At 41.8% G+C, this 70,183-nt stretch overlaps 1 protein-coding gene across 1 annotated transcript; it reads left to right on the top strand.

The window, feature by feature from the left end:
- Window positions 1-24,551: 24,551 nt before the first annotated feature.
- On the top strand, window positions 24,552-48,969 carry LOC126336180 (uncharacterized). The gene is made up of 3 exons (XM_049999685.1): window positions 24,552-24,621; window positions 44,347-45,210; window positions 46,542-48,969. Exons 2-3 carry the CDS (start codon window positions 44,956-44,958, stop codon window positions 46,935-46,937), a joined length of 651 nt encoding a protein of 216 aa, XP_049855642.1. The 5' UTR covers window positions 24,552-24,621; window positions 44,347-44,955; the 3' UTR covers window positions 46,938-48,969.
- The last annotated feature ends 21,214 nt before the right edge of the window (window positions 48,970-70,183 follow it).

Genomic DNA, 70,183 nt, shown 5'->3' with positions numbered 1-70,183 from the left:
GCGTTACGCACTAACATTCCTGTACTCAATCTGCGCAAAGACATCAATCTTCCTGTGTATTCTGCTAAATCGGTTGTACCCTCTAATGTCCCCAGACATTTCACATTTTTATGATATGCAACACCATTTACTAGCAATCCGTATTCACATTCCTCTTGTAACCTTCTACGTGATGAGATACAATAACGGGAAATTTTATCAGTGCTTAACAACATGTGATAAAAATCATGCGCTGGCACCAGAATTACATAAACAGTAATCATATAAGATAACTGTTACCAAGAATGGGGAAGCGAAGGCCAAGTACCTTATTTTGAACTAGAGATAATCTCCTTTCTGATAAGATAATACAGAAACGGACGAGAGAAGTATGTTTGTGCTGGCAAAGCTTTACATGCGTACTTCTCTGAAAGGAAATCTTTGGTTTCAGAAATAACACATTTCGTAACAGGGTAACGCTTCATAACCGTCATATGATAAATTTTTGAGAGTGATTGAAGGGTGATTGGCAAACTGATGATAATCGATGGTAGTGCCGGTGTCTTTTATTTTACAATGCAGATAAGAGATCTCTACACATGAAAATAGTTTAAGTGATGGAGCAAATTCGAATCACAGAAAGGGTGTTTTAATAACAGTAACAATAAAAAATACGTGGTAGAGTGAAACTAGCAGCAGGACAGGCTGAGGAGTGGAAGTAAATGGAGGCTGCAGTGGCATATTTCCAAAATGCGCAATATATTAATAACAAAAGTAGCACAAGCAATTCTAAACAAAACTGCTTTGGTCTCTGGTCGCAGTTTCTTATTTTGTCAACTGCCTACCCGTCTCGGTAAACAGTACCGTTCTTAGGGTAAGATCAACAAATCCCAAGAGATACGAGTAGTTAAAATAACAACGTACGAGACATTTACACAAATTCTCTCTATAGGAGCAAACTCAAGGTATATAGTGGAGGGCCACTTAAAAGTGTATAGGTAGCCATTTAGCCCATGCACGAAGTAATCACGCTCGCTTCTCATGAAGTGTGTGGAAAACTAAAAGTAAAGATCAATACTACGCATTAAATAGAAGCAAATTGTAGACAGATGTGATAATAGTGTCACCCAAGTATAGAGTTCCATTTTTATTTCTTAAAAAGAGTCAAAGTGTTAAACATATCTAGAAAATAATGTAAAAAGTGTAATCTAAGAAAATACACTACAAAAAAGAACAAACGGTCCCCACTGTAAGGAAACAATGAAAAAATACAATTTCTATGTAGCCATATCTACATTTACCTTCGCTTACGGTTTGTATCGCTATATAACCTAGATAACACAATAACCCACGACAGAGGGAACAAGGAGGACAGAGACAGCAGACTAGCACTAGCTAAACCGGCAATCCGGTCCCATAGAGTCTACTAGTATCATACAAAGGCCTTAATTTGTGGAGCACAGCATTCCATGTGATTGAAACATGGACTGTGGGAAAATCGGAACAGAAGAGAATGGAAGCATTTGAGACGTGGTTCTTCAGAAGAATGTTGAAAATTAGATGGACTCATAAGTTAAGGAATAAGGACGTTCCCCACAGAATCAACAAGGAAAGGAGAATGTTGAAAACACTGCCAAGAAGGAAAGGTTAATAGAACACGTGTTACGGCGTCAGGGAATAGCTTCCATGGTACTAGAAGAAGCTGTGGAAAGTGGAAACTGTATGGGAAGCCAGAGAGTAGAACAAATCCAACAAATAACTGAGGACGTAAGTTGCAAGTGCTCCTTTGAGATGAAAAATTTGGTACAGTAGAGGAATTCGTGTCAGTCTGCATTAAACCAATCAGAATTCACGATAAGTAAATAAATAAGTAAATAAATTAATAAAAGGCTGTCCATCCGATCATGAATATTTTTATCAAGTAAGTGTCGTCATAATAAGAGCATTACATAACAAAAGTTATTTGTTGAAAGGTACACAGAAGCCAGAAGGGAGAGTAACACAGTGTGGCGATGTAGTACTCTGCTACTGTCACTTGACGGTTTTCGGCCTCATTTCCAGTTTCATATCTATCCAAGCAGTGTCAATGTCTACGATGGTGCTCACGGCAGCGCTGCGTTGCGCTACCTCCGCACAGCAGTTTGTGTCCACTTAAAGCTCAGCACCGACCTTTACTTTTAGTACTTGATGCACCTGCTTGGGAAACGAGGGTGAAGACTGCGCGCTAGAGATAGTAAGCCGTCAACACACGGCCGTTGGGATCCAGCACGGCGTGCCGTATTACCCTCCTGAACCCACCGATTCCTTATTCTGTTAACAGTCATTGGAGCTCGACCAACGCGAGCAGTAATGTCGCTATAGGATAAACCGTAATGTACATATGCTACAATCCGACCTTTATCAAAGTCGGAAACGTGATGGTGCTCATTTCTCCTCCTTACACGAGGCATCACAACAACGTTTCACCAGGCAACGCCGGTCAATTGCTGTTTGTGTATGAGAAATCGGTTGGAAACTTTTGTCATGTCAGCACGTTGTAGGTGTCGCCACCGATGCCAAACTTGTGTGAATACTCTGAAAAGCTAATCATTTGCATATCACAGCATCCTCTTCCTGTCGGTTAAATTTCGCGTCTGTAGCACGTCATCTTCGTGTTGTACCAATTTTAATGGCCTGTAGTGTACTTTTGCCTGTTCTTAGCGTCTGTTGAAATGAATAGTGATCGCGTAAACATACGTTATCGAAGATTACGCTCAGATGTGGAAGTGTTGATAAATAACGTAGTTCAGTTCTGTCAAGAAGAAAAACGGAAAGGTTTGTTTCGTTTTAAAAAAATATTAAAATATAAAATTTCTGGTTCAGAGGGAGGACATTATGGCATCGCGTACACGCTGTCTTAGATCAACGAGGCAAAACGTGAAAGGTGCGAAGAAGTGTACGACTCTGATCTGAACCCAGACTCCAGTTTTTATATCGGAGAGCAATAGTTCTATTTTAATTTCGTACGCTTCTCTGTAGAAGAGTGCATTAATAGCAAATGTGCTACACTTTCGCTTCAGTTATTAGGTAGTAACACAACAGCTTCATTTTATTCTTTTCATTTCCAACGCTATCCTGTAAATTATATACTGAAAGCGAAAGTACCGTTCTGTCCTACAAGCACATCTGCGTTGTTCGGCCGTTAAACATGTTTATTTTCCCATTATTCATTTGGATTGTTTTTCTGTAGAAAAATGTTTTAACAGAAAGTGTGTTCGTTTTATTTACAGGACCTATGGCAAGCACAGTTTACGTTTTGATAGAGCGCAGTTATATCCTTATCTGGACAGAAGATCGTTAATTCGTTGCAAAGTTCACCTTTCGAGTAACAGATTAAGTCGAGTGCTTGAGAGAATAACTTGGTGTTGGCTGTTTATTGTTGATTGTATACTGAGTTCGCCTAGGTACTACTTTTCGTTACTTGATTGACTGTGAAAACTAAATCACGGAATCAGATTGCACCTCTTACAACAGTCTAAGACGAAGCCTAGTAGTAACGCATCTGTAAAAATTAAAGCCCTGAGTCTATACTCTGTTCATCATAAGAATAAACCTGATGTAAACACTACCCCTATGTATTCTTCCGCGTTTTCTTGAATCTAATTGGATTTCGTTTTACACGAGGAGCGGAAGCAAAGTTGTGACCAGTACAGTCATGTAAGATCGCAAGAATACGTTTTATGCTGTGTTAAAAGCACGTAGATTGCGCGATAACGTGTGGGACAAGAGCTTTGCTGTCGCATTGAACTTGGACAGCACTTCCAGCCAGCGGTCCATCTAGCCTGCAACGATGTGAACAGTTGCAGTTTAGACGTAAAAAGAAACGGGCAATGAAAGAATAAATCTTCGAATTTCATTTAATTTTTAAAGTGCATGAAATAATATTCGGCAAAACGCCAGCACTATCGAACGCTTCTTAGGTGACCAGACGGAAACCATAAAATGCTCTCGCTCTCACCTGACACAGTATTCTAATTACAAACAAGAGTGATGAAAACTCCTAACTTAAAAACAGGGTAATTTTTCTGAGCGAGCTATGAGTGGTACAAAAGCATATTGCAGGGATTTCACTGTACTGTTGAATACTGAAGCCACCAAAAGTATTAATTACAGTCAGTCGTTTGGTAATGTATTAGTTCCTTCCTTACCCAAATCCGTGAAATACATTTCAGTACTTTAACTGTCATATGCTACGTTGATAGTGAGTCGATCACCACCAGAGTCCACGAAGCCACGCAGGTGCCGTATTTCCTCCTCTTCCTTTAAGACGTGCCGTTCTATACCTAACCAAAGTTCGGCAGTGACACGTGAAAAAGATATGACTTAGTTCTAGTACGACTGGCAGCTTAACAGTATTGTTGTTTCTAAGGGCCAAATCCGTTAACTTGCCTCCAGATCAGTTCTTTAGTGTAGATATTGTAATGGTACAGTGGCACATGTAAAAATGCGGCATTTGTATGGTGTGTAAATTTGTGGTAAGTTCTTATGGGACCAAACTCTGAGGTCATCGGTTCCTACGCTTACACACTACTTAAACTAACCTAAACTAACTTACGTTAAGGACAAAACACACATCCCTACCTGAGGGAGGACTCGAACCTCCGACGGGGGTAGCCGCGCGAACCGCAACAAGACGCCGTAGACCATGCTGCTACCCCTCGCTGCGATGTATGGTGTGCTCGATGCTGCGAAAATGATTGTGTTTCAGTTTTCTACGATACATATCCACATCAGCGATATAAAACAATGGACATAGTCCAAACAAAGAGTATTTAGTTTTTCATTTTTGCCTTAAAAATTAAACTGTTACGCTTTCTTAATTTAAGCAACCCTTATTAACAGTCTTTCAGATAATATCGATAATTGAGAATATACATCAGAAATGAAAACAGGAATTTTGCGTGCACCTTGTAATTAAAAACAAGAAGACGCATATTACTCATAAAAAATGATGATGAATTTTACAATTTCGAGATGTAGCTAACTCAAATTGAACGAGAAAAAAAAACTGACTTGGGCACAACTTAAATCAGCGAACCATTTCCTGTTCTGAGTTAGAAATTACGCTACCGATTTCATTATACAAGAAAGTACATTTGAGACTCAGCTGTATCTCATTCAGTGCCTTGTAAACCTTCAAAGCTGATTGTCTTTGTAAATTTATGGCAAACATTAAGGACACCGTATTTCCCGGCCCTTTTTAACCGCTCTCCACACGCACGTTTCTCTACGGAACAGGAAACAGCCTGAGCCATTTTCAAGCTGAATATTAACAGCGCGATAGTCATAGCACAACAGTGCAGGGGCTGTGACTGTTCACGCTTTTTGAAATAAAAACTACATAACTACAGCGCGATTAAGAAAAACGTTGATGGCAGCTAATACATTTGAATATCTTAGAGTTTCATTTAACGTAACTTAGTAATTATATATCTAAGTAGGACCTACTTCCAAGAGCGTAACAACACCAGTGTACGTGTGCTACGTTTTCTGACAAATCATCGCGTTTGTTTGTTTACTATTCTTATGATGAACGGAGTATAGTGAAAATGTGACTGGACATGAAATCAATTCAGTGATGCGGTATTTCTTGGCGAAGGGGTTGTAGTAAATTGATTTATTAAATATAATGCCGCTATACCCTTGAGTGCTTCAGTCAAACGACTTTTTTCTGCGGACAAAGACTTTTTCTGTCCTAAACGAGCGTCACCCTGAGATGAAGACCTTAACATGTTGATTTTCACACAGGAAAATGTGCAGCTTATGTCAAATATTATCTGATTCTCCTGTATTTTGATTCTCCTGCAATTTGACAATGATAATTAAATAATTACAAAACTAAATGGCTAAAAGATTAATCTGTTTGTTTTATGTATCTCCGATATGCTATCTAAACCCCAACCGAAACATTTTTATCTGACTAACGATAACACGTTTGGTTGCCTTGCTCATTTCACTACACTCACAATATGAAGTTTAATATTACAAGGTAACGAATGACGATTAACTTTAACTTCTGATAAATCTCCTGTAAAGTAGCGGTTTAACGACGTTAATATTTGTAGTAACGATTAACTAGAAGCGAAATTAACTTTCCGATTTATATTGCCTGGCTATGGTTATTCGCTCGTGTGTCATGCACAATAGATACATAAATGGCATTCAGTTACTGTAAATTTTCAAGGCAAAACAGACACATCGATGTTATTCAGTTATGGTAAATTATCAAACAGTTTTTAAAATAATCACATACACTACTAGCCATTAAAATTACTACAACAAGAAGAAATGCAGATGATGACCGTGTGTTCATTGAAAAAATTTATTATGTTAGAAATGACACGTGATTACATTTCATCCAATTTGGGTGCATAGATCCTGAGACATCAGTACCCAGAACAACCACCTCTGGCCCTAATAACGGAATTGATACGCCTGGGCATTGAGTCAAACAGAGCTTGGATGGCGTGTACAGGTACAGCTGCCCATGCAGCTTCAACAGGATACCACAGTTCATCAAGAGCAGTGACTGCCAATTGGCCAGACGTTTTCAATTGGTGAGAGATCTGGAGAATGTGCAGGCCAGGGCAGAAGTAGAACATTATCTGTATCCAGAAACGTCCGTACAGGATCTGCAACATGCGGTCGTGCATTATCCTGCTGAAATGTAGGATTTCGCAAGGGTCAAATGAAGTGTCGAGCCACGGGTCGTAACACATCTGAAATGTAACGTCCAGTGTTCAAAGTGCCACCAAAGCGAACAAAAGGTGACCGAGACGTATACCCAATGGCACCCTATACCATCACGCCGGGTGATACGCCAGCATGGCGATGACGAATACACGTTTCCAATGTGCGTTCACCGCAATGTCGCCGAACACGGATGCGACCCTCATTATGCTGTAAACAGAACCTGGATTCATCCGAAAAAATGTTTTGCCATTCGTGCACCCAGGTTCGTCGTTGAGTACACCATCGTAAGCGCTCCTGTGTGTGATGCAGGGTCAAGGGTAACCGTAGCCATGGGCTCCGAGCTGATAGTCCATGCTGCTTCAAACGTCGTCGAACTGTTCATGCAGATGTTTATTGTCTGGGAAGCGCCCCCATCTGTTGACTCAGGGATCGAGACGCGGCTGCACGATCCGTTACAGCCATGCGGATAAGATGCCTGTCATCTCGACTGCTAGTGATACGTGGCCGTTGGGATCCAGCACGGCGTTCCGTATTACCCTCCTGAACCCACCGATTCCTTATTCTGTTAACAGTCATTGGAGCTCGACCAACGCGAGCAGCAATGTCGCGATACGATAAACCGTAATGTCTATATGCTACAATCCGACCTTTATCAAAGTCCCAAACGTGATGGTGCTCATTTCTCCTCCTTAGACGAGGCATCACAACAACGTTTCACCAGGCAACGCCGGTCAATTACTGTTTGTGTATGAGAAATCGGTTGGAAACTTTTGTCATGTCAGCACGTTGTTGGTGTCGCCACCGGCGCCAACCTTTTGCGTATGTTCTGAAATGCTAATCATTTACATATCACAGCATGTTCTTCCAGTCGGTTAAATTTTGCGTCTGTAGCACGTCATCTTCGTAGTGTAGCAGTTTTAATGGCCAGTAGTGTATAATATGTAAATTTCTGAACGTAATTTGATGTTATCTTCCTATGGAGTAGACTATGTCTACTGAACTAAGATTCTGAAGACGATAGACTATTTTGTCTAAATCGGTGAAGATAATAAAGTTTGTTTGCAACTAATGACCGAAATTTATCCTGAAAAAGCCGTAGGTAATGTAGTACAGAAAATGATATAGATAACATTATTTGCTGAAAAAAGATACAGTCTCTATCATGAGCCGATGACTCCCGACGTCTTTTCGTTTCATTAAGTTTTTCTTTCGCTTCCAACTTCGGTTTATGTCATACGAAGAAAACAAAAACGAGGCAGATTCGCACTCCACGTGGCAGGCGACATGAACCGTGCACGTGGCACTTGGGCGCCATCCTCGTAGCGGACAATCTCTAATATATCTCATGTATTTTCTCGAGAATGAAAAGAGGTATGACTCTCTTTCCACCGTTACAAGCAATTTTAACATGTTAGCTACATTTCGTACGCAGTAGTGGTTGGCATACAACGCACCAAACGTAAACTTGCCAGCAATTACTTTTTTCACTGCAAACTTTTCAAAAAACCTGCGGTGTTGTACTTTACTTTGAGTTATCGCAATAACTGTGAGCCATATCGTAAATAAAACAAATTCGTTGTCGAGCTGCGATGTGTGGTTGGTTATAAGAGGCGGAAAACGGTTCCTCAAAATCGAATGAGGAAGACTGCATAACGTAGAACGCGTGCGAATCCCAAAACAGTGGTTTTAATTTTTTTTACGTGAAAGGTGAAAGTCTTACTGAGAAACTAACTACAGTGACGCATGTAGCTTTGCTTCATCTACGTAAAACAATTCTTTTTAGGCAAATCGAATGTGTTGGTATTTCATTCCCCGTGTATCGTGCAAAATAAGTTGCATGGAGTGACCAGCACCGTAGTGGTACTGGGTAGCCAGAGGGCGGGGGAAGCTCCGCACACCTCATACACACCAAAGGCCACTCTACATACTTCTGTGCTCTGTGGCTGTAGTTGGCTGCTTTGGTGCGCATCACATCACCAGCCCCGGCGCCAGTTGTCGAGTGGGCGGGACTGAGCTGTACCGTGTGCCGCCAGATCACAGGACATCAACACGGGCCGAGTATTCCGGAATCGATTCCAGGTGCGTTAATACGTTGTCTCAACATACCTTTCTCGGCAAGTGAATTGAATGAGCAGAAACGTGGTTCAGGTTCTCTGTGATTACATCACAGTGCATGAATAGCGGCGTGATCGCTTGATGAAGGTCATGGCTCATTTACTTACCGTGTCTCGTCCATTCTGCAACTTGATCTCTGTGTATAAAAATCCAGATGTCGAACAGTCGTTATGCAATAGACTAAAACCACAAACCGGTTACACTTGGCAACAACACCCTTGCACTGTCCTCTAGAACAACAGAACCTTGATCCAACCCAGTGTTTGCTATGCAAATGTTGGATGGATATTCATCCCCCTCCCCTTCCTCCAAAATTCTATAAGACCCTACAGATCCTAGAACACCAAGCATTCCGTCTCGCTTTCTACATCCACTTTACCTTCCCGCACAGGGATCCTTTACTATCAATTTCCCGCCTCTGCTCACTCACATTGAACAACTGCGAACAACCTACACCATCCGCAAACTCTACTCCAAAAGTTCTGTAGTTTCCTCTCTTCTGTCCAAGCCTCGTACGCTGGCGCAACTCTACCGACACATCCCACTAGCCCTACCCCACTACATCCACAACACACTACATCCAAACTTCGACGAGCTCTCTCTCCCAGTCAATGACATCCGCCCCGATATTTACCCCTCCTGTCAACATTAACTCTTCCCCTCCTATCCCATTCCATAACAGAGCTCCTTGTCCCTCTGTATCCACCACTACCCGTTTCCTCTTAATACCACCACCTCGCCCACACACAAAACACCTCCACACCCTCGGTCTTTTCCCTTCCTCTGTCTTCCCATTATCCCTCCTCCCCCTCGCCTCGATGCCTTCCTTCAGCCCTCGCCTTTTTTACCTACAGACCTCAACATGTACGGAATATATTCTCTCGTCCAGAAATCCTCCTTTCCCAATGTAAATCCTTCAGATTTTAAGTGAAAGTGAGTGCTTTTTATTTGAAGAATTTCATTTTCTTGCAGTGTGGTTTTAAAATGTGTATATTTTCGGGTTTTTTTCCGTTCGCGCTTCGCCATTTGACATTTTAATCGCAATGAGTGGCAGCTGCTTGGGTTGCACGTCGCGATTGGTAGAAAAAACTGGTACAGTCGAAAGATTTCAGGGGAAACGGGGGAGAAGGGAGGCACCAAATTCTGAGACGTTTCCGGGGCAAAATGTCTTCGAACAGACCCAGGTCGAAGAAGATACCTTCTCCAGACCGTCTGACCTACCTTATGTACAACACAGAAACACCTCTTGTGACTACAATAATCCCAGTTCATCGTTCTCTGGACCCTGGACAGGAATAAGACGTCTCCGTGCTCTGTAAGGAACACAACTACGGTACTGTCGATTATGTATTACAGACTATCATTTGATTCCACCGTTTTTATTGATATGTATACAAGATGTAACAGGTTTCAGTGCAGATATTTTACATGTGGTACCTTAATATGTACACGCGTCAGTATGTTGATTGTTTTTCTCTGCGGCGAACAGTCTTCCCACAAACACGTCACATATTTTACTATCTAATGGTTTTTGCACAGTCGTAACTGGACGGCCGTAAGTGCATCCTTAAGTGTACTACGACTGTTAGTACAGACTAACTGTTTAGCGTTCTCTCCTCACACTTCTATACGTGACTTGCTGCTTAGGGGAAAGTAAGCATTAATGACTTGCTCTTGCCACATGTGCTTGGACATAGTAACTAACCTAAAAAATTCTACTTCTAATAGCTATAATTATTAGTCTGCAAATGACGTAAATACCAATGTAATGTTGTTCAGTACTCCGTCCTCAGTCATCAAGAGAAATATCTAGAGTTGCGAAGATGGACAATCATCAGCTGTATAGTGGAATGACAGCAATGAAAATTTGTTTTGGACAACATGGTTGTGGAGATGAAGCAGCGATTAGTATGATTAATCAATTATTCGAAAACAGTCTTAATCACATTTATTATTATTACACCGCCAACCGGTCTCAACCCGACCTAGGGGTCATCTTCTGGGCGTTTACACCATTGGCCGACTGCTGGTGGTGTCACTCCTGTCTACATAATGGCAGGAAACTGCCAGCAGTCGACCAATGGTGTAAACGCCCAGAAGATGACCCCTAGGTCGGGTTGAGACCGGTTGGCGGTGTAATAATAATAAATGCGATTAAGACTGTTTTTGAATAAATGGATGAAAATTTGTGCCGGACTGGGATTCGAAGCAGAATTTCTCGCTTACCTACCATTAGGATATCTGAGCACGTCTAACGGCCAGGCCCAAATTTCCTTTTATGCCTCAACCATGTATCTACAACCTGCACTCTTACATCCACTATGAATATTCACGTTCTGAGGAGAAATTTTAATCGAAAATCGCTTCCGCGATATCGGCGTATAAATAGGATGATGCAGTGTCTGTGTTTTTCAGAAGCTCAACTTAATGTTCCTTCGGAAATGCATGCATGTCCGAAAGAACATTGTATCATATTTCTGAACACCAAAGGCACTGGAATATCGTATACATACCTGTTACAGCCTGTACATAAGTAGTTAATATCGTAGGTATCAGGTATACTTCCAGAGTCTAATAATATTCGGTATTCCGATTTACTGAATACACCGAAGTTCTTCGGCCTTTTTGCTTTTCCGAAATCTGTCGTGAGATGTGTTTTGCAAATCACCATCTAAAATTAGGGCCATTTTGTGATGCGAAAAGAACGATCTTGCTTTGCGTGAGGCAACTGGTCTATCGTAGTCTTTGCAGTTGTGGCATGTCATGTATTGGTCAGACCATCTGGACCGTGGATGAGTGACGCACTGAACCTAAGTGTCACATACGCTTACAACGGCTGAGAAAATCTGCTTCTGCAAAACATTGCCTTGGCAATGGAATATAACAACACGGATATTCTGGAATGCGCTTCCAGCTATTAGGATACTGTTATTAAGAAATAAGTTGAAATTAAATTATCAACTGACCTTATAAATTGAGATGGAGGTTTATTTTAAATCTTTCGTTGAATTCTGCTCTGTCAAAAAGCCGCGAGACAGTGTTGTTGTTACCGCATCAGTTGCTTATTAATATTCTCTATCGATAACTTCTGACGTTGGCATCTGAAGATGACGTATTAAAATGGATTCAAGGATACAGTCAAAATGGCAATTCATTTAAAATAAAAATGATTTAAATACACTCTCGCAAGCTGGCACTACAGTGGAACTTAACAGTCTTTAAGGGTGGATTTGTTTGTTGCTACAGTTTTATGAAACGTCATGGACTTAGCATGCGAACCAAAACCAAAATATCTCAGAAAATGCCACAAGAGCATGAAGAGAAAACATTATCTTTCTATCGCTTTACTACCCAAGAACGAACTGAAACCAGTGTGGAACCACGGTAAGGCACGTAGCGAATATGGACGAAACTCCTCTGACATTTGATGTGCTGAGTAACAGAAGTGTTGCTATGAAAACTGGTAAAACTGTAACTATAAAAACAATTGGACATGAAAAAACGCAGTGCACTGTTGACCTTTCATGTTGTACTGATGGTACTAAATCCAATGATTATTTTAAAGCCCAAAACAATGCCAAAACCTTCAGAAATACCGCCAGGTGTTGTTGCTCACTTACATGCAAGGGCTGGATGGAAAAGGCTAGTATCAAATTATGGATTAACAGAGTGTGGGAAAGAAGGGAAGGTGCTTTATTGAAGAAGAGTTATCTTCTTGTGCTAAATCAGTTTGGTAGTCATTTGAAAAATTCTGTGTAACAGAAGCTGAGACAGGAAAATGTAGAGTTTACTGTTATTCCGGTAATACTTACATCACAATTAGAAACTCCTGATGTCTCGATACATAAACCATTTAAAGTGTATATGAATGAGGAATGTAACAAATGGATGATGGATGGAATCCAGTATGAATTCACTCCGAAGATAACCTGGAAACGACCTACAATCAAACGAGTGTGTCAGCAGATAAAACAGTGTAGAGTGAGAGAAGACTTTATTATTAAATCATTCAAGAAATGCGGCAAACGTAACGCTCTCGATGGCAGCGAAGACCATCTTACATGTGAAGAGGAGAACTATGACGATGAAGAGCAAGAACTAGAGGAAGAACATTCAATGACGATTTTCACGGATACGTAAGTTCATTTCGGTTTTGCGATGTAAGAATTTTTTTAGTCTGGCTTTGCAATCTAATAATTAAAATGGTAAAAATGTTCTTGTTTAAAAAATTTCTTAAAACTTATTGCTTATCGTAGCGTCTTGTACTCCGTAAGGTACGGTAGTTACCCTTATCTGTAGCTCACGTTTAGCAATGATGTTGCATGTTCTCAGTGAGGCGGTACGTGTGTTCCCCTACTCTCAATCGATCCCTTCCCCCGCAGTTTTCTCGATTATGTGCTGAAGCTTCGAAGAGTCCCTCGTAGCGGCTGATGGTCTGCAATTCACCTTCCAATTGCGTCCATAATAATCTACATCGGTTTCATATTTCGAGATACCCATTGCCAGTCGACGTGGTAGATGTCTTGAACTGCGAGAAATTGAAGCACCAGGATAGACAGACGTTAACCTGCAGAAGAGCTGTTTCTCTTCCGGAAAGTCTCACGTGTGGTTGTAGCATTTCACCTATTTTCCCCTGCATGTTGACTGAACTGCCCAAGCTCCCCGCCCCCACCCCCCCCCCCCCCCCCATCCCCCCACCTACGCTCGATATTAAAGCTTTGAGACCTGCTTAAATTCAAAACACTGTACTACAGAGACATTACATTAACTAAACAGGCATAACTAAAAACAACATTTATTGCAAGAAGGTACAACACTGGTTACAAGATGCGGGCACACCACGCCCCAGACACCCTATTTACCTACAGCGGCCGCCTGCAGTAACATGAACAGTGTGGTTACATGGTGGTACAGGTGTCTTCCAAAACAAGAAACGAACAAACACGAAACGACTAAAACACAATTATTTTAAAGCCCATACAATTAAGGATTAAAACCCGCTCTGAGCTCGTGAATCTGAGTAAACAAATAATGCGCTTAATTCTAGCACTTGTTCATTAAGGACTATCTCCCACACAACAAGAAGCTTTACTTTTATTTAAAACAAAGCTTTAAATTAAAACACACAGCGGCTACTAATTAAGAAACCCGAATGTTAGCGGTACCGTGCAGTACCAAAACAGTTTTTGATCCTTGCAGTAAATTAAAGAGCTGATGATTCCAACTTTCAGCAATAAATTGATAGTTCTTTTAATAAACCACGGCACCGTTTGAAACACTTTGTAAAATATAAACCACTAAAAGACAATTTAAACAAACATTACCACTATAGCTTAAGTATCCAGAGTGGGCTTTTTATCTTCTTTTACTGAATAACATATATATAGATGCTTTTTGGGTTAGGGAATATGATACATCAGATTTTGTTGTTATTTAAATTGGATATGCACTTTACCTTTTATTTTACATTGTGTGTGTTATGCGGCTGCTAATGAAAATCAGTCACAGCTCTAAATAAGTACACTATGTCATTTGCAAACATGAGGGACGTTAGCAAATCGTCTGCATAGAATTTTTGTTTATTATCCAATCTTTTGAAGAGGGCTAGTAGAAATCCTTGGGTAACAGAAGTAATATTGAATTTAATTGATGAAAGGAGAAAATATAAAAATTCGGTAAAGGAAGCAGGCAAAAATAAATACAGACGTCTCAAAAATTAGATCGACAGGAAGTGCAAAATGGCTAAGCAGGGATGGCTAGAGGATAAATGTAAGGATGTAGAGGCTTATCTCACTAGGGGTAAGATAGATACTGCCTACAGCAAAATTAAAGAAGAGACCTTTGGAGAAAGGAGAACCACTTGTATGAACATCAAGAGCTCAGATGGAAACCCAGTTCTAAGCAAAGAAGGGAAAGCAGAAAGGTGGAAGGAGTATATAGAGGGTCTATACAAGGGCGATGTACTTGAGGACAATATTATGGAAATGGAAGAGGATGTAGATGAAGATGAAATGGGAGATACGATACTGCGTGTAGAGTTTGACAGAGCACTGAAAAACCTGAATCGAAACAAGGCCCCTGGAGTAGACAACATTCCATTGGAACTACTGAGGGGCCTTGGGAGAACCAGTCCTGACAAAACTTTACCATCTGATGAGAAAGATGTATGAGACAGGCGAAATTCCCTCAGACTTCAAGAAGAATATAATAATTCCAATCCCAAAGAAAGCAGTTGTTGACAGATGTGAAAATTACCGAACTATCAGTTTAATAAGTCACAGCTGGAAAATACTAACGCGAATTCTTTACAGACGAATGGAAAACTAGTAGAAGCCGACCTCGGGGAACATCAGTTTGGATTCCGTAGAAATGTTGGAACACGTGAGGCAATACTGACCCTACGACCACAAACCTACGTTTCTACACTCCTGGAAATTGAAATAAGAACGCCGTGAATTCATTGTCCCAGGGGAAACTTTATTGACACATTCCTGGGGTCAGATACATCACATGATCACACTGACAGAACCACAGGCACATAGACACAGGCAACAGAGCATGCACAATGTCGGCACTGTTGTTGTTGTCTTCAGTCCTGAGACTGGTTTGATGCAGCTCTCCATGCTACTCTATCCTGTGCAAGCTGCTTCATCTCCCAGTACCTACTGCAACCTACATCCTTCTGAATCTGCTTAGTGTACTCATCTCTCGGTCTCCCTCTACGATTTTTACCCTCCACGCTGCCCTCCAATGCTAAATTTGTGATCCCTTGATGCCTCAAAACATGTCCCACCAACCGATCCCTTCTTCTAGTCAAGTTGTGCCACAAACTTCTCTTCTCCCCAATCCTATTCAATACCTCCTCATTAGTTACGTGATCTATCCACCTTATCTTCAGTATTCTTCTGTAGCACCACATTTCGAAAGCTTCTATTCTCTTCTTGTCCAAACTAGTTATCGTCCATGTTTCACTTCCATACATGGCTACACTCCAAACAAATACTTTCAGAAACGACTTCCTGATACCTAAATCTATATTCGATGTTAACAAATTTCTCTTCTTAAGAAACGCTTTCCTTGCCATTGCCAGTCTACATTTTATATCCTCTCTACTTCGACCATCATCAGTTATTTTACTTCCTAAATAGCAAAACTCTTTTACTACTTTAAGTGTCTCATTTCCTAATCTAATTCCCTCAGCATCACCCGATTTAATTTGACTACATTCCATTATCCTCGTTTTGCTTTTGTTAATGTTCATCTTATATCCTCCTTTCAAGACACTGTCCATTCCGTTCAACTGCTCTTCCAAGTCCTTTGCTGTCTCTGACAGAATTACAATGTCATCGGCGAACCTCAAAGTTTTTACTTCGTCTCCATGAATTTTAATACCTACTCCAAATTTTTCTTTTGTTTCCTTTACTGCTTGCTCAATATACAGATTGAATAACATCGGGGAGAGGCTACAACCCTGTCTCACTCCTTTCCCAACCACTGCTTCCCTTTCATGCCCCTCGACTCTTATGACTGCCATCTGGTTTCTGTACAAATTATAAATAGCCTTTCGCTCCCTGTATTTTACCCCTGCCACCTTTAGAATTTGAAAAAGGGTATTCCAGTCAACATTGTCAAAAGCTTTCTCTAAGTCTACAAATGCTAGAAACGTAGGTTTGCCTTTTCTTAATCTTTCTTCTAAGATAAGTCGTAAGGTCAGTATTGCCTCACGTGTTCCAACATTTCGACGGAATCCAAACTGATCCTCCCCGAGGTCTGCATCTACCAGTTTTTCCATTCGTCTGTAAAGAATTCGCGTTAGTATTTTGCAGCTGTGGCTTATTAAACTGATAGTTCGGTAATTTTCACATCTGTCAGCACCTGCTTTCTTTGGGATTGGAATTATTATATTCTTCTTGAAGTCTGAGGGTATTTCGCCTGTCTCATACATCTTGCTCACCAGATGGTAGAGTTTTGTCAGGACTGGTTGTCCCAAGGCCGTCAGTAGTTCTAATGGAATGTTGTCTACTCCGGGGGCCTTGTTTCGACTCAGGTCTTTCAGTGCTCTGTCAAACTCTTCACGCAGTATCGTATCTCCCATTTCATCTTCATCTACATCCTCTTCCATTTCCATAATATTGTCCTCAAGTACATCGCCCTTGTATAAACCTTCTATATACTCCTTCCACCTTTCTGCCTTCCCTTCCTTGCTTAGAACTGGGCTGCCATCTAAGCTCTTGATATTCATGCACGTGGTTCTCTTCTCTCCAAAGGTCTCTTTAATTTTCCTGTAGGCAGTATCTATCTTACCCCTAGTGAGATAAGCTTCTACATCCTTACATTTGTCCTCTAGCCATCTCTGCTTAGCCATTTTGCACTTCCTGTCGATCTCAATTTTGAGACGTTTGTATTCCTTTTTGCCTGCTTCATTTACTGCATTTTTATATTTTCTCCTTTCATCAATTAAATTCAATATTTCTTCTGTTACCCAAGGATTTCTAGCAGCCCTCGTCTTTGTACCTACTTTATCCTCTGCTGCCTTCACTACTACATCCCTCAGAGCTACCCATTCTTCTTCTACTGTATTTCTTTCCCCTATTCCTGTCAATTGTTCCCTTATGCTCTCTCTGAAACTCTGTACAACCTCTGGTTCTTTCAGTTTATCCAGGTCCCATCTCCTTAATTTCCCACATTTTTGCAGATTCTTCAGTTTTAATCTACAGGTCATAACCAATAGATTGTGGTCAGAGTCCACATCTGCCCCTGGAAATGTCTTACAACTTAAAACCTGGTTCCTAAATCTCTGTCTTACCATTATATAATCTATCTGATACCTTTTAGTATCTCCAGGGTTCTTCCACGTATACAACCTTCTTTCATGATTCTTAAACCAAGTGTTAGCTATGATTAAGTTGTGCTCTGTGCAAAATTCTACTAGGCGGCTTCCTCTTTCATTTCTTAGCCCCAATCCATATTCACCTACTATGTTTCCTTCTCTCCCGTTTCCTACACTCGAATTCCAGTCACCCATGACTATTAAATTTTCGTCTCCCTTCACTATCTGAATAATTTCTTTTATTTCATCGTACATTTCTTCAATTTCTTCATCATCTGCAGAGCTAGTTGGCATATAAACATGTACTACTGTAGTAGGTGTGGGCTTCGTATCTATCTTGGCCACAATAATGCGTTCACTATGCTGTTTGTAGTAGCTTACCCGCATTCCTATTTTCCTATTCATTATTAAACCTACTCCTGCATTACCCCTATTTGATTTTGTGTTTATAACCCTGTAGTCACCTGACCAGAAGTCTTGTTCCTCCTGCCACCGAACTTCACTAATTCCCACTATATCTAACTTTAACCTATCCATTTCCCTTTTTAAATTTTCTAACCTACCTGCCCGATTAAGGGATCTGACATTCCACGCTCCGATCCGTAGAACGCCAGTTTTCTTTCTCCTGATAACGACATCCTCCTGAGTAGTCCCCGCCCGGAGATCCGAATGGGGGACTATTTTACCTCCGGAGTATTTTACCCAAGAGGACGCCATCATCATTTAATCATACAGTAAAGCTGCATGTCCTCGGGAAAAATTACGGCTGTAGTTTCCCCTTGCTTTCAGCCGTTCGCAGTACCAGCACAGCAAGGCCGTTTTGGTTAATGTTGCAAGGCCAGATCAGTCAATCATCCAGACTGTTGCCCCTGCAACTACTGAAAAGGCTGCTGCCCCTCTTCAGGAACCACACGTTTGTCTGGCCTCTCAACAGATACCCCTCCGTTGTGGTTGCACCTACGGTACGGCCATCTGTATCGCTGAGGCACACAAGCCTCCCCACCAACGGCAAGGTCCATGGTTCATGGGGGGCACTAGTACAGTGTATATCCACCTTTCGCAGCAATGCAGGCTGCTATTCTCCCATGGAGACGATCGTAGAGATGCTGGAAGTAGTCCTGTGGAACGGCTTGCCATGCCATTTCCACCTGGCGCCTCAGTTGGACCAGCGTTCTTGCTGGACGTGCAGACCGCGTGAGACGACGCTTCATCCAGTCCCATACATGCTCAATGGGGGACAGATCCGGAGATCTTGCTGGCCAGGGTAGTTGACTTACACCTTCTAGAGCACGTTGGGTGGCACGGGATACATGCGGACGTGCATTGTCCTGTTGGAACAGCAAGTTCCCTTGCCGGTCTAGGAATGGTAGAACGATGGGTTCGATGACGGTTTGGATGTACCGTGCACTATTCAGTGTCCCCTCGACGATCACCAGAGGTGTACGGCCAGTGTAGGAGATCGCTCCCCACACCATGATGCCGGGTGTTGGCCTTGTGTGCCTCGGTCGTATGCAGTCCTGATTGTGGCGCTCACCTGCACGGCGCCAAACACGCATACGACCATCATTGGCACCAAGGCAGAAGCGACTCTAATCGCTGAAGACGACACGTCTCCATTCGTCCCTCCATTCACGCCTGCCGCGACACCACTGGAGGCGGGCTGCACGATGTTGGGGCGTGAGCGGAAGACGGCCTAACGGTGTGCGGGACCGTAGCCCAGCTTCATGGAGACGGTTGCGAATGGTCCTCGCCGATACCCCAGGAGCAACAGTGTCCCTAATTTGCTGGGAAGTGGCGGTGCGATCCCCTACAGCACTGCATAGGATCCTACGGTCTTGGCGTGCATCCGTGCGTCGCTGCGGTCCGGTACCAGGTCGACGGGCACGTGCACCTTCCGCCGACCACTGGCGACAACATCGATGTACTGTGGAGACCTCACGCCCCACGTGTTGAGCAATTCGGCGGTACGTCCACCCGGCCTCCCGCATGCCCACTATACGCCCTAGCTCAAAGTCCGTCAACTGCACATACGGTTCACGTCCACGCTGTCGCGGCATGCTACCAGTGTTAAAGACTGCGATGGAGCTCCGTATGCCACGGCAAACTGGCTGACACTGACGGCGGCGGTGCACAAATGCTGCGCAGCTAGCGCCATTCGACGGCCTACACCGCGGTTGCTGGTGTGTCCGCTGTGCCGTGCGTGTGATCATTGCTTGTACATTCCTCTCGCAGTGTCCGGAGCAAGTATGGTGGGTCTGACACAACGGTGTCAATGTGTTCTTTTTTCCATTTCCAGGAGTGTAGCATTTGTAGACATATAGAAAGCTTTTGACAATCTTCACTGGAATACTGTCTTTCAAATCTTGAAGGTGGCAGGAGTAAAATACAGGGAGCGAAAGGCTATTTACAATTTGTACAGAAACCAGATGGCAGTTATAAGAGTCGAGGGAAATGAAAGGGAAGCAGTGGATGGGAAGGGAGTGAGACAGGGTTGTAGCATATCCCCGATGTTATTCAATCTGTATATTGAGCAAGCAGTAAAGGAAACAAAAGAAAAATTCGGAGTAGGTATTAAAATCTATGGAGAAGAAATAAAAAGTTTGAGGTTCGCCGATGACATCGTAATTCTGTCAGAGACAGCAAAGGACTTGGAAGAGCAGTTGAACGGAATGGACGTTGTCTTTAAAGGAGGATATAAGATGAACATCAACAAAAGCAAAAGGAGGATAATGGAATGTAGTCGAATTAAGTCGGGTAATGCTGAGGGAATTAGATTAGGAAATGAGACACTTAAAGTGGTGAAGGGGTTTTGCTATTTGGGGAGCAGAATAACTGATGATGGATGAAGTAGAGAGGATATAAAATGTAGACTGGCAATGGCAAGGAAAGCGTTTCTGAAGAAGAGAAATTTGTTAACATCGATTATAGATTTAAGTGTCAGGAAGTCATTTCTGAAAGTATTTGTATGGAGTGTAGCCATGTATGGAAGTGAAACGTGGACGACAAATAGTTTGGACAAGAAGAGAATAGAAGCTTTCGAAATGTGGTGCTACTGAAGAATGCTGAAGATTAGATGGGTAGATCACATAACTAATGAGGAAGTATTGAATAGAATTGGGGAGATGAGAAGTTTGTGGCACAACTTGACGAGAAGAAGGGATCGGTTGGTAGGACATGTTCTGAGGCATCAAGGGATCACCAATTTAGTATTTGAGGGCAGCGTAGAGGGTAAAAATCGTAGAGGGAGACAAAGAGATGACTACATTAAGCAGATTCAGAAGGATGTGGTTTGCAGTGGGTTCTGGGAGATGAAGAAGCTTGCACAGGATAGGGTATCATGGAGAGCTGCATCAAACCAGTCTCATCCAATCTTAATATGTATATTCTGGTAAAATTCGTGGCATATGCCGGTTTTTGGCCTTACCATTGTAGTATTTAGCTGGTCCTTAGCTGTGACAGGATTGTTGTTACGTACCAAACGTGTTTTTTTTCAATTTTTTTATCAGTATTTACTCATGTTTTGTCCTGCTCACTTGTAAATATGTTGCTAACCGGAGTTGCAATGGCTTATTCCTTGAAAAGGTGTCAACAATATCCTTATAGCTGAGAATAATAGATTTGCTCTCACTGATGTTATTTACGCGATCAGTGCTTTCGTCGTAAGAGATGAGCAACACCAGAAAATTATGCCATAAGAGATCAATGCGTGAGGATAAACAATACACTTTAAGACATTAATTTGTTAGCTTCTAAAACTAGCAATTATACGAAGAGCAAAATTTGCTCATGGTAGTTGTTTGAGCAGCTCAGTAACATGTTTCTCCCAGCTGTAGTTGTGACCAAGCCACATAGGCGACTTGTCTGAAGAAGACCTGTGGTCCTAGAAAATAACGGCCTTCCACATCGAGCAGTACTGGTGGACACGCGTCCTGGACGCCTAGACCTTTGATACTGTCATAGTGATGTTGGTGAATTATTGGTGCAACAGCAGTTTTAAGTTGTAAATTTCATTTAGAAGTACAATGCACTCAAAACGGAAGGGTAAACAGCAGTTTATGAGACCATCGCACAGCTTAATTTCCGAAGGTAAGACAATTCAGGGCTTCGGTGGAATCTTGACACCCATTTAAAGTGCTTGTGAATAAAACCTGTCTGGATCGATCATTAAAATTTCCGCGTTTAATACGACGTTAAGGCTACTGTCATCACCAGAGATCTGCAGTTAAGATGAAAGGAATATAAAGAGAGACAGGAGTCCGTTGTACAATAGCAGGCTAACAAAAGATAATACTTTGAAAGGTTAAAAATATTTTCAAAGGTACACTCACCAAAAAGTTTAGAATTTATAAAATAAGGTTCCGTGTCAGTACTAAAATCTATCTTTAATCTGGGCGTCAACTAACAGCTTGGTTCCAAATATTACAAATATGTATCATTCGACAGGTGGAACTAGTTTTGGGGATGTTGCCTTTAAACTTCATTTTATTGTGTTATCTTTTCATACCTACAAAAAGACAGATCGCCTTTAAAGCATAAACATTCAAAGGCAACTTAAGGAACACGACTTAAATGAGTATACTTCCGTACTTGTCAACTTAGCTATTCAGATGGCCCACGCTAGTCCACGTAGTATTCTCCAAACTAACGAGTATTCATTAATATTGCTATACAGTATTATATAACACCAACATGTTTCTTTCCTTTATTGTCATTTCATTCCCCTTTGTGGAGGCGGGCTAGAAGCAGCGAAGTAGCCGTTCTTCAACTTACGGTTTTGAACATTAAAACATATAAATGTCAACAGATATGAGTACTGAAAATTTCCAGGTGAAGGTGATGCGGGGGAGCTGGCGTTTCATGGCGACCTGCGACTAGTTGCAGGGGATGATGGTGATGTGGCGTCTGCTTGATGACCAGCTCCGTGTAAGGGGTAGATGGAAGAGATTGCCATGTGTTAGTTGCGCGGATCGGGATGAACTGTTCATGTCTGGTGGTAGGGAGTTGTCAGTGCACTTATAGAAGTAAGTAGCTTGGGACTCGTTGCATTTGTTAAACGTGGCTGGGGACTGGAAGTTGGGATGGTGTGGGGCAGGTGGTTGGCTTTGCAGTGGGGGCAGGTAGTAGAGTTATTGCGGTCGTAACTTAAGATATCATTGGAGATGAGGCCTTTTGTGGCAACGGTAAGACTTGGACTTGGTCGGGCTCAACTTTGTGTTTACAGTGATAGATGAAGGCTCCTTTCTGAAGAAGATGACCTATAACAGAAGCATGAACTGCTTTTTAAATGTATTTTTTACATAAGCTTGATGTAACGACTACAAAAACAATACTTGCTGTTATAATTGCGTGCGTCTGACAAAAGAAAATTTGTACTTGTGAACTAAAACATAGTCAAACAATACATTAAAATCTGAAAACGTATAAAACATATCATGGAGCATAAAACAATATAATTACGAAATTAAAATATTTGGGAAGGCCGCTCCATCTTGCGTAAATAGCAAACACTCGCTGCCCCAACTATGCGGTTCGACGTGCACGAGCAGACGCATGGTGGTGTGTTCCCGGTGACCAATAGGAGAGCACGCCGTACTGAGCACCTGGCACACCGTCAGTTTTCGAAAAATGTCAAAAAGCATGTTAGGGCTTCACTCACTCTGTTCACAAACAATCCTTCCGGAGAAATATCTGCAACTGAGCATTATCGTAGAGACAGTAAGATTTCTTATTTTTCAATGCTTAGATCACGACAGGTTTCGAGCTATTACATGTCTATCATCAGGTGTGATACTGAAAATAAACAATAGACCGAAACTAATAACAATTTTTACACTCAGTAGTTCTTTCCGTCAACAGATCTCCTTACTTTTACCTATCTTGTTTACCAGTTTTCTTCCTCCTCGCCGTACGCTACTCCGCGCTCTGTGCTCGCTGGTGGTACACTTCATCCTATATATTGCGGCACTTGGGGTCGCAGCACAAAATGTTAAGTGTCCTGGCATTCATTGCATATTGCTTTACCCAAGTCTGTGGTTTCTGGTGTCGCTCTGGCATGGGCTTATGTTTCACTGCATCTAGCATGACAGATGCTTTGTAAAAATGCTATATGGTACTTTCTTGTTTTCTCATGTGTACTACTGCATTTAAAAACTGTTATTAGCTTAGGTGTCTTGTCTCTTTTCAGTATCACACCTGATCATGGGCATCTGATAGCCCGAAATCGGTCGTGGTCTAAACACTGAAAAAAAAAGTTTACAACCGAAGCAGTATTTTCAATCTCGGCTCAATCTGTTCATTGAGAGTAGTTTGTGGCGTTTTTTATGGATAAAAAATTCTACGTCTTCCAATATGTTTAAGGCATTTCCCTTTGGCCCCTATGGAATACTTTCATGTTTTCACTTATCTAGCCAAACTTACGCTTCTGAGTTTTTAAGCGCGTAGTCCAAAATTTCCATTCCTCTCGTTTGCTGAGTATGCTGAACGTTTGGATAACACTGGAGAGACCTAGAGCACCCGTTGAAATAAATAATGACTGAGAAACTTACTGAAACTATTCTCGGACGTGGAAGGTGTTCAACATCTTTTTGTGCAGTTTGAAGGCACTTGCCATTGGCCATGTCAAAACTGTTCTTAGTGATGAGAAACAGTTTTCTGCCTTATGTTCGAACGGAAATCATTTCGATCAGATGCTCATTAATTTGATAATAACCGTGCTTTCTCACATCATCACTAAAGAAAGCTTATTCACTGATCGCGACGGAGTATCATATAGAGATTGTGATAGCAGCTTTCAGCTGCAGATTGTTATTGCCTCAGGTGGAGTGGCGGCGATAAGAGTGTGACGTAGGGGACAGAGCAAACAAAGCTTCGAAGAGAAGACAGCCTGCATTCCAACACAGTCATATGTGTTGCTGTGCCTGCCGTGCGTCTGCTCCACATGTGTGCAGTATATTTCTATTATTAATGTAAGTCCAGAATATCACTTTCAGATTCTTAAAAATTATGAATATTTCCGTTTCTTTTCCATAGCTACGAAACTATTGCTTAAAGCATACTCAAGTACAGAATACACACTTTTTTATGATAGCAGAAAATGTTCTGCATATAATATGCCTACCCGTCAACCAACGACTACCTACTGCGATGATTATCGTTATTTACGAATGTGTGTAGCTTAATCGGTAGGCATAGTACAGCATCCGCTACCAATATATTCCAAAATAACACGCACAAGAACGGGATTTTAGCGGGTTTCAAACTTCCAGTTCTGTTGGTGACAGAAATGTTGGGTCAAGTGACAGGGTTAGACTTTTGGCTAGGGATCATTCGTATACCCAACAGAAGGACCAGCTTACTGCAACTGCAAATCAGGTGGTTCTTTTTGCATTATATGTGGTCTATGCAGCCACTTAGAAGCTTATGGAGGTGCTATTTAGTTCGTGGGCAGTTCCTGAGAAAACGGAAAAAAACGTTTCCCGACAATTTTTTCGCTGTCGGTAGCGAACACCTCATGTATCTAACAGCAGCAAATTCCTCAAATTTTAACCTTATAGTGTCTAGGTATTTATCTAGAAGTGCCAACTTTCCAGTTTCAAAACCCATTATCCGTTATCTAGAAACACTCAAAACCATGGTTTTTAGGTACCAAAACCGAGCCCAGGATTCCAAGACGGCTATACCTAGCAAATGGCTTAAATTTTTACGATATGTTCCCGAGATCCCGATCTCGAACAACGTTAAAATTTTTACTTGATATCTTTATCGGTTTCCGAGGTACAGACGTTCAAAGATACCAACTTGTACACGGAAAATACGCATGTAAAATCCGGTAAGAGGCAAACAACGTAATTTGTGTGGTGACGTAGCAAGTAGAAGTATGCTGTAAAGTGTTTTCGTTACCTTCGGAAGGGTTCTGGAACCGCATGTTATTGTTTTAAAGTACATTCAAAATTTTTGTGCACACAAAATCTGGTTAAAGGTGTAAAATTAATTTTGCGTTATTTCAGTTTGACATACAAAAAGAAATATCAAATTTTGATGACCCATAAGTTTCTTCTCATGTAAGTGATATGCCCTGCTATAATAGGGTAAAGAAGGGAAGCAGCGGAAGAATTCTCCTATCGGAGCACAAAAAGACGAATATGCTCCTATTTAAACGATTCTGACTGAAAGGTTTGGTACCATCTGCCTCATTATACTTTCCCCAGTAACCTTTAAAATTTACCATTCATTTTGGCACGACAACGGTATAGGAAGATCAAAGGAGACAAGGGCACTTTGAGAAAAAGAGATTGTCACAGGGAAATATAGCTGAAAGTCAGAGAACAATGCTAGGAAAAAAGTGAAGGAGACAGTGCCAATGGGAGAGGAGTAAAGAGGAGGAGAAAGTGGAAGAGTGTGAGAGCCAGTGATAATGAGCGACTGAGTCTATGACAATGAAAACGAGGAAGAGATAAATAGTGACACTGAGAAGAGAGAGCAGCAGTGGGAAGGAATGAATGAAATATTAGGAGTAAGAGGCACCAGGAAAGAGACAGTGGTAATGAAATGAGAAGGTACCAGTTGTTGTTGTTGTGGTCTTCAGTCCTGAGACTGGTTTGGTGCAGCTCTCCATGCTACCCTATCCTGTGCAAGCTTCTTCTTCTCCCACAACTTAATGCAACCTACATCCTTCTGAATCTGCTTAGTGTATTCATCTCTTGATCTCCCTCTACGATTTTTACCCTCCACGCTGCCCTGTAATGCTAAATCTGTGATCCCTTGATGCCTCAGAACATGTCCTACTAACCGGTCCTTTCTTTTTGTCAAGTTGTCCCACATACTCCTCTTCTCCCCAATTCTATTCAGAACTTCATCATTAGTTATGTGGTCTACCAGTCTAATCTTCAGCATTCTTCTGTAGCACCACATTTCGGAAGCTTCTATTCTCTTCTTGTCCAAACTATTTATCGTCCATGTTTCACTTCCATACATGGCACCACTCCATACAAATACTTTCAGAAACGACTTCCGACACTTAAATCTATACTCGATGTTAACAAATTTCTCTTCTTCAGCAACGCTTTACTTGCCATTGCCAGTCAACATTTTATATCTTCACTACTTCGACCATCATCAGTTATTTTGCTCCCGAAATAGCAAAACTCCTTTACTGCTTCAAGTGTCTCATTTCCTAACCTAATTCCCTCAGCATCATCCGACTTCATTCGACCGCATTCCATTATCCTCGTTTTGCTTTTGTAGGTACCAGCAGGACTGTACAAAGGAGACAGCGACAATGAGTTGGGCTGACTGAGTGCATGGTTGGAATGAGCGACTTAGAGCGATGGGCTGGTAGTTGTGAGACAGTTACATTTAGAGGAAATTGTGGGAGTGAGAGGTAAGTTGCATGTTAAAATGAGCGTGAGTATGTTCGCATGCCAAAACGTTTGCGAAAATTTTTAAAGTTGCTGGAGAAGGTAGAATGTGGCAGCGATATCGTACGTGTCAGTGAGAATCTTTTTGACAGAAGCTCCTATCGGAGCATTTGTCACTGGGAATCATATTATTCGATGTTAACATTGCTACATTACGGGAGACAGAAAATAATGAAAATTTGCTTATTATGCGTATTCAGTATAGTAGAAAGAATAAATGATTTAAGTTGTACTACTTTTGAGGGTTCACAGGCAGCGAAATTTAGTAGACTGGCAATAATCCGGCTAAATATTGAATCGAATAGAGCACTGATGAAGATACGTCATATCATGCTGCTTCAACTGCAGTTGGTCAGTGGTGGTGGCTGACGCGGCAACCGAAGACCATACCTTTCCAGTTCCCACATGGCTCATGGCAATATTGTGTACCTCTCTATTGAGACAGATCGGAACAGCACGGGCAATATGCGATCCCTTAGCAAGTCACAAACGAAACAGCTGTTGTAAAAATTAGGGGCTATGCGATCCAAGGGTGATAACCCTTTTTGTATCTGCTGGCACCCCGTACCTTCACACCAGGTTATTCATGTATGTGAGACGCCCCGCCCTGCTGAACCCGCAGGACACTACAAGTAGTAGGAATCCTGGAAGAGAGCCAGTATGAGCGGCTGTAAGTTACACCCCAAACATAACACTTTATTTAGTCGTCCAAACATTACAGCGCAACTTCTCAGCTTGACTACCGACAGGAAACGTCTTTAATTCTAAAACGGCTGAAGGCTCATGTATTAAATACAACTGCTATAAATATTTATTTTTTTAGACCGAAGGCTCTAGGCTTTAACCTTAAATAGTATTTAAGCCCAAGTGATGTAAGACTTGATAAGTTAGAATCCAAAATTTTAAAGCGGCTGAAGGCCCATCATTTTAAGAACAATACGACTACAATACATTTTTAACAGGCAGAAGGCCCACACCTTTATCTTGAAAGAATATAATACTTGATAAGTAGGATCCTTAAAACTTAAAGCGGCTGAAGGCCGAAGCTTTTAAAAACAATACACTACAATAAATTTTCAACAGGCGGAAGCCCACAGCTTTATCTTCCAAAAGGTAAAACTTGATAAGTAGAATCCCTAAAACTTAAAGCAGCTGAAGACCGGTGCTTTATAACAATACAATAAATTTTCAACACGCAGAAGGCCCAAACTTTATCTTCAGACAACGTAAGACTTGCCCAATTTAGAAATACTTACTTTTAAAACGGCTGAAGGCCTCTAATTTTAAAAACACATTTACAAGAATACAAATTATAACTATCGGGTATGAGCCATTAAAATGTACAATTAAACGCCTACAAGAAAGGCAGTATAGGCAACGGGCTCAGAAGTTTCCAGGGGGCTCGGTCTGCCCTTGAGATCTTAACGTTCGCTTAGGCGAGAGAAGAAGTCGGCTCAACTATACTCGATCCGCCGGCAACACAACAAAGAGACAGTTAGGGACCCACCGACAAGACGACTTGCTAACCACAGACCAGTATACGAAAATTCCAAGGCCAAAATGTTACAGACATTGCCGCCCACTCCCAAACATACATTAAGGTGTTAAAATCTACACACCATGTTGGACAGCGACAACAGATAAGGAAAGGACACTGTCTGAATTTACGTCAGTGACCAGGGCAGGTAATTGTAACACTAACGGCCACAAGGCAGAAAATTCCGCTGGTGCACTTGAATGTCAAACGGACAAATATAGTTAATTCCACCACATGGGCCGGCCGCGGTGGTCTCGCGGTTCTAGGAGCGCAGTCCGGAACCGTGCGATTGCTACGGTCGCAGGTTCGAATCCTGCCTTGGGCATGGATGTGTGTGATGTCCTTAGGTTAGTTAGGTTTAAGTAGTTCTAAGTTCTAGGGGACTGATGACCACAGCAGTTGAGTCCCATAGTGCTCAGAGCCATATTTGAACCACCACATGGCAGCTAAATCTTCACCTACTCGAACACTCGCTGTTGCTCCTAGGAATACCTCCAACAGCCAACCACCAACCAAGGGGACAACGTGAACCGGTGGGGCTTCGGTAATTAAATCACCACTCAACTTTCATGTCCTGGGTCGGTGAGGCACGAACCTCGTAGCACTCGGAACAGCCTCCACACGCTCCAACACTGCATAGAGACCGCCAGCGGGGCCGACCGGCTGCGCCGCGCTGTGACTTGCTTGCTGACATGCTCCAACCGTCCGACTCACTGCCAGTACGCCGACAACATTTAAAACAAGTTGTCAGTGGAAATGACACCAACTACACACACAGTTTGATAAACACTTGCTCAAAGACTTGAACGACACTGTGGCTGTGTAATCACGAAAGGAAATCGGGAGTCGATAGACCCCTTAAACGATCGGCGAGCCAATTCACGTCGTCCAGTAGGACGACCGACCAACGATCCACGAAGACCGTCCCAAGCTCAAGTGATGTGTAACAGCGACGGTCGGGCGAGCCATGTACATCCAGGCCCCACTGCTGCTCCAACCCAACTAAACTAGTGCCGCGACTGGCAGGTCCGAACTGCCCACCTGGCACATTCCAACTGACTCCACGACAGACGACAACCGGAAAGTAATAGCAGTGCAGCAGAGATAACACGTGAAGCTATTTCGATAGGCGCTGCTGCTGCCGCTGACAGGCAGACAGAGCAGCAACCCAATGACAACAGAAATTAAAACTAACATAAGGAGGTGTGAACACGAAAAAAAAAAAAACAGGATGTAAAATAAGAGATGGCACGAGGGCGAACCACACACGGCTCAGTAAATAGATGAATGCGATCTGACATCGTTAGTTCTGGAAAGAACGACAGTTCAGTCGAACTTGAGACCAGCGTGACTAGCTGTTTTGACAATAATTTGTTGTTCGTCATTAATTCCAAGCAAAACAATTGATATCGGCAGCGTTGCCTATTATGATATGACAAAACTCAGGCCGGATTTCAGTTCCACCACTGCAGTAACCGTACTGTCAATCAGTGTTGTTCTCTTCGGAGCCTCAACACACGGGCGTCCATAGTCATGCAGAGCACAAAACCGGCAATCTTCAGAATGACGACGTGATGCCTCGCCTGCGACTTTTGTTTTGGGAAGGGGTGACGACATGACGGGCTTGCAGCCACCCTCTACTATTAACATAACCGAACCATCCAGATTAACATACCAAACCCGTGAGGCATTGGATAGGGCCACGAAAAAGAAGAAGATTTAGTACCATGTTGTCTCGCGCTGCGCACTGTAACACTCAAGCATCTTTCTTGGCATGCCGTCCACAGTGTCGCGCATAAGCTGCTACTCGAGCCTGCGCCACGATGGGAGCACTCCTGAGCTCATCCAGTGTCTGAGGAGCGCCTCCACGAGCCATACTGCAAGTTTCAACTGATCCCAACCATTCATGATCGGGTTCATGTTAGCAGATATCCCAGACCATATCATTCTGTTAATTCCTGTCTCCTGTAGGATGGCACTAGCGTGGTGGTCGCGTTGTGTACATGCGTTATCGTATTGAAAGACGAACTCATTGCCGAAATGTTGCCTTAGTCAATAAATTGCAGAGTTCTCTCGAGGACTTCAAATTAACCTCGACAGCAATGAAGTGCGTCTCACTTCCGAACATGAGGTTGGTGCAGAAAGTTCAGAACCCATGGGACTGCATGCATTGATACCTGGTTGCCTCCACACTTTTCTACGACGATCGCCAGGTATCAGACACATCCAGCACTTGGCAGAGAGAACTCATTGATCCAGGTTATTTACAGGAGTGGCCTTGGTAATGTCTTCCGCGCACGATGGTGCTGGGGTTGCGTGCTGTTACTCGTAATGGACGCTTAAGGCCAAATTGATCGTATGGAGACCATCGCAAGCTATCTGCATGGACGAAGTCCCTCTCAATCGCCTGAGAAACACCAGTCCTCAGTTCCGCTGCATTCTGTTCAGGGTACCTACAAGCCTAGATTTATAGGCTGCGCCCATTGACTAGTGTCGATCGCGAGCGACCGCTAAGAGGCATATCTTCTGCACTGAACAGTCACGTAAATGTGACCACTTATCAGTCCAGACCACCACGATGCGTGCAGAAAGGGAGTCAATGAGGTACCTCAAGATACCACCACCGATTTCTAGCTATGCCAACTCCAGTACCAACTCCTGCGCTAGGTTTCTCAGTTTAGGATCCATGGTGAGAAAACTCCGAGGTGGGGAGTTTGGTGGCCGGGGAAGCACTGTAAACTCATCCTGGTGCTCATCGAACCATGCGTGAACATCGCGAGCAGCATGGGGTGTTGCATTGTCCTCAAGGTAGATGCCATCTTTCCGAGGAGAAACAAACTGCATGCAGGGGTGGACATGGTCCCCAATGATAAGTGCGTACTTGTGTTGATCCACTGTGCCTTCCTGGAAAATAAAAATAAAAACAGATCACGCAGGAAATGCAACGAAAATACTCCCCAGAACTTAATGCTCCCTTCTCCGACCAGGGTCCTCCCGACGGTTGTTTCAGGGTGTTTGCTTTCTGACATTTCACGCCCTATAGGCCAAAGGCCTTTCTCTCATCAGAAAAGGTCAACTGTCGCCACTCAGCGAATGTACAGTAGTGGCACTGGATTGCAGATTCAAGCCTTCGTCGCCAGTGAGCAGCAGTAAGCACGGATCCGTTAACAAGCACACGCTACGGAGGACCACACCACAACAGTCGTTGAGGAGTCCCGTTCGTAACCGCCAGTAAAACATTTAAAGTCATCCGGCCTATTTGTCAGGCAGGCTGCAAAAAGTGCTCTCAGCGACTTGATGGAGACAGAGCCTGTCACAGGTTAACTGCCCCCATCGACTACCCACAGAAAAATACTCAGAGCGATTCCTTACAGTGGTAGCAACCACTCTCCCCGTCACCATTACTGCCACTTCATCGGTCGTTTCTGGACATGGTACGAAAAGTAACTTTACCACAGTAGCCTCATGGAAATACCTATGGATGCGCTTTTAATTTCTGGAAAAAGTAACAATCTAATACAATAGGAATGATAGTATGTAAATGATGTATTAAAGTGCAACTCGATCTAAGTTATGTACACTAAAGGGCCAAATAAACTGGTATCGCCATACATATTCAAATACAGAGATATGTAAACAGGCAGAATACGACGCTGCGGCCGGCAACACCCATATAAGAAAACAAGTGTCTCGCGCAGTTGCTAGATTGGTTACTGCTGCTACAATGGCAGGTCATCAAGATTTAAGGGCGGTAGGACGTCAAACTGGCCGACTTGGAGCAGAGAGGCACCACAGGACATTTTAATTTCCACTGTCTATACTTTTACAAATAAATTCATAAAACTTTGTCAGCATGACCAAGAGAGTTCAGGATTCACGCTCATAGCAGTGGAAGCTCAAATATATATATATATATATATATATATATATATATATATATATATATATATATATATATTGGTTACATTCATTGCTATAGGTACACTTTTCTTCATAAGTAAGGGACATTCTTCGATGAATTTAACACAGCATACAAACCATACTTACAGATGTATGAAACTCTAGAATTTTCCAAACCTATTAAAAACTGTGCTAAAATTTGAGTTTTTTAAAAACATGAAGTTTAAAATGTAACAGCTCATTCATTTTTTCATTAATGAAATAAATTCTAGAGTTTCATACACCTGTAAGTGTGGTTTGTATGCTGTGCAAAATTCATCGAAGAATCTCTCTTACTTGTGAAGAAAAGTGTACCTGTAGCAACAAATGCAGCCAATAGTAAGTGAAAAAATGATATTTCACATGTAAAAAAATGTATTTTGTTATACTTTGGAACTTACGTTGTTATCAGTTTGAATCCTGAATCCTTCCTGGTCGTGTTGACAAAGTTTTATGAATTTATTTGTAAAAGCATAGACAGTGGAAATTAAAATGTCCTGTTGTGCCTCTCCTGCTCCAGGTCGGCCCGTTTGACGTTCTACCCCCCTTAAGTGAGTCTGGACGTGGCCTTGCAGTAGGCACACGGGCGATGGGACAAGGCATTTCCGAGGTAGCGATGAAGTGGTGACTTTCCTATGGGACCATTTCACGAGTGTACTGTGTTCAGAAATCCGGTAAAACATCAAATCTCTGACATTGCTGCGGCCGAAAAAGATGCTACAAGAACAGGACCAACGGCGACTGAAGAGAACCGTTCAACGTGACAAAAGTGCAACCCTTTCGCAAACTGCTGCAGATTTCAATGCTGGGCAATCAACGAGTGTCAGCGTGGAAAACACTCAACGAAACATCATCGACATGGGCTTTCTAAGCAGAAGACCGACCAGTGTACCCTTGATAACTACACGGCACAAAGCTTTACGCCTCGCCTGGCCACGTTAACACCGACATTGGACTGTTGATGACTGTAAACACGTTACCTGGTCGGACAAGCCTCGTTTCAAATTGTATGGAGTGGATGGACGTGTACGGGTATGGAGATAACGTCATGACTCCATATACCCTGCATGTCAGCAGCGGGCTGTTCAAGCTGGTGGAGGCTCTGTAGCGGTGTGGGGCGTGTGCGGTTGGAACCCCTGATACATCTAGAAACGACTCTGACAGGTGACATATACGTAAGCATCATGTCTGATCGCTTGCATCCATTCCTGTCCATTGTGCTTTCCGACGGACTTTGGCAATTCCTGCAGGATAATGCGACACCCCATACGTCCATATTTTACACACAGTGGCTCCAGGAACATTATCCTGAGCTTAAACACTTCCGCTGGCCACCAAACTCCCCAGACATGAACATTATTGAGAATATCTGGGATGCCTTGCAACGTGCTGTTCAGTGCGATCTCTACCCTCTCTTACGGGTTTATGGACAGCCCTATAGGATTCATAGTATCAGTTCTCTCCAGTACTACTTCAGACATTAGTCGAGTCATTGCCACACCTTGCGGCACTTCTACGTGCTCGCGTAGGCCCTTCAAGTTAGTAGGCAAATGAAACAACAAAATGAGCTGAACAATTTTCGTCAATAGGAAATTGCTACACTATTCTAGAATGTGATTTCGTTTTACGTATTGCAGCGTCTGAGTGTGCATTTCTCACTCTCCTTTCTCATGAACGTATTAACAGATATATTACATATAAGTAGTTATCCTAATGATAAAGCTGCAGTGCTTGTGTGTATGTCTCTTTGAGCATCTGCAGGCAGGCTACACTGCTGCTCTAGCACTGCTAGTAGGTATGTGGAATAGAACGGCTGTTAAGGGATTGCCTGACTGCGAGCGCCTAGGACTCAGTAAACAAGTTATGTCCCTACAGGCACATTATTGAAGTGTTCAACAAAGGCGAAAAAGTGTCACCCTAGGTGCTTCTAAATTCGGAGACTTAGAGAGACCATTTGCCGTTTCATTCATGCATGTGTCAAGAGCACAACTCTTTGTGATCACGCCATGGGAGGCACGAAACAGGAGGGCTGAAGAAATATAATTACCCTTTGCTTCTTTGAATGACTTTAAAATTTCGTCTAATGGTTTCGAAATGCCTCTAATGGCCGCACCACGTACACTAGACCAATAAATGACAGTTGCACTGCACTCCAAAGGTATGCCATCATGTTGATTTTCGTTTCTGGCTCACGAAGTACTCAAAGCAGGTTTGAATCGTTCGGGGATGTCACCAGCGTTGAAATTTTCCAATAATATGGTCCAGTTGCTCATCCAACTGCGAACTGTCGTTTTCGACCTCGAAATGTGTGGTAATCAACGCCCCAAGCAAAGGGTGGTATCATTGATACATTTTTTTTGTCATCAGTCTACTGACTGGTTTGATGCGGCCCGCCACGAATTCCTTTCCTGTGCTAACCTCTTCATCTCAGAGTATCACTTGCAACCTACGTGCTCAATTATTTGCTTGACGTACTCCAATCTCTGTCTTCGTCTACAGTTTTTGCCCTCTACAGCTCCCTCTAATACCGTGGAAGTCATTCCCTCATATCTTAGCAGATGTCCTATCATCCTGTCCCTTCTCCTTATCAGTGTTTTCCTCATATTCCTTTCCTCTCCGATTCTGCATAGAACCTCCTCATTCCTTACCTTATCAGTCCACCTAAATTTCAACATTCGTCTATAGCACCACATCTCAAATGCTCCGATTCTCTTCTGTTCTGGTTTTCCCACAGTCCATGTTTCACTACCATACAATGCTGTACTCCAGACGTACATCCTCAGAAATTTCTTCCTCAAATTAAGGCCGGTATTTCATATTAGTAGACTTCTCTTGGCCAGAAATGCCTTTATTGCCATAGCGAGTCTGCTTTTGAACTCCTCCTTGCTTCGTCCGTCATTGGTTATTTTACTGCCTAGGTAGCAGAATTCCTTAACTTCATTGACTTCGTGACCATCAATCCTGATGTTAAGTTTCTCGCTGTTCTCATTTCTACTACTTCTCATTACCTTCGTCTTTCTCCGATTTACTCTCAAACCATACTGTGTACTCATTAGACTGTTCATTCCGTTCAGCAGATCATTTAATTCTACTTCACTTTCACTCAGGATAGCAATGTCATCAGCGAATCGTATCATTGATATTCTTTCACCTTGTATTTTAATTCCACTCCTGAACCTTTCCTTTATTTCCATCATCGCTTCCTCGATGTACAGATTGAAGAGTAGGGGCGAAAGGCTACATCCTTGTCTTACACCCTTCTTAATACGAGCACTTCGTTCTTGATCGTCCACTCTTATTATTCCATCTTGGTTGTTGTACATATTGTATATGACCCGTCTCTCAATATAGCTTACCCCTACCTTTTTCAGTATCTCGAACAGCTTGCACCATTTTATATTGTCGAACGCTTTTTCCAGGTCGACAAATCCTATGAACGTGTCTTGATTTTTCTTTAGCCTTGCTTCCATTATTAGCCGTAACGTCAGAATTGCCTCTCTCGTACCTTTACTTTTCCTAAAGCCAAACTGATCGTCACCCAGTGCATTCTCAATTTTCTTTTCCATTCTTCTGTTTATTATTCTTGTAAGCAGCTTCGATGCATGAACTGTTGAGCTGATTGTGCGATAATTCTCGCACTTGTCAGCTCTTGCCGTCTTCGGAATTGTGTGGATGATGCTTTTCCGAAAGTCAGATGGTATGTCGCCAGACTCATATATTCTACACACCAACGTTTTGTTGCCACATCCCCTAATGATTTTAGAAATTCTGATGGAATGTTATCTATCCCTTCTGCCTTATTTGACCGTAAGTCCTCCAAAGCTCTTTTAAATTCCGATTCTAATACTGGATCCCCTATCTGTTCTAAATCGACTCCTGTTTCTTCTTCTATCACATCAGACAAATCTTCACCCTCATAGAGGCTTTCAATGTATTCTTTCCACCTATCTGCTCTCTCCTCTGCATTTAACAGTGGAATTCCCGTTGCACTCTTAATGTTACCACCGTTGCTTTTAATGTCACCAAAGGTTGTTTTGACTTTCCTGTATGCTGAGTCTGTCCTTCCGACAATCATATCTTTTTCGATGTCTTCACATTTTTCCTGCAGCCATTTCGTCTTAGCTTCCCTGCACTTCCTATTTATTTCATTCCTCAGCGACCTGTATTTCTGAATTCCTGATTTTCCCGGAACATGTTTAAACGTCCTCCTTTCAACACTCAACTGAAGTATTTCTTCTGTTACCCGTGGTTTCTTCGCAGTTACCTTCTTTGTACCTATGTCTTCCTTCCCGACTTCTGTGATGGCCCTTTTTAGAGATGTCCATTCCTCTTCAACTGTGCTGCCTACTGCGCTATTCCTTATTGCTGTATCTATAGCGTTAGAGAACTTCAAACGTATCTCGTCATTCCTTAGAACTTCCGTATCCCACTTCTTTGCGTATTGATTCTTCCTGACTAATGTCTTGAATTTCAGCCTACTCTTCATCACTACTATATTGTGATCTGAGTCTATATCTGCTCCTGGGTACGTCTTACAATCCAGTATCTGATTTCGGAATCTCTGTCTGACCATGATGTAATGTAATTGAAATCTTCCCGTATATCCCGGCCTTTTCCAAGTATACCTTCTCCTCTTGTGATTCTTGAACAGGGTATTCGCTATTACTAGCTGAAACTTGTTACAGAACTCAATTAGTCTTTCTCCTCTTTCATTCCTTGTCCCAAGCCCATATTCTCCTGTAACCTTTTCTTCTACTCCTTCCCCTACAACTGCATTCCAGTCGCCCATGACTATTACATTTCCGTCCCCCTTTACATACTGCATCACCCTTTCAATATCCTCATACACTTTCTCTATCTGTTCATCTTCAGCTTGCGACGTCGGCATGTATACCTGAACTATCGTTGACGGTGTTGGTCTGCTGCTGATTCTGATTAGAAGAACTCGGTCACTGAACTGTTCACAGTATCACACCCTCTGCCCTACCTTCGTATTCATAAAGAATCCTACACCTGTTATACCATTTTCTGCTGCTGTTGATATTACCCGATACTCATCTGACCAGAAATCCTTGTCTTCCTTCCACTTCACTTCACTGACCCCTACTATATCTAGATTGAGCCTTTGCATTTCCCTTTTCAGAGTTTCTAGTTTCCCTACCACGTTCAAGCTTCTGACATTCCACGCCCCGACTCGTAGAACATTATCCTTTCGTTGATTATTCAATCTTTTTCTCATGGTAACCTCCCTGTTGGCAGTCCCCTCTCGGAGATCCGAATGGGGGACTATTCCGGAATCTTTTGCCAATGGAGAGATCATCATGACACTTCTTCAATTACAGGCCACATGTCCTGTGGATACACGTTATGTGTCTTTAATGCAGTGGCTTCCATTGCCTTCTGCATCCTCATGTCGTTGATCATTGCTGATTCTTCCGCCTTTGGAGGCAATTTCCCACCCCTAGGACAAGAGAGTGCCCTGAACCTCTATCCGCTCCTCCGCCCTGTTTGACAAGGCCGTTAGCAGAATGAGGCTGACTTCTGATGCCGGAAGTCTTCGGCCGCCAATGCTGATTATTTATCAAAATTTAGACAGTGGCGGGATCGAACCCAGGACCGAAAACGTTTTTGATTATGAATCAATGACGTTACCCCTAGACCACTTTTTTTTTTACCCCGACAGGGACTTGAACCTGGGATCTCCTGCTTACATAGCAGATGCTCTATACATCTTTTTTTATTTTTTATTTTTTTATTTTTTTTCCCAAGTGCTCTACCATCTTTTTTGTGTGTGGGGCCTTAAATTGGCGCCTTTTTAATTTTATTTCTTTTATTTTCTTTATTTTTTTAATTTATATTTTATTTTTTTAGGAAGGGAAAATAAACATGTGCTCCGATTTGTAAATGAGAATAGAATGAACATAGTATATATCAGTTCTAGACTGCCGTTGCGCAATATAAGAAAAGAAAGGAAATGTCTTCTTGAGGTGCACAAAAGTCTATCACTTCATTGTCGAAGGAAAGCTGCTCCGCTGCTCTGCGAGAGAAGGAAAATGTTGAGAGGAAAATGGGAAAGAAAAAAATGCCTTCTGCATTGGTGAGCATCTGAATAGTATCTTAAAATGCCGGCAAGAGCTAAAGTCCCAGGAAGCAAATAGGATTCATACATACAGGCAACTGGCAACCTCTACTATCCAAATATTGTATTTGAAGCATTTAACCGTTAATTATGATTTTCAGCATATTTCCAAATATCCTCCTGTAGTCACAATGTTGGTTTATTTTAAAGTGTTCAATTTCTATGTAAGAATAATAGTCTAGGAAAGTAGCATGCCTATTCTGCATAATAAACGATGCTGTGTGGCCCATGATCCACGTTGTAGCGTTGTTTTTTGCTCGTGGATACCTCAGTTTCTGTGGCTGAATGATCTCTAAAAGGTCTACACCACTGGGCGTCGTACGGTCTATCACTGACAATCGTTGACGAAGAAATGTTGTAATTTCTTCTGCATGTCCGCACGTGAACCTATGAAGGAGGGTATCGACTCTTCCGCATGCGTCACAGTTGGGCGTTGGATGAAGGCCTATTTTACGTAGCTTTTCATTCGTTGCTACTTTATCGTTGACTGTGAGATACCAGTCGGCTATGACGCGTGATGGTAACATGTCTTGTGCACATTCCGCCATATTATACTCCAATGTGTATGTGGATGTTTTTCTTCGAGACGATTCCTGTGGTTTGGTGTCATGAGAAGGTCATAAAGCTTCATGTTCGTCAGGCTTCCGGTATCGACGATGTTGTGTCGAATGTAGCTCATTTCCATGTAGTACAGTCGCACATGTCGGTAGGAAAGTGGAATGGCGGCGATATTAACGGGTGGGTCAAAGCTATGAGGCTTCCACCGCTGAATGAGGTTTCTGATGAGACTGGTCCTCCGGGTACGAAACTCCTTCCTGGTGCGATTTAGGAGCAGGGTAACACATTTTTTGTGTACTTTAATGAGGGTAAGGCCACCTTTGGACGAAGGTAAGGTTAAGGTATCGAATTGAACTTTGAAAATATGCCCCCTAAAAATAAACCAACATAACGCTTGTTGTATACTCTTGGCTAGGTGGTCGGAGATTGGAAGAATTTGCGCCAAATAATTCATCTTGCTCGTAATGGCGATCTCGATGGTCTTAACTTTCTGTAGTATGTTCAAGTCACGGTCGCAGTGAAGCATCAAAGCAGCACGTAATTTATTAAGCATGTGTGACCAGTTCTTCGTCAGGAATTTGTCTGGTTTGGCCTCAAAGGTAACACCGAGGGTTGTGTGAGAATCCTTTACCTTGCACCAGGTAACATGGGATATGTCTCCGACACCGCCACCTATCTGCAAAAATGTGGTTTCAGTGCTATTGAGTATTGCTCCTGAAAGAAACGTGAATGTTTGTAGAAGAGTTGCTGCTGATGGAAGTTGTTGCGATGATGACACAGTTACCCATATATCGTCAGCATACGCAATGCATGGTATAGGGCTGACTCGACGCTAAGCCCGATCCCGCTATGCGCTAAGTTGTTCAGTAGCAGCTCTACTGCAATGGCGTACAAAATCATTGACAAAAGACATCCTTGGCGGATGAATTGCTCAATGGAAACTTCTTTTGTAAAATGGCCATTAATGAGAACCGTGAAGAGGCGTTTTTAGTAAGTTTGCGAATTAATTCTATGAGATGAGGTCCAAATACTAGTTTCTTCATCCTTTGAAAGAGGAAATCATGACGAACACGGTCATAAGCCTTCTCAAAATCTAGAAAGATTAGAGCGCCCTGTCCTTTAGTTTCAGCATATGAACAGATGATGTCCCTCAAATCGCAGGCAGCTGAGATTGCACTTCGACCTTGCACTGCACTGTACTGGTAACTGCCTAAAACCTTGTATATAACGGTTTGCAGCCTTAGCTTAATCGATCTGGTGATGATTTTGAAGTCGGCATTCAGGAGTGTGATGGGTCGCATGTTTTCGACAGTCCTGCTGTTCCCTTTTTCGGTAAGGGCAGGATGATGCCTTGGGTATGACTTCCAGGTGCCAGAGTTCATTCGCTATCTCGAGGAGTGTCGGACCGAGGAGGTTCCAGTATCGCTGGGAAAACTCAGCGCTGAGACCATCGGGTCCTGGTGATTTCCATTTCTTTGCACTGTGGACCGCCAGTCGGATTTCGTCCTCTGTGAAAACAGATTCCAGCTTTGCGTTATCCTGTTGTGACAAGCGACAGCTCAACGTCCTAAGAAAATCCTCGCACGAGTGTTCATCAACGAGTTGCTTCTTGTAAAGTTGATATAATAGTCGTAGACTTGTGAGATGATGTCACGTTGCTTCGTGTTGGCATTCTCAGCGTCATCAACGACATACCACGGGTCCCATTGATACTACTGCTACCCAGTAAGGCCTTTTCGAATCGATTCTGGGCGCGGGCGTGTTTGAAATGTTTTCTTCGGTCACACATGAGAAAACCGTTTGATTTCAGTGTTTGGTATCGCGGTTCTGACCTCAATTACAGAGGACACAAACAAAGGGGTGGAATGTAGATAAGAGGGGGTGTGGCGACGTTCCAATAGTGCGACTCGTACGGTGGCGATGGGCACAATTGTAGCGAAATGTGGTGGAGACGTGACGTCATTAACCCACCTCACATCTTATATCGACCTCTGAGTTCCGGTCTTCTTTTTTACCGCTTGCGCCGATTCCTTGCTAACTGAAGTGTCACCGAGTGCAATGGTGACGTCCCAGGTTTCCACGCTTCTGCAGCGTTTCAGAGCAAGGGTTTAGGCATCTTTGAGCCGAGTCTCAAATTCCTACGTTGTAATGGGAGACAATCAAGAATTTTCTAAGGGGTGACTCACTAATTGTATTTCGCAATCTAGTTAAATACGGCAGGACAAAGGAGTTTAGCACTTTCATTACTACTCCCCAGTATATTAGCAATTTTAAAAACAGGTTGTGATGGTACCTTGATGAAATTTCGTACATTTTGTTTGTACTTATTTTGCCTGAGGACTGCAAATCACCAGTGCAAAGTTGCATACTTCGATTTTTTTGTATCTTGCCACTATTTATAAAGGGGCATCTTGTTGGCTGCATGCGGGAATCCATTTGGGCCAAATGAGGAAGACATCTATTCCTACTTTTTGCTTGTGGCCTGGTAGTCTCCAGTTAAAAGCCTTTCCTGAATGCGCTTTCTGTAGTACTGTGTATCGCCCATCACTCCACCTACTACAGAATTGGAACGCTTTAACATCTAAAGCCTTGCTGATTATTGCAAAATGTTGGTGCGATGCTCTTTCTCCATTACACGTATCATTGGTGAATATCGGATGCTTGATTTGCCGAAGGATTTGTTGCGGAAGGTAAATCAGAATAATTGTATTTAGTTAGAAGCACAGTGGCTCCATAAACTATGCATAACGTAATAATCTCTTTCCCAGCTACACTTGTGAATGGCACCATAGCAGAGAGGGTCAAACTGAACTACAATTAGCGTCAACTTACTCAGGCACGCTTCTATTAGCACTGCTAAACCGGAGTAAATTTTTGTACCTTTCTATAATTCACATCTGCATTACACATTAATACATACGAACGTGAGTGGTTTCCTTGACTGTAAGTCAATGTAATTCACAACTCGCAAAATATTACGAAAAATCTGAACACGTACAGGAAACGATACTAATCGTGGCCATGTAGCCGTTAACAATTTATATACTACTGTAAAGACAACACAGGCACGAAGCAGAAGAACGTTTTTGATGTACTTAAATGGCAGGTTGCTGTACAGCGCAGCCGTCTTTAAAGTCAAGTGATGGCACAACAGCTGACGTTCGCCCACTTCGATGGTGTATGACCTGCCACCGGCGTATTACACAATGGCAAAAGACCACAATGACAGCGAAGCATAAGGTAGCATAAGATGCGGAACGTGCGTGACTATCAGCCACATCGTTTTCTATCAAATACTCTAAAGCAAGGAGCAATCAAATAATCGTTAATACTTAGAATAAAGTAAAACAGCAGCTATCCAATACAATTGATTGCTATTTGTACCTTATTATAAGAATTAACCTTTATATCCACAGTCCCACAATATCACCAAGTCAGTTTCCGATAAAATAGCACTTGTCGAGTGTTCCATTTTAGCACCTTCTGATTAAATGAAATACTACTGGAACTTCATAAAGTTCGTTGATCTTTAACTTTCCTCTTGTTTCCAATTCGCACTGGAGCGTTCAAGAAATTTGAAAACCTTGAGCAGCACTTCACGCCTTCCCCCGTTTCGTTAGTTGCAAGTATTAATCCGCCAGTATGCTAGGAGCTAACTGTTTCCGGGTCCACAGAAAGCGGGATCCGCACAAGTGCCTCCCTGTTGCGTCAGCTAAGTACCACGCTGAGTTCTCAAGGAACAAAACGCTGTCCCCACACGGAGCACGTCCGTATCTCACCACTGACTTCTAGCATCAGCCGCACGCAGTTGACGTCAACAAGTTTATGGGCCTGAAGATGACGTTGTTTCAACGTTGAAACTAGTTGCCAAAATAAATCCGACATCTTAAATACAGCTGGAGGAATTTCTTCATTTTCAATATAAATTTATACCAGCTGATGTCCCACTGTCCTCCGTTTCAACTATGGATGTACGAAGAAAAAGCAGTAATGTCGTCTAATCGCCTGCCAGTGCTTTGGCCCCTGTGCCTAACTGGAGCTCACAATATTAGTAAACAAAGTCACGTACACAGGCTAGCCCAATAAAATGCAGACTGCTACTTAGTCACAGCACATTTCTCTATTCTGCATAGGTAAACAAATTATCGCCAACACCCTTGCCCAGTGGTAGCACCGATTCCCTTTAGATCACCGAAGTTAAGCGTTGTGACACTTGGCTAGCACTTGGATGGGGACGATCCGAGTCTGCTGAACGCCGTTGCCAAGAGAGAGAGTACCGTAAGGATGAAATGTGAAAGACTGAAGAGTAGATTCAGACCCCGTGCACGACTCACATTTTTTATGTTATATTGAATGTTATGGAATGTAGTCGAATTAAGTCAGGTGATGCTGAGGGAATTAGATTAGGAAATGAACAAAGTAGTAAAGGAGTTTTGCTATTTGGTGAGCAAAATAACTGATTATGGTCGAAGTAGAGAGGATGTAAAATATAGACTGGCAACGGCAAGGAAAGCGTTTCTGAAGAAGAGAAATTTGTTAACATCGAGTATAGATTTAAGTGTCAGGAAGTCGTGTCTGAAAGTATTTGTATGGAGTGTAGCCATGTATGGAAGTGCAACATGGACGATAAATAGTTTGGACAAGAAGAGAATAGAAGCTTTTGAAATATTGTGCTACAGAAGAATGCTGAAGATTAGATGGGTAGATCACTTAACTAATGAGGAGGTATTGAATAGAATTGGGGAGAAATGGAGTTTGTGGCACAACTTAACTAGAAGAAGGGGCAGGTTGGTAGGACATTTTCTGAGGCATCAAGGAATTACCAATTTAGCATCAGAGTGAGCGTGGTAGGTAAAAATCGTAGAAGGAGATCAAGAGATGAATACACTAAGCAGATTCAGAAGGATGTAGGTTGCAGTAAGTACTGGGAGGTAAAGAAGCTTGCACAGGATAGAGTAGCATGGAGAGCTGCATCAAACCAGTCTCAGGACTGAAGACAACAACAACAACATGTTATATTAATGGGAATGCTAACGACAGTAAAAACCATGATATATCAATTCTTCAACTGAAAGGAGTATAAAACCGCTTTATGTTACAGGTGCTGATCAGAAGGAAGTATGAGTGACATCAGAGAGTCGAGGCCTCCTCCCCCGTCATGGATAAATAGAGAATTTGTAGAGACTGCGCTTAACAATGACGGTAATGGTGAGAAAGTGACCGTAGAATCATTTACTGTGGACTACGCCAACAAGGAAGGGGCGGGCTTCATGAGTCACATGTTCAGAGTGGTTGCTGCCATTAGACAAGAAGACAGTGGCAACCACTCCAAGGCGCATCTCATAGTGAAGTGCCGCGATCAGCAAGGACAGTTGCAGGAGCTGGTCGAGGAAAACAACGTGTTCGAGATGGAAGCCCTACTGCTGTCCGAGGTTATGCCACTGGTTCACGGCGCTCTCAGGGCAGTGGAAGGGGCAGCGTTCGGGCCCCTGGCCGCGCGCTGCTACTTGCCCGGGGGGCGGCCCTCGCAGTTCCTGGTGATGGAGGACCTGTCGGAGTCCGGCTTCACGCTGGCCAAGGCGGGGCACCAGCTGGACTACCACCACTGCGAGCCTACGCGCGTCTGCACGCGGCCTCGGCCAAAGTCCTCGACGACCATCCCCACTACAAGGTGGTATACGACCCGAGCAAGTCTGCAGATGAGCGCCAGATGCAGCTCTTCAAGGAGATGTGTGACAAAGTGTTCAGCGCCGTGGCCAACGCTTTGAAGCGCTGTCCGGGGTACGAGGGCTACGCCGAAAAATTTACACGCATTTCTGAGAGGGTCGTCGAGGGAACGAACAAATTTTGGACTTCTAAGGACGTATTGCTACCCGTTATTCTACACGTCGACTGTTGGAAAAACAATTTCATGTTCAAATACGTGGATGGCGCTGTTGCTGACGTAAGGATTGTGGATTTCCAGGTGAGTGATCACGAGCAGTTCTCCCTCGCATTTATTTTGCTTCCTTTACCGCACTATCTCAAGCTTTGCACACGAATAGTCGTTAATTGTGCTTCAACTAAATTCAAACAGTGTCGTACGTTGTAGGTTTCATAATAGCAGTCACTAATCAAAGACATAGTAAATGTGGTCAGAGTGAGTTTGAGACACGCTCAACAGATACTGCGAGTATACTTCTCGGGTTTTCCTCCAGATCACACTGCAAATCCCAAAATATTTGGTCATGCAGCTGTTCGACATCTTCAGATGGTGGTAGTTACTGTTGTCACTGCCTCAAGACGCGACTATTGTAATCGCATGGCGGCGACGAAACGTAATGGTTTAAAGAAAAGCCGACGGGACATTATGTTTAAAGCAAACTAACTCTCACGTAGTTATATTTACATGCCACAAGCTGTCATCGTGCTGTACAAAAATGGTTCAAAAAGCTGTCATCTCGACTACTAGTGATACGAGGACGTTGGGATGCGGCACGGCGTTGCGTATTACCCTCCTGAACCCACCGATTCCATATTCTGCAAACAGTCATTGGATCTCGAGCAACGCGATCAGCAATGTCGCGATACGATAAACCCCAATCGCGATAGTCTACAATCCGACCGTTATCAAAGTTGGAAACGTGACGGTACGCATTTCTCCTCCTTACACGAGGCATCACAACAACGTTTCACTAGGCAACGCCGGTCAACTGCTGTTGTGTATGAGAAATCGGTTGAAAACTTTCCTTATGTCAGCACGTTTTAGGTGTCGCCGCCGGCGCCAACCTTGTGCGAATGCTCTGAAAAGCTAATCATTTGCATATCACAGCATATTCTTCCTGCCGGTTAAATTTCGCGTGTGGCGCAGTTTTAATGTCCAGTAGTGTTGACTACCTCAACTCCCGAAATTTCATTATTCTATCTCAATTACTTTATACTATTGCGGTTTTTTCCATCAGTGTATTTGTTATTTGAAATGTTCCGTTTCATTCACTGTTGTGGCTAACCGGATCTGGTTGACCACTGTTTACTACTTAGTAACGAACGCTAACACCTTGCATTAGAAGCAAGTAGGTGGTATAAACAAAGCGTGTTTAGACATTGCTTTCGATGTGTCGATGTTGTGATGTATCTTTCTGATGATGTGAACAAAAAATGGTGACTAGTAGTGGCCACGTAAAACCTCTTCATAAACTTTTCAGCCGTCGTAAATTACGTTCTAGTGTTGGTCCATGTGTAGTCACGTTGTCACAGGCGTTACTGTTTCTGAGAGCGCGTTTCCAGAAGACATTTACGTCCGCTGGTGTGTTCCAGTTTAGCAAAGTGCACAGCCCGGCCGCCGACGTGCAGTGTTTCCTGAACGCCAACGCCAGCGAGCAGCTGCACCGCCAGCACTTTGACAGCCTGGTGGAGGAGTACCACGGCGCGCTGCAGCGCACTCTGCGAGCCCTGGGAATGCACCAGCAGGCGGACGCCTACCCGCTGAGGCAGCTGAGGGCCGACATGGACCGGGCGGCGGTGCTGGGGCTGTTCAACAGCGCGTTGCGCGGACTCCACCTGGCCACGGAGAGCCACTCCGAGCAAGTCGGCCAGGCCTTCAAGAAATCTGACGAGTCCAGTGCGGCGCTAGCAGCCACCTACAGCAATCCCGAATGTGTTTCCTACTTGAAGTATATTGCGCCCATATACGAGAGCAAAGGTCTTCTGTGACCAGGGACGATAATCTAAGCACACAGTGCAAAAAATTAGTTCTCACCCCGCTCACAGGATACATCGCGTTAATACCATGTAACACTACTTCTGACTCTCATAATGGGCTCATTTCTGAGAGGAACAGACTCTACAAGTATCTTCAGGTATTTCGTACCCAGCTGAAACACCTCATTGATGGTCAGATCCTATTGAGATACCAAACTGCGGGGAAATTATTGTTAATTTCAATCCACTGTTGCAGACATTTTCTACGCATTCTCTGATTTACTGCACCATACGAGGTGCAATAAAGTGCTAGAGTGTTAGGCGAAAATGGAACTTATTTGTGCATCCCTTGAACATGACTGTTTTGATCTTAAAAAAAAAGAAAGGACAACACCGAGATTGTTGAAATACAGATTGGCCCAGAAGTCCGATAACATTTGATAATTCAATACTTCACTGAATAATTTACAAATAAACATAAAAATTGACACACGTGCTTGAAATAACATACGGTTTTATTGAAAATAAAAAGAAGTGTACAAAATGGCCAACAGATGGCGCTTCCTATAATACAAAAGCAATAATTAGCGTAAAATTTGATCTTTAGCAAAGACGATGTTTTTTTACAGCAAATGCTCAATATGTCAGCCGTCGTTCCTCAATAATATTTGTAGTCGAAGGGAGAATGTCGTGAAGAGAACTGTACAGCATATCAGAAGGGCATGGTGAGAAATTGCGGTCGGATATTAGTCTTTCAGGTTCCGTAATGAGGTCGGACGACTGCGGTAAAGTTGCAACTTCAGGTAAGCCCACAGCCAATAGCTACACGGATTGAGGTTTGCGACGTGAGAGACGAAGCATGACGGAAGTGGCGGCTCTGCTTGCGTTTCTCACCAAACATCGTGCGCAAGAGATCGTTCGCTCATGAAGCGCCATTCTAAATAACAGTCGTACGTTCCAGCAGGTGTTCATCAGCCGGGCTATTGATGTTGCTGCTGTGTAACATATCGGAGTACCAACGCCCCTTCGTGCTACTTCAGTGACGTCCAGCGCCTTATGTTGGCCGGTTTGTGCACTCGTTTTTGATTTGAATACAGCCTCTTTTCATTTCAAGGATGTATGTCAGGTTTTACCTCTGTACCTACAGTATTCCGTGAAACAGACTTTTGGGTCACTCTGTGAACAATCTGTTTCGTGTAACCAGTCTTCTGAATGAGTGGGTCCCTTCGTGGAACAAAAAACACCTCCAAAACATCAGAGTACCATCCATGATCTAAGCTACACCCTCCACACCACGAGTGCTAAATTTTTAATTGACTCGTCAGTGCACTCGACGCATTGCATTATTTGAAAAGAGCCTGTGACACTATCGCTGCACCTTTTTGCTGTATCAGTATATAGATAATAGCCAAGTTTGGTATTTGAATACTCCCTCCGGTAGGATTTTCACAAATTTAACCACGAAATGCCTATAGGATTTTTGCTTATCGAACTTGAAATTAAAGTTACGTATAGAAACACAGAAAGTGTCAGATCCAATTTAGATAATGTTTTTGACTAATCAAATTTATTCAAATGAAAAGCAATACGGTCGCCAGTCTAATTAGACATAGAAATATGAAACATTTATTTTAAAGAAAAAGTAAATAGTTTTGATGGGAAAACACCACCTATAGTCCTTTCTTACGAAAGTGCAATGAACCCTATCACAAGCAGAAAAATGTTATAGTGGATAAAAGCAGATATTGTGAGATATTCTCACAACCACAAATGACACTTTAACACTCATCAACAGTAAATACCTTGCCAAACCTGAATTATTTCATCATCACGGCAATTGCAATGCATTACTAAACTAGAAATGGACATGGGCCTAGTGTTATTTCATCAGATATTTCTTACATAGCACAAATTTAATTAAAATCGACTTACAATAAGATTCACACATTCCTTAGTAAGCAAATGTTGTAACTGTGTTTGTGAATAAGGTCACTCATAGTAGATTCACCTTCAGTAATAAAAACAGTAAGTAGGGGAATCCCAATGCGATATTACACTTTTTAACTGACAATGTGCACAAAACTCAACATAAACGTTAATAGCAGTTGGTATAGACGTTTCATTAATCAAGTAACTTCATGCATTTTGAAAAACTTACAATGGGGAGCCCTTAATCTGGACTGCTATTATAAACCTACGGTCGCAGGTTCGAATCCTGCCTCGGGCAAAGTCGAGTGATAGTCTCCTCGTCTGATGTGGCTGTGGGCCTTCACTGCACGTCAGTGGCTACAGTGCGTCTTCTTGTCTGCTGTGGGTGACAACAGGTAAATGGCTCCCGAAAAACGGACAGTGCAATGTCACACAGTAACCAGGCACTTACTTGATAGTCTGGCTGTAATATACGAGTAATTGTCTCCCGATTTTAGCAGTAAAAAAGATGACTCCGTTTAATGCACAATATGTTGCTGTTGTTCTCAAAAGTCGTAAAATTCCTTCAGTCATCCAGTTAGCAGACAATAGCAGCTGACAGATGCTAGTAACACCTATCTCTGAGATACAGCATAAGACAAAAGTTACAGTCAGGTACTGAGCATGACATTTCAACACACAGATTAAAAACTTACAGAGAATCTACATATCTAAATATGTAAAAGTACAAGGACAACCAAGGAGAAAAACCATCTTCTGCAAAGAACTGACTCAAAAATTCACCCAGAAAGAGCTGAATAGTGCGGATATCAAACAGTAGTAAAAGGTTTAACCTAATATCTCATGAAAATGTATGCACCGTAGAAAAAGTAATATTCTGAGAAACTAAATACAATGTAACTAATAAGTGAGTGTGGGCATTAAAATTGTATAGAACATACCATAAATGGCTGGGAATCTGAACAGTGGTCAGGAGGTTAGAAGAATGCGGCATGCGCCAGCAATGGCAGACTTTCAGACCGGCTGAAAGATGGCTACTTGCAGCTCTTTTGAATTCCACAGTAAATCACAGTTACTTTATAATGCAAAACTGAATCCATTTGCAACCCCGTAAAAATGAGGAGCATCCAATGACACAACAATATTTTCAATATCTTTAAAGCTAAGAAAGTTAATATTTTATAGTGACTAAACATTTTCATACTGAATCTTTGAATTAACAACTTTAAAATGCTTCATGCGATTTCAACAAACAATATCTCAGATGGCAGCATTGCGCAATAGCTAACATACCTGAAAGCTTCATATCTATATTTAATTTATTTCTTGATTTACTGCGTTTCTTATATCTCTTCAGTAAGCAGATACTTGTCAGAACATCGTAGACTCCACCATAACACAACAAAAGAATGCTGCATAAATATCTTTATGTTGTCATACTTATGTACTTATTTAATGAATATATAACAATTTCTGTCAGATATTTATTGAACTGTTGATTACAATTGCTAACATAAAATCACGATGATTGCAGAAGTGCTCGGTTGCATGTGTTAGCTGACATCACCATTAAAAAGAGCGCCAAAAATATATTTCTGCCAAACAGGCATAAATAATTGCTTAAGAAGTATTTAGCGACAATCTGTCCTCATTACCATGAGTGCACATTCGAAAGAATACTAACTTATTTATTTATGAACAAACCTTTGTAATTACTGTGACGGTCTGAGTGTGACCAAAAGCGTATAACATTTGTTGTTTCAGCATTGTTGTAATGTATTAGTTTAGTCTGGAAAGTGATCAAGTTCAGTCAAATAATGTCTGTAGAACTTAAAAGAACGTCATATTTCTGGTGGGGACGATCTTCAGCCAGCGGAAAAGCATGCATTGTCAGACCACCACTGGAGTCAAGTGGGACAAACTGTTTCGAGTAAGGAGCTCAACGGAATGATTCTAGATACTTTTCGTTTAAATCTTGAGGAAGACATTTTCACAATTATTCTAGAAAGTGGCAGACCTGTCTGTGGTAACAAGTGTGATTGTGTAGGTGATAGATTCTGGGCAATGAATAGCTGCTACGTAGCTATAACGTTTTAGGCACTTTACGTCCAATTCTTCAAGAAGACAAACCTGCCTGAGGTGACGTGAGTTATTCGGCCCTGTAGGTGATGGCGATGAACGGCCGCTCTCATACTCTGACATTTTGTAGTTCCATTACGGAATTCTACTCGTTATCCCTAAAAATAAACTAAACTCTTCCCGAACGGGCCATGAAGGCCCAACGGTATTTCGCTGGCTCTATTATTATTTGTTTTGTTTTATTATTACTCGCGTAACAACTAAAATATGAAATAAAATATGTTACTACGAAAAGAGGCCCGAAATACCTTTTAGTGATGTTGTACTGTGACTTTCTTTGGATCATTAATTTTCAACAAAACAAAATATATTATGTTCTTATTCTTCTGGATCTGGCTTTCTACTAAAGGATCATTTTTTCGTTAGTGTAAATCACATATTCAACATATCTTCCTTACTTTATAGTTATTGAAAAGGTTAATGAAAATTACTTTGTTATCAATACTGATGTTACAGTACGCAATGATTGTTCAACATCAAAATTTTGCAGTGTATTTTTGTTAACAGTAAAACACCAATAAGTACCACGACTAACACGAGAACATGACACTGTTATCGGAGAAAAAGATGTTTTTACTATAAAGTCTGCCAGACCAAAACTACGCACAGCAAGATTTCTTTTGTGTTATGAAGGTAGATTACCATTTTGCACTGTTAGTAATATATTGTCAGCAGCCCGCGTCAACCTGTAAAACACATCATAAAATCTGCTGCTCTGCTCCGCAATTCCGAAAGCTGAAAGAATTAATTTTACTTGACTATTACCTGCCCGCTTCTTTGCGGTATGATTGGTTTCATTTAATGCAGTTTGAATGCGCCGCGGCAACGGCTCGTTCGTTCGTAGCGCAGTTCTGCACCACGAATAATATTTAAATAACTGAAAACGTCTTAAAGGGATGGGATAAAATACCAGGCAAGCTTATTACAAATCATAACGCCTGGTTTCACTAAGTAACTCTATTCAAAACGTTTAAACATATCAATTAATTACACACCTTTTCGAGGATAGGTCCAATGGCGTCCCTCTCACAATCCTGACAAAAGAATGCTACGCTAGCGTACAATATAACGTCACAGGGTATCCTACTCACGTAACTCCAAGAAGACGACAGAGAAACTAATGTTCTTTTTTTACTATTTATACTAGTCACCTATCCTCATCTTTGTTTGATATTTAATAAGTATCGTCTGTGGTGGTTTCAGTACTCGCCGACACAGATATTATCTATATAAAAAAAAACGTAATTCTGTACAAGAACAAAACATGACACACAGTGTTTTCTCTTTATTACATAATGTCTTCTGCTAAGAGACGTTAAAGGTGCCGACCGGCCGCCGTGTCGTCCTCATCCCACAGGCGTCTCTGGATGCGGATGTGGCGAGACATGTGGTCAGCACACCGCTCTCCCGGCCGTATGTCAATTCACGAGACCGGAGCCGCTACTTTTCCGTCACAAGGGTTGAGTGAACCCCGCTTACCAACAGCGCTCGGCAGAGTGGATGGTCACCCATCCAAATGCTAGCGCAACGACAGCGCCTAACTTTGCTGACCTGACGGAAACCGGTGTTACCATTGCGGCAAGGCAGTTGGAACACTCGTTATCCCGCGTGTGTTAGTTTGTAAATTATCATATGGAACTTTGAACTATTTGAGGGGGTGAATATTTCATGTATTATGATCACGAAATGTACATAGTTTCTGCGCATCTTGAATGACTATTTAGCTTGGGGGCTCTGCTACCTTTCTCGCAATGTTCTCGACGCAACTTCACTGCACTTGAAAACGTTAATTTTTGCCTGTACTGTAACTCTGTTTTATAGGACCACTTTCCGTTTGCTTGAGATTTAATTTCTTCAGCAAACATTATTGACCATAATTCTCTGTCGTCTACATCAATTACAGAGGATAGAATAGAATCATTCTCCTTAAATTATTCCTTTATTTTTTTATTTTTTATTTATAGGTATTTTAATAGTTTGCAACTCTGGGTAATGCATAGACTGTGGACTACAGAACCACAGCTAACGACTTAACTACTGGGCATGAAAGCAGACGTGTACGACTCGACCCTACGACATTTTTGAGCTATTTTTTCTAAACAAAGCCAACATTGATGAATTACCGAAGGTGCAAGCAATATCAGGTAAAGACGCTACTAGTTTGCTCGTATAGGATGCTGTTTAGAGGGCAAGTACTCAGCAGAAAACCGTTAGGTAACGTCGATATCACTACTTACTTCGAGAGAATGAAAAATTAGGTTTTGCACGAAAACGATATTTTCTGAATCCTTGATGATTATGTGTCGATAGATCGTATTCTTCGAGGTAATTCATAATATATATATATATATATATATATATATATATATATATATATATATATATATATATATATGCAGACGACATAGCGTCATAGTTGCTTGAGACTAGACAAAGCCTCTGGAGCCATATAGTTTCATTCGGCAATTCATAGTTTTCTAACACAGTATACATTCCAAACTCTTATTGCTAATCTATGTCAGTGATATGGGTCTGTAATTCATCACATTACTGCTACTTCATTTCCTGGTATTATTGTGACCTTTGCTACATTCTAGTCTTTAGATACGGATTTTTCGTCAAACGAGTTTCTATATATGATTGTTAAGTAGGGCGCTGTTATGTTAGTATACGCTGCAAGGAATCTTATTGGTATATAATCTGGACCGGAGGACATGTGTTTATTAAGTGACTGGTGAACACGGTAATGTTTTGCAATTGCTAAATATGTATAGGAATTGCATATGCATCCTAAATTCCTTGCCCCTTCCTCCATCTTTTCTCTCTACCCATCTTCTCGCCCCGCCCCCCTCTCTCTCTCTTTCTCTGTTCATCTTCTCTCTGTTTCCATTTCCTCATTTCCATCTGAATGTTCACTAGCTCTGTACATCTCCTCCCTCTGCCAATCTCCTCCTTCCCTCTCTCTTTATCCATTTCATTCTGAATTTTCAATCGAGTATTGTGTAAAAATCTGAGTAAAACGCTGAAGATCTTTTTCAGAATTTTTGAAACAATGTTTTCTCTCGACATAATACGAGGATTGTCCAGAAAATAAGTTCCGATCGATCGTGAAATGGAAACCACAGTGAAAACCAGAAACGTTTTATTTGAAACAGTTAGGTACACCTCCCACCTACTTCTCTACATAGTCGCCTCTCCAACTTCGAGTAGTGTTGTATCAACTTTCCAGTACCCTCGTCATAGAAAGCAGCCGCCTGTACTTTCGGTCAGTTATCTACACTGGTCTGCAGCTCGTTGTCTGTGGAAAAATTTGTCTTCATAGCCTGCGGTTCTTGTAAGCAGAGATGAGACTCAGGGGGAGCCAATTACGGACTGTATTGTTGGTGATCAAACACTTCTCATAGGAAACACTGCAGGAGCGTCTTCATTTCGCCTGCAGTGAGCGGCCGAGAATTGACATGAAGAAGGAACTGCTCGACAGGTGTGTTATGTGGGCTGCATGACACAAGCAAAATCTCTAACCAGACCCTCATACTTGGCGGGACACCCTATTCCCTACGCATCTTTACGTGCCCACTGTTCACTCAGAACCGAAAAGAGCGACGCGACACGGTTGACAGGCATACTAAAGACACTGATCAACACATCTGTGCAGAGTTTTACTGGATTTTTTCAGTGGTTTTCATTTATCGACTGATCGGAACTTATTTTTTGGACAACTCACGTATTTAGGGCGTTCATTTTACTGAAGACACTGAAATATCTCGAGAACTACACATCGGATCAAAATAAGTTATTCTTTGAGTTTGTTTGTCTCGGAGAGAGAAATCCAATGATACGCCACTCCGTGTGGAAGTGGTGGGGAGTAGCTTTGAAATCTTCAATAGGAACCCCCGTCTTCTATTGCAGATTACGACAAAATCTACATACGTTATGTCTGAAGCACTTTCTTTATATTGCCACAGATAGCGCTGTAATCGGAGGAATAGAAATGGGTACACAGTCGTAATTTACGATATGCTACTAATTGACCCCTGAATATTTAATATCATGTGGGCCCCCACTTCCATGCTGCGAGATTAGGACAGACCAGTATTTCATAACTTCTAATTGGAAACCGCATTCTCAGCGTTATATTCCTCCGACATATCGAACAGGGCGCTATGGGCGTGGTTCGAGGCGAACTGTACTCTGTTTTTCCAATTAGGTTAAGTGTTCAAACATAGTAACGCCAGCTTCAATACGCTTAGTGATACGCTTTTCACATGACCGCACAAAGGACTGAAGCATATCTGCAGGAACGTCAGCATAGGCGTTTCCGATGCTGTCGGTCATGTCTTCCGTGCCAGTCAGCACTTGCTAGTCACATCATCCCCACAGAAAGAAATCCGGTGGCGTCAAATGTGGTGGCCTAGCGGGCTAATTAATAGAGCCACCTCCGCCGATCCACCGATCAGTGTAAACGCGGTCTAACATCTCCCATGATTCACTTGCGTAATGCGCTGGGAAACCGTCATCCTGATACCACATACGTTGTCGAACGTCCACGGCGATATACTGCAGTAATTCCGGTAGTTCCTGTTCCAGAAACGTCCAATATTTGAGTCCCTTCAAAGCGCCGTCGATAAAATACGGACTGACGAGTTTGTGCTCCATAAGGCCACACCATACGTTATCCGGCCAAGGACGTTGATGATCAACTTGCCGTAACCAGCTGCGATTGTCTACACTCCAGTAATGCATGTTATGCTGGTTAATGCTACCATGGTTTGTGAAAGTAGACTCATCGGAAAATCAGAGAAAGTGGGGTCGTATGCATTTGTTGGCGTGCCCATTCACAAAAAAGTTCTCGGTTATGTTCCATGAAGTTCTTCATGCAGTGACACATGTTATGAACGATACTTACGATGATGGAGTATTGTGGCAATACTATCGTCGGAAATGCGGGAATCGCAGTGGAGTTGCCGAGCGCTTACTCATGGGTTGTGGTGCATTGCCGCTAGTACAGCTATTTTATTGCCTACTCCTTTGGCACATTTCCTTCGTTTCCTTTTGCCAGTGTATACGATGCAACCAGACATAAAGGCGTTCGCAACCTTGTAGGTGTACATATATAAACTACTGGCCATTAAAATTGCTACACCAAGAATAAATGCGGATGATAAACCGGTATTCATTGGACAAATATATTATACTAGAACTGACATGTGATTATATTTTCACGCAATTTGGGTGCATAGACTCTGAGAAATGACAACCAGCAACAACGTAATAACAGCCTTGATACGCGTGGCCATTCAGTTAAACAGAGCTTGGATGGCGTGTACAGGTACAGCTGCCCATGTAGCTTCAACACGATAACACAGTTCATCAAGAGTAGTGACTGGCGTATTGTGACGAGCCAGTTGCTCGGCAACCATTAATCAGACGTTTCAATTGGTGAGAGATCTGGAGGGTCCGCTGGCCAGGGCAGCAGTCGAACATTTTCTATATCCAGATAGGCCCGAACAGGACCTGCAACATGCGGTCGTGCATTATCCTGCTGAAATGTAGGGTTTCGCAGGGATCAAATGAAGGGTAGAGCCACGGGTCATAGCACATGTGAAATGTAACGTCCACTCTTCAAAGTGCGTTAATGCGAACAAGAGGTGACCGAGACGTGTAACCAATGGCACCCCATACCATCAAGCCTGGTGATACGACAGTATGGCAATGACGATTGCACGCTTCCAATGTGCGTTCACCGCGATGTTGCCAAACACGGATGCGACCATCATGATGCTGTAAGCAGAACAAGGATTCATCAGAAAAAATGACGTTTTGCCATTCGTGCACCCAGGTTCGTCGTTGAGTACACCATCCCAGGCGCTTCTGTCTGTGATGCAGCGTCAAGGGTAACCGCAGCCATGGTCTCCGAGCTGATAGTCCATTCTGCTGCAAACGGTAACGAACTGTTCGTGCAGATGGTTGTTGTCTTGCAAACGTCCTCATCTGTTGACTCAGGGATCGAGACGTGGCTGCACGATCCGTTACAGCAATGCGGATAAGATGCCTGTCATCTCGACTGCTAGTGATACGAGGCCGTTGGGATCCAGCACGGCGTCCCGTATTACCCTCCTGAACCCACCGATTCCATATTCTGCCAACAGTCATTGCGTCTCGACCAACGCGAGCAGCAATGTCGCTATACGATAAGCCGCAATCGCGATAGCCTACTATTCGACCGTTATCAACGTCGGAAACGTGATGGTACGCATTTCTCCTCCTTACACGAGGCATCAAAACAACGTTTCACCAGGCAACGCCGGACAACTGTTGTTTGTGTATTAAGAATCGGTTGGAAACTTTCCTCAAGTTAGTACGTTATAAATGTCGCCACCGACGCCAACCTTGTGCGAATACCCTGAAAAGCTAATCATTTGCATATCGCAGCATCTTCTTCCTGTGGGTTAAATTTTGCCTCTGTAGCACGTCATCTTCGTGATGTACCAATGTTAAAGGCCAGTATATATATAATCCTTGTATTTCCGGAATTCATTAAAGTGTCGTGTAAAAGTTAGTAGTAAATGGGTCAAAACATTTCGAGATTTCCGGTAACAACGTTTCCCTTTTATGTATTACGTAGGTATTCATATAGTATGTACATAATTGTAGTACTCTACTAATGTACACCTCTTTCCCAGTTGCATCTATAGTTCACATTACTCAATGTCTCTTATGAAGATTTGAGAGGAGCTAAATTTACTTTCAACTTTTTAGTTTACTTAGTTCCTCATGAGAAGATGGCTCCAGTTCTGCTTGTCTAGGGGCCTGATGCTTGAAGCTGAAAATATCACATTTTATGTCCTAACTATTGGACTGAACTAAATAAAAATGAATATCGTTGTTGCAGAATTTTTGTATTTACGTAAATGTATTTTCTCACATTTTAGTATATCATACAGTATTTTGATTTTTCACTCAAACAAAGCCGAAATTACATTGTTCGCATAAAAATACAAAAATGCGTCCGATCACATCAGGGGCATGCTTACGACTTCCTCAATCTGCGGAAATAACAACATTCCAAAGGGTTTACAATTTTTCTTGACAAATCATTTCCTTCTAGTTCCAGTAACATTATTAGTTTCGATTATTATTTAATAAATTAACTCAGAGTTAAATATAGTGGACCCTACAGGATTGCGTGATTAATGATAGAAATTATAAGTGCGCCAATGATTCGTAATTTCAGATTTTAAAAAAATTAGCTGTACATTCATAACTAGTACTTATCGATTATAGCATCGAGACTAAAATATTTTATAAAGAAATTCCTTTTCATAAATTTTAGCTTGAAATATAAAATACTGTGTATAAAACAATCCGAAATTTTTCAGAAAAGCAACTAAGATAGTACTGACCTATCCTAAATTCGAAAAATAATACTAGTATCGACAACTACTGTTGAGGAAAAGTAATGCTAGAGGACGGTGTCCCCTTACACTGTCAAACTGATTTCTCTGTTTTTTGTTATGAAAACAAATGACAGCGGAACTGTCAAATTGAACGCAATTTTTGAAAATTTTCTTTTCAGTACTAAAAGTACCTTTACAGTCCACAGTTACGAAATAGCAAACAAAATCATCCACAGCAGTCAAGCCGTTCTCAATAGATGATCATTCTCAACTGATTTTATTTTTCGTTTTCTCCAGTGGATTTTCTAAAAATTTTCTTTCATACAAACCTTGTCTTGATATTTGCGAACATAAAAAAGACAAAAATCAACTAAATCTGTCGAGCCGTTCTCAAGTGGTGATATTTCATACGCGCGGAATTTGATATTAATTTCCGACTTTTCCATCGTATTTTCAAAAAATTTCTTTCATACAGACCTTGTCACGACAGCATTGAACACTACAAAATAAAAATCATTCAAATAGATCAAGCCGATCCCAGGTGATGATATATCATACACGCGGCAACTGATTTTTATTCATTATAATTTAATCTTCTTTGCTACACCGGGGATATCAACTTCTAATTTACTCATGTTGTTAGCAGTTCTTGTTTCGAATTATGTTCTTCTTCTTCTTCTTCTATACTTCGTCTTCTTTCATTTCCTTTGGAATTTTAGGATATATAACAGTCCCGTCTGATATCAGTTCCTGCGCCGCAACTCAAGCAGCTATATGTGAGAGATATAATTTCTTGTCTCGAAGAATTTAGAAAGACAACAACGTCATTACAGATAACAGAAACACTGTGTGTCAGAATGAATTTCAGTTTTAGATACACAGGAAGTACTCAGCTTGAGTTTCTCACAAATATCTCCATCACATGGCAAATCCTCTTCCATATACAGATACAAATGTCGTTTGGAGATAAAGGCACAATATTACTCTTATTTTTAACGAGTCATTATTACTTCAATATTTTACGAGTATTTTCTCCTATAATAACCTTTGCTGTACATTAGATGGGGCGAAAAAAAACATTCAGAACAAATCTGTGCAAGAAAGAAAGTCGATGTTCCATACATATTTGGAATTGAAAATCTTAGTGTCTTGGAACGGGACACAGAGTTCATTACATAATGCGACGAAAATGCTCAATTATGTTCTGACATAGCCTAACATAAATCACTATAGAAACGCCAATAATTGAAAGTTTACAATTTCATTAGCGGGAGAGCGTAGCACCCACATGGAAGAACATTGATTAAATAGATGAGACACACTTGCAGTGCCTAAACATTCAACTGATAAAGGAGATATATACATTAATCTTGAAGCACACATCAACACAAGTTGCAAAACACAAAAGTATAAACAAATTACCAAACGTCAGCAGTCGCTGAATGCACATACAAATTAACTGTGTTCTCTTATTTACAAGAAAATCATACAGTATAATAAACAGAACGCATTACCTTTTTGCAATTCCAGCCACCATGCAGCTGAAGATATAGCTGTTTCACATTTACTGAAAATGTTCTTATATTACCACAAGATGATACATGAATGTGCAACATATTAAAGAAACTTGAGACAGTTCTTGACTAAGTAAGTGATTTAACTGGCTGACTAACGTGCACACAAGAATGATCACATTTTATGAGGAGCAAATAATCTCGTTCCCCTTAAGGCTGGTTAATGCATGTATGAAATAGAAAGATGACTTCTTTTTCACTTGCAACATATATCATCAATTATTTGTTGCATATATTTCAGTCTCTTCAGTCTATGTCTTCCTTTACAGTTTTTACCCTCTACAGCTCCCTCTGAAGTCTAGTACAACCGAACCTATTCCGTGACGTCTTAATAGATATCCTGTCATCTTGTCCCTTATTTTTTTTTCTTTTTTTCCATATGCTCCTTTCTTCACCAGTTCTCTAGAGAACCTTTTCATTCCTTACCTTCTCTGTCCACCTAATTTTCAACTTTCTTCTGTAGTACCACATCTCAGACTCTTCTCTTCGTTTCCGCTTTTTCCACAATCTATGTTTCACTACCATGCAATGCTGTGCTCCGAACGTACATTCTCAGAAATTTCTTATTCAAATTAAGGCCTATGTTCTATACCACGAGACTTCTCTTGGAAGTCCCTTTTAGCCATTGTTAGTGTGTAGTTAATGTCCTCCGTGTTCTGTGTGTCATTGGTTATTTTGCAGCGTAGGTAGCAGACTTCATTAACTTCATCTTCTTCGTGGTAACCAGTCCTGATATTAAATTTCTCACTGTTATCGTTTTTGCTACTTCTCATTTCTTCGATTTACGAGGACTATTCGGAAAGTAAATTCCGATCGGTCGCGAAATGGAAACCAGAGTGAAAATTCAATGGAACTTTGCTCAGATGTGTTTGGCAGTATCTCTAGTGCTCCCTTCGATCGTTCCAGGTCGCTCATTTAAGTTCTGGGCTCACTGTGTTCACGTTAGGTCGCCTGTAAAACGAGGGCCTGGTGAGAAATTTCGCCTGAAGCTATGCAGCACACATAACATAGCTGTCATGCGTTTTCTTTTTTAAGACAATTCGCAACCGCATTCTGCAGCGTCCAATGGAGTTGGTCCTGCAAAATTTTCGATGGGAAGTGTTTGATCACCCACAAACCAACAATACAGCCCGTAATTGGCTCTGTCTGAGTTTCATCTCTGTTCGCATTAACCGCTGGCTATGAAGAGAATGTTTTGGCTCAGACAACGAGCTGTACACCAGAGTAAAAAATTGGCGGAAAGGACAGGTGGTTGGTTTCCATGACGAGATTAAGGGAAAGTTGGTACAAAGCTACGACAGACGTCTAAGTCGGAGCATTAACTGTACACAGAAGTAGCTGGAAATTGTAGCTAGCTGTTTGCAAGTAAAACGGTTCCGATTTTCACTGTGGCTTCCATTTTGTGGGAGATCGGAACTTACTTTCCGAATACCCTTTGTACTATCAATTCATGCTCTGTACTCATTAGATTTTTCTTTCCATTCAGCATACGCTGAGGATAGGAGTGTCATCAGCATATTTTATCGTTGATATCCTTACACGTTGAAACTTTATTTCACTCTTCAACCTATTTTTCATTTCTGTCATTGCTCATTCCTGTCTTACAGCCTTTTTCACCTGAACACTCCGTTCTCTTACTATTCCTTCTTAACTGTTGTACATATTGTATATTACCTGTCTTTTTCTATAACTTACCCCTACTTTTCACATAATTTCGAACATCTAGCACCATTTAACAATGTCAAAAGCTTTCCCAGGTCGACAAGTTTAGTTTTTTTTTTCTTTTTTTTTTCGTTTGTCTTCTCACTCGTTTGATGCGGCCCGCCCGAATTCCGCTCTTGTGCCAACCTCTTCATTTCAGTGCAACGCTTGCAACCTACATTCTAAATTATTTGCTGGATGTATTCCAATCTCTGTCTTCCTCTATAGTTTTTCCCCTCTACAGCTCCCTCTGGCACCATGGAAGTCATTCCCTGACGTCTTAACAGATGTCCTCCAATCCTGTCCGTTATTCTTGTCAGTGATATCCACATATTCCTTTCCTCTGCGATTCTGTGCAGAACTTCGTTATTCCTTAGCTTAACAGTCCACCTAATTTTCAACATTCGTCTGTAGCACCACATGTCAAATGCTTCGATTCTCTTCTGTTCCCACAGTCCATGTTCCACTACCACACCATGCTGTGCTGCAAAGGTACATTTTCACGAATTTCGTCCTCCAATTAAGGCCTATATTTGATACTGGTACAGTCCTCTTGGCACGGAATGCTCTTGTTAGTCTGCTTTTAATGACATCCTTGCTCCGTCCATCATTGGTTATTTTACTGCATACATAGCAGAATTGCTTAACTTCATCTACTTCGCGACCATCAGTCCTGAAGTTCAGTTTCTCGCTTCTCATTTCTGCTGCTTTTCATTACTTTCTCTTGCTTCGATTTATTCTCAATCCATATTCTGTACTCATTAGATTGTTCATTACATTCAATAGATCAGGTAATTCTCCTTCACTTTCACTCAGGATAGCAAAGTTCTCAGCGAATCGTATCACTGACATCCTTTCACCTCGAATTTTAATCCCACTCCTGCAACTTTCCCTTATTTCCATCGTTGCTTCTTCTATGTACAGATGGAACAGTAGGCGCGACAGGCTACATCCCAGTCTTACACCCTTTTTAATCGGACCACTTCGTTCTTTGTCGTCCACTCTTATTATTCCCTCTTGTACATATTGTGTATTACACATCTCTTCCTACCTTACCCCTATTTTTCTCAGAATTTCGAACGTCTTGCATCAGTTTACATAGCTGAACGATTTTTACAGGTCGAGAAAACGTCATAATTGTCTCTATCCTGACTTTACCTTTCCTAAAGCCAAACTGGTCGACATGTAGCACTTCCTCGATTTTCTTTTACTTTCTTCTGTATATTATTCTTGTGAGCAACTTGGATGCATGAGTTGTTAATCTGTGTGGTAATTCTCATACTTGTCAGCTTTTGCAGTCCTCGGAATTGAGTGGATGATATTTTCCCGAAAGTTAGATGGTATGTCGCCAGATTCCTACATTCTACACACAAACGTAAATAATCGTTTTTTGCCACTTTCCCCAACGATTTTAGAAATTCTGATGGAATTATTTCTATCCATTCTGTCTTACTTGATTTTAAGTCCTTCAAAGCTCTTTTAAGTTTTGATTCTAATACAGGATGCCGTATCTCTTCCAAATCAACTCCTGTTTCTTCATCTACCTCATCAGACAAATCTTCTCCTCATAGAGGCTTTCAATGTACTCTTTCCACCTATTCGCTCTCTCCTCTACATTTATCAGTGTAATTCCCGTTGCACGCTTAAGGTTGTCACCGTTGCTTTTAATGTCACCTAAGGTTGTTTTGAATTTCTTGTATGCTGAGGCTGTCCTTCCGCCAATCATTTCTTTTCAGTTTCTTCACATTTTACCCGGCAACAATTCCGTCTTAGATTCCATGCACTTCCTATTTATTTATTTCCTCAGAGACTTGTATTTCTGTATTCCTGACTTTCCCTGAACGTTTTTATACTTTCTCCTTTCATCGATCAACCGAAATATTTCTTGTGCTATCCATGGTTTCTTCGAAGTTACCTTCTTTGTAGTTATGTTTTCTTTCCAACTTCTTTGATGGCCCTTTTTAGAGACGTTCATTCCTCTTCAACTGTACTGCCTGCTGAGCTATTCCTTATTGTTCTATTTATAGCCTCAGAGAACTTCAAACGTTTCTCGTCATTCCTTAGTGCTGCTGTATCCCACTTTTTTGTGTAATGATACTTTCTGACTAATGTCTTAAACTTCAGGCTACTCCTCATGCACTACTATATTTTGTTCTGAGTCTGTATCTGCTCCTGGGTACGCCTTACAATCCAGTACCTGATTTCGGAATCTCTGGCTGACCATGATGTAATCTCACTGAAATCTTCCCGTATCAACCCGCCTTTTCCATGTATACCTCCTCCTCTTGTGATTCTTGAACAGTATTAGCTGTTACTAGCTGAAATTTATTATAAAATTCAATTTTTCCCCTCTCTCATTCCTAACACCAAGCCTATATTCTCCTGTAACTTCTTCTTCCATTCCTTCCCCTACAGCTGCATTCCATTCCACCATGACTATTAGATTTCCGTCTCCCTTTACGTATCGTATTAACCTTCAATATCCTTATATACTTTCTCTGTCTCATCGTCTTCAGCTTGAGACTTCGGCATGTATACCTGAATTATCGGTGTCAGTTTGTTGTCGAGTCGGATGAGCGCAGCCCTATCACAGAACTGCTGACAGTAAGACATTCTCTTTCTATTCATGACGAATTCTAATCCTCTTACACCATTTTCTGCTGCTGTTTATTTTATCCTATACTCAGCTGACCAGAGATCCTTCTCTTCCTTCCATTTCACTTCACTGACACCCACTATATCTAGATTGAGCCTTTGCATTTCCCTTTACAGATTTTCTAGTTTCCCTACAACGTTAAAGAGTCTGACATTCCACGCCCCGACCAGTAGAACTTAGTCCTTTCATTGATTATTCAGTCTTTTTCTCACGGCCATCTCTCCATTGGCACCATTGGCAGTCCCCTCCGGATATCCAAATGGGGGGACTGTTCCGGAATCTTTTGCCAATGGAGACGTCACCACGTCACTTTTCCAGTTGCAGGCCATATGTCCTGTAGATATACATTACGTATCTTTAATGCAGTGGTTTCCATTGCCTTCTGCTTCCTCTACATTTACATCATTACTCTGCTATTCACAATTAAATGTGTGGCATTGCCATTGATCATTGCTGATTCTTCAGTCTTTTAGGAGCATTTCCCACCCTTAGGACAAGAGAGTGCCCTGAACCGCTGTCCGCTTCTTCGCCCTTTTTGACAAGTCCGTTGGCAGAATGAAGGTAACTCATATGCCGGAAGTCTTCGGCCTCCAAAACTGATTATTAATCAAAATTTAAGCAGCGACGCGTTTCGAAGCAGAAGCCGTGGACGTTATGATCATAATGATTACTATTCAAAGGCATTATCCCTAGATCACATGTGCTCTGCTTTATCAAGCGCAATATCAGAGTTGCCTCTCTTGTGCCTTTACCTTTCCTAAAGCTAAGACGTTCACATCAAAGTTTTGACAAATAGAAAGTTACATGTAACAGAATTTTCAGAAATATTCACGATTACTTCTGAAAACGCACCTATGACATCAGAAAATTACTAGAAAGGAATCAATATTAGCAACAAGACACAATGGAAATGGAAATGCAGTAAGGCAAGGGCCTCCCTTCGGGTAAACCGTTCACCTGGTGCAATTCTTTCGAGTTGACTGCACTTCGGCGACTTGCTTGTCGATGGGGATGAAATGACGATGATAAGGGCAAAACAACACACAGTCCCTGAGCGGAGAAAATCTCCGACCCAGCGGGGAATCGAACCCGGACAGTTAGGTATGACAGTCCGTGGAGCTGACCACTTTTTTTTTCATTTTGTTGCCTGTTGATCGTCGCGTCTTGTAGTTGCGGACATCACATGACATTTGCTCAAGTTCGTTTGTTGATCCTTCCACTCAGTTTGTTATTACACAAGCCAACCAGCTCTCTGACCGAACAAGCTGAGCCACAGTGCCGGCTGTTTTTTTCCCCCGGAATAGTTCGTTGCGTTTGGTCTGGACGGCCGTCACAAAACATCCGTTCAAGTTGATCGTTGATTCTTTGGCTCAGTTCTTTTTTATTATTACAGAGATCACGCAGCTCTCTGATCAAACACGATGAGCTACCGTGCCGGCGTTATCGATCAGAAGATAATCAGAAAGATATTCTGTCAGGGTAAGGTAGGTGAAATGATTACGTTTGACAGCATTAATTGAAAGCGGCACTTATTTCTGTAATCAAAGGATATGTAGAAGGAAAGAATCCAGGCAGAATTTCTCCAGTTGTAAGGTTGCCATTCCTTCGAAATTGTGTTCATATAATATTATGAACCAGATTTCTGCCCTGAAATATACTCCTCACCCTCTGCCCTCCCCACGATACTGAATATGACCCATTAATCAGGCTTCTTATTCAGAAGTAGCACAATTCAGTTATGAAACAGTAGCTAATCAAGTGAAAGTAGAGAGCCAGTGCAGTGGAAACCAGGAAACCAACAATTTGTGATGACGCCGTCTCTGCTGCCGTGTTATTCGAAGAACTGCGTTTGGGAAGCGTTACGTAACTTGCTGAAAAGTTCTTACTTGGAGACAAATGCAAGCGTTGTTTACGTATGTTGCTTAGTCGCTAGGCAAACTGCAATCTAAGTTAAGTGAGCACATTATATACGAAACAAATAGTATTATACTCACGCACTGAAATAGCGTGCGCATGGCGAAATTTATGAGCTAAGGAAAGGTGTATGATAACGAATTAACAAAGCCTTCTCGTGTTTTAAATACAGTATGATGTTTGAGTAAATGAGTTTTATAATGTCAGTCAGTATGGATAAAGTGAAACATTGGATTAGGACATTTAACATGCCCTCCAAAAGGTCATAAACAAAAATATTTAAAAATAAGTTTACCAACTTTCGAACAATAAGCTTGAGAGTCTTAGTACGCGTTTGCACGTCTCATGAATTTACGGATGGCAAGCTCAGAAACGGATATCGATCAGCACGTGCTCTGTTGAGGTCAGAACGAGAACAAAGGCACAACATTTTCCACGGAAAGTTCGCGCACGACATTCAACACGAAAAGGACCCGATTTTACGTTAGCACCCGTAATCTCGCAATTTCCCATCATGTGAATACAAACCGAATGCTTGCAGCTTCTGCAGTCTCACCAACATGTTGAAAGCTGCTCGTCGAATACTCTAATGTCCAATACAGAAGAAAAGATTCTATTTTTCCTTTGAGTATTTCCTGGGACAAGAGAGATGAGAGTGCTTAGGCTTAAAAATTAATGAGGCGTCCATCCGAAAAATATCCGCTAAGTTCTCTGACTCGCAGGCACCAGTCAAAAACGTGGTGTTACCACAAGAGATACCTGCCCCTTCCTGTTTGCAAAGATGTACCGTTCACGGCACAGATCTGGCTGAGTCCTGACTGAACATCTGTGAGTTGAAAAGTAACTTACGCATGGTGCAAAATGAGCTGTTTATGAAAGGTGCTCGTGAAACATCGGTGATCTTTTGTAGTCTCAGTTTCACTTCTATTTCGCTAGTTAAATTGAACCTTGAATTGCTGTCATTTTTCTAGTGGCTTATACTAGATTATCATGTAACATAATTAAGCGCTTTCGTCACATTACGTAATCAACTCTGAGTAGCAGTCCAAGACCCTAAGATTGTCCCACCCAAATGTGAAAGCAACTCCTTCTTTTTACACAGATTAACATTGTGTGTTCTTTTTGCTTCGTCCAATGAACAGCAACAGGTATCGTGTGAACAAAATTCTCTCAAAAGACTGAACTAGTAATGACTCATTCAAAATAACAATAGTATCGTGCCTTTATCTTAAAACGACTTTTGCACCTACACGTGCAAGACGATTATTTTGTTTTATTTCATGTGCTCGAGGTATTTGTGGGAAATTTCAACTGAGTACTTCCTGTGTGTCTTAAACTGAAATTCATTCAGGCAGATAAAGTTTCTGCTATCTGTAATGACATTGTTATCTTTCGACAGGAAATTACGTCTCTCAGACACTGATACTTCAATTGTGGCGCAGTAACTGATACCAGTCCCGGCTGTTGTGCAAATACCCCCAAATTCCAAAAAAAGTGAAAGTAAATATTCCACAATTCGAATCAAGAACTACTGCCAACATGAGCAAGTTAGAAATAGATGTCCTCTGTGTAGCAAAGCTGAATGAAAGAACCGTACCTAAAGACTGGAAACTAGCACAGGCCACACTAATATTCAAGAAACGAAGCAGAAGTAATCCGATGAATTACAGACCCATATCGATGACACCGATTTGAAGTAGTATTTTGGAACTTAAACTATGTTGGAATGTTATGAATTACTTCGAAGAAATCGATCTATCGACATATGGTCAACACTGATTCAGAAAATATAGTTTTTGTGAAAAACAGCTAACTCTTTATTCTCACGGAGTAATGAGTTCCATCGACAGATAATCTCAGATGGGCTCCTTATTTTTATACTTCCAAAAGTTTTTTGATACCGTTCCTCACAATCGGCTACTAATCAAATTACGTGCCTATGGTGTACCGTCCCAGTTACAGCCGTCTCACATCTGTGACCGAATGCGTGATTTATTGTCAGGCGGGGCATAGTTACTGATGGAAAGTCGCCGAATAAAAAGAAAGTTATATCTCGCGTTCTCCAAGAGTTATACGCCCTCCGCTGATCCTAATCTATAAACGATTTAGGAAACAATGTGAGCTGCCGTCTTAGATTTTTAGCAGATAGTGTTGTCATTTACCGTCTAGTACAGTTATCAGGAGATCAAAACCAATTAGAGAATAATTCAGACAATGTATCTCTGTATGATGCGAAAAGAGGCAATTGACCCCAAATACAGGGAAACGTGAGGTCATCCGCAAACGTACTATAAGAAATCCGATAAATTTCGGTTACAGCAAAAATCTCACAAACCTAAAGGCTGCCAGCTCAACTAAATTGCAAGGAATTACAATTAGGCACAACTTAAACTGGAACGATCACATAGACAATGTAGTTAGAGAAACAAACCAAATACTGCGATCTTGGGCAGAACGCTTAGAAGATGCAAAAGGAAATAATCTTGATCATGCCCACAGGTGACATGAATGTTGATGACTAATGGAAACCAGTTCATTTGTATTTTTATACATTTCTCGTCTTACGATCAGTTTCGTTTCTTTGAACGTCTTCAGGTTGTCGAGTTGTGCTGCCGTCTAGATGATCTGAAACATTACATACGACAACCATACCATCTATGTCTTAGCTTCAGCTCTACTCGGAAACCTGAAGGTGTTCAAAGAAACGAAACTGGTCGTAACACAACAAATGTGTTAAAATACAGCTTAGGTTATCTGCGTTCATCATTCAAAGGAAACACGTCTGTTAAAGAGACTACCTACGCTACTGTTGTCCTTCCTTTGCTAGAGTGTGCTGTGTAGTATGAGATCCTTACCAGATAGAATTGGCGAAAGCTGAAAGAAAGACAACTCGTTTTGTATTGATGCGAAACAGGGGAGAGAGTGTTACGGATATGATAAGTGAGTTAGAGTGGCTGTCATGGAACTAAAGCCGTTTTTCGGTGCGGCGAGTTCTTTTCACGAAATTTCAATCTCCAACCTTCTTCTACGAAAGCGAAAATACTTTATTGTCACCCATCTACATAGGGAGAAATTACCATTGCAATAAAATAAGAGATAGCAGTGATAACATAGAGATATTTATACGTTCGTTTGACCCGCGTATTGTTAGTGAATGGAACGGTAGAGCATGAAGGCGGTTCGATGAGTCCTCTAAGTGTGAACTGCAGAATAGTCATATAGATGTAGATGTAGATGAAATAAGGGAACTACTTGCACCAGATTCCATTCTAAACGTATTCACTAGCAGCTGTGATTTGAACCAACCTTTCTTTTCTGATTTTTCCCACAGTCTATACAGTGCTGTGCTCCAGATCTACGTTATCACAATTGTCTTCCTGATATTTAAATCTGAGTCTAAACGAGCTCAAATGCTTACCAACTAAGCCACCTAGCCACGCTGTTCACCTTCGCTAACCATTTTCTTCTTCTTTTCTCAACACTAGTATTCTGGCAAGTTAGATGAGGTCCTACACGAATTCCTTTCTTGTAGTAAACTCTTATTGCTTTTCCAATAAAAATCAGTAGTTTTACCAGAGAATAAAATACAAAAATTAACTACATAACGAATAGACTGCTGTTGAGAGTTAGGCTGACTGCCCATTAACAAAGGAAAACTGACAAGGAAATGCGACAAAGCTTGCACAGGTTTGCTGGAGTAATGACGAAACTTCTCAGGGCTACTCAAGGCTTCTCAGTCGTTAGCACTCTCCATTGCTACACTGACGAAAAAACTGCAACTCCAAGAACGACGTGTAAGACATAAACGAAAGTTGGTAGTCGTCTTTCTATATCTGAAAGATAAAGTCTATTCAGATTTCTTATAAGAGAGGATACAAATCAAGTTTTCTTGAAATACGCGCTGTAACGGTCGTAAGAGACTGGACCTGGAGAGTTGATGTTGATCAA

The sequence above is a fragment of the Schistocerca gregaria genome, chromosome 2 (genome assembly GCF_023897955.1).
Source record: "Schistocerca gregaria isolate iqSchGreg1 chromosome 2, iqSchGreg1.2, whole genome shotgun sequence".
NCBI lineage: Eukaryota > Metazoa > Arthropoda > Insecta > Orthoptera > Acrididae > Schistocerca > Schistocerca gregaria.
The sequence above is the reverse complement of the archived record's forward strand: the minus strand, read 5'-3'. Positions and strand labels throughout refer to the sequence as shown.

Excerpts from the sequence above, each read along its gene's own strand:
- LOC126336180 (XM_049999685.1), top strand. The coding sequence starts at position 44,956 with ATGCAGCTCTTCAAGGAGATGTGTGACAAAGTGTTCAGCGCCGTGGCC. Across the intron at positions 45,211-46,541 it reads TAAGGATTGTGGATTTCCAG|TTTAGCAAAGTGCACAGCCC; the intron begins GTGAGTGATCAC and ends GGTGTGTTCCAG.